This window comes from Pecten maximus, chromosome 17 (genome assembly GCF_902652985.1).
Source record: "Pecten maximus chromosome 17, xPecMax1.1, whole genome shotgun sequence".
NCBI classification, from domain to species: Eukaryota; Metazoa; Mollusca; class Bivalvia; order Pectinida; family Pectinidae; genus Pecten; species Pecten maximus.
This window is the reverse complement of record NC_047031.1, coordinates 23,134,931-23,203,184: the sequence shown is the minus strand read 5'-3', so window position 1 is coordinate 23,203,184 and position 68,254 is coordinate 23,134,931. Positions and strand designations below refer to the sequence as shown.

The 68,254-nt window shown below is 35.5% G+C and overlaps 3 protein-coding genes across 3 annotated transcripts; all 3 read right to left on the bottom strand.

Annotated features, from left to right (window-relative positions):
• Positions 1-8,254: 8,254 nt before the first annotated feature.
• On the bottom strand, positions 8,255-9,963 carry LOC117315231. The gene is made up of 2 exons (XM_033869377.1): positions 9,190-9,963; positions 8,255-8,332 (listed from the first exon to the last, which is right to left on the bottom strand). The coding sequence occupies exons 1-2, from the start codon at positions 9,961-9,963 to the stop codon at positions 8,255-8,257; spliced, it is 852 nt and encodes a 283-aa protein (XP_033725268.1).
• Positions 9,964-15,616: 5,653 nt separating this feature from the next.
• LOC117315230 (multidrug resistance-associated protein 1-like) lies at positions 15,617-42,423 on the bottom strand. Its single transcript, XM_033869376.1, is given in 30 exon segments — positions 15,617-16,366; positions 18,371-18,565; positions 19,170-19,288; positions 19,290-19,337; positions 20,542-20,700; positions 21,188-21,334; positions 22,897-22,998; positions 23,613-23,736; positions 24,212-24,411; positions 24,706-25,016; positions 25,259-25,517; positions 27,298-27,448; positions 28,278-28,377; positions 28,732-28,918; positions 30,523-30,690; positions 30,990-31,166; positions 31,934-32,060; positions 32,534-32,625; positions 32,960-33,022; positions 33,474-33,620; positions 34,259-34,396; positions 35,203-35,523; positions 35,786-35,972; positions 36,439-36,690; positions 37,599-37,739; positions 38,276-38,337; positions 39,173-39,289; positions 41,046-41,180; positions 41,562-41,738; positions 42,349-42,423. Coding segments are annotated over 30 exon segments (4,623 nt in total). The 3' UTR covers positions 15,617-16,224.
• A 5,179-nt stretch (positions 42,424-47,602) lies between these two features.
• LOC117315229 (multidrug resistance-associated protein 1-like) lies at positions 47,603-67,450 on the bottom strand. Its single transcript, XM_033869373.1, has 21 exons — positions 67,139-67,450; positions 66,065-66,202; positions 65,424-65,570; positions 64,073-64,157; positions 63,673-63,742; positions 63,264-63,390; positions 62,725-62,901; positions 61,288-61,455; positions 60,045-60,234; positions 59,672-59,771; positions 57,847-57,982; positions 55,282-55,546; positions 54,512-54,819; positions 53,979-54,178; positions 53,519-53,642; positions 52,495-52,596; positions 51,457-51,603; positions 51,090-51,248; positions 50,308-50,474; positions 49,498-49,692; positions 47,603-48,997 (listed from the first exon to the last, which is right to left on the bottom strand). Exons 1-21 carry the CDS (start codon positions 67,448-67,450, stop codon positions 48,856-48,858), a joined length of 3,459 nt encoding a protein of 1,152 aa, XP_033725264.1. The 3' UTR covers positions 47,603-48,855.
• Between the last annotated feature and the right edge of the window lie 804 nt (positions 67,451-68,254).

Below are 68,254 nucleotides of genomic sequence, written 5' to 3'. Positions count from 1 at the left end.
ACCACCGAGTGCGTTGCCTGAACTGACCTGGCACTGCACGTGCCACAGGTACCTCAAGTACCGCCACCTGGCGGTCAGACTGGCAGAGAAAGTAATTTCCCGCTAATTCCAGTGTCAACCGCGGGAAATATGATATCGCCATTTAAATATACCTGGTAAAGTCAGGATGACAGATATAAGGCAGTCAATTTACACAGGTCTAACACATGTACAGGTGTCCAGTGGCACTGTCCATTACCTGTATAGGGGGATTTGTGGTCACACCTGACTGGATGTAGTGCACTATTAGTTTAAACGTAGTGCACTGCACTAGGAGTGCAATAGGATGTAAAGGTTAGCTTACACTCAACTGTAGCACGCGCTGCCGTCACATCGATTCAACTCGCGATGTCATTTGGTTAAACCTTTTAGATATATTATTTATTTATTTTCACCATCTGTACACCACCTAAGGTGTTTTTTAATTAATTATGATAGGCCCTCGAATTATTTATCGACCGAGGGGGATCGTTTTCACAACATAACGATATCTGTTAGTGTTGGTTATACAATTGTGCCAACTATATTTGTGTAACTGTTCTATGTCTATATGTGATCGTTTGTAAGTTACCTGTGTCTTGATAAAGGGGTAGATTGCCTCGAAAATTCGACAATTTACTTGTCTGTACTGTCGTTATTACTATTTCTAGTAATACGCATCCAACGAACATTTGTTTGTTAGGATCCAGTACCTATATTGGATTATACCGACGTTATTACTTACCAGACCCCAAATATATATATAAGTGTGTAACACCTTTAAGTTATATAGAGATTAATTTATGTAAAACCACTTCATCTATTCTTTGTCCCCATAGGTTTCTTTAATGTACGTTCCATATCCGTGACGGTTTGTGTTTCTCGGGAAGCTGAGAAACGGGCCAAGTCTGCGCTGTCGTGGTTGTGTCATTTTGATAGCGTAGTGTTGTTCAGTGAGGTAGTCACCAACTACTTTAAGACTAGCCAATGACGGGGTGATAAACCAAACAAACAAACAAAAGTATTGTATTTAAGTGGTAGTGAGAGGATATTATTCATGGATGTGTCATTAAATCAACAGGGATGGAAAATATATCAGAAAATTCCTGTAAACTGGAAAAAATGGCAATTACACAAATCAATGAATTGTCTACTCATTACATTCTGACTGTAGTATTAAGATAGATGATGATACATTGCTTTAGAAATGCCGATTAAAGTAGAGCGCTATAATGTCTTTATGATAGTAAATACAAAAGTTGAAATGAAAAAAAAAAAAAAAAAACAACAACAAAAAAACAAAAAAAGAAAGATTTTGTAGTACAAGTGAGTTTAGTAAGTACTTGAGAATATGTTGTGTATGTTAAGAATTTTTTGATGAATTTGAAATCACGCCAATATTGAGAAATGCACAAAACGGTCAATGGCACTGAATCAAACAATCAAGTTGAAACTAATCAATATAACAAAAGCTTCAACACCGTGTTCCAGAATCCGGAATACGTATATAACACTAATTTAAGTTTGGTCAGGAAATACACACAGCTAGATATACATATATTGATTTCATAGATTAATGTCTCGTTGATAGTTTGAATGACTGTTATTCTAAGTTCTTCATATTTGCAGAATACAGCCTGCAATGACACTCAGAGTACCCGGATGTTTGGTTCTTTGTCAATCTCGGGAACACATATTTTTTAGCCTAGACACTTTTCATTCATTAAGTCCGATGTCAGAATCTAAACTGCTGTTAAAAGTGAGTGGTCTGTACTTACATAAGTAAATCATTTCAACCAGATCACTGCTTTAAAATAATGTTGAATAGAAATATTACACAAAAACGGCTGATAGATCTAGGACCTTAATTTGGTTTCCTGCATATTGCCGATATTGCTCATAAACGCTTAACAACGTTTTAAATATACGAATGAGTGAACTTATAGCACCCGAAACCTCTAGACACATTATAAGAGTGAAAATAAAGGAGTATGGTTCATTTAAGTGATGCGCAGGCGCGTGTTAACAACCGGAAATAGTTCGTAGTCCTACATGGTACTACATGTTACACACCGTGATTTTCGTGGGACGGATTCGCTGTCATGCAAATGTTTACATGAAACAGAAAAGAAAATTTTAAATGTAAAGTCTACGTGTGTGGTGTAACTGTGCTGTTAAAGGAAGCTATTAATATGCATGACATATTTCATCTGTCAGAACATCATTTTCTCATTAGTCAACAGATAAGCAGAACAGCGTGGTATTAACAGGGTAGGATTAATGTATCGATATATGCAGTATGTAGGCTGTGTAACACTTTGTCTGACCTTCGACAGTCAGTATGACGCGCGATACGCACGATAGAGTTCACCGACGGGTTACTGTACTGTTTCTCACTCGTGGGGCGTGGCTTCCATATTGATATCGGACAACCCACCATTATGTCTCCCCTCGGAAAAGACATATATTTGCAAGGGGCATTATTTAATCAGTTTTACCATCGATATTGTTGAAAAAGCGATTGAAACTCATATAATGTGCAACATTATGTAGGATTATCTGGGTTGAAGCCCCGAACATCCTTCACATATGTTTTCAATTCTGTCACATATACTTACATCGAAATAAAATTTAATTACTTTTAGTTTAAAGATGAAATCAGTCATATAATGATTAATGTTTTTATTGCTATATGTCAGTAGAATGGTATAGTGTGTTGTTATGTATCAATACTGTGGTATAGTGTGTTGTTATGTGTCGATACTGTGGTATAGTGTGTTGTTATGTGTCTATACTGTGGTATAGTGTGTTGTTATGTGTCGATACTGTGGTATAGTGTGTTGTTATGTGTCTATACTGTGGTATAGTGTGTTGTTATGTGTCGATACTGTGGTATAGTGTGTTGTTATGTATTTATACTGTGGTATAGTGTGTTGTTATGTGTCGATACTGTGGTATAGTGTGTTGTTATGTGTCTATACTGTGGTATAGTGTGTTGTTATGTGTCGATACTGTGGTATAGTGTGTTGTTATGTGTATATACTGTGGTATAGTGCGTTGTTATGTGTCAATACTGTGGTATAGTGTGTTGTTATGTGTATATACTGTGGTATAGTGCGTTGTTATGTGTCAATACTGTGGTATAGTGTGTTGTTATGTGTATATACTGTGGTATAGTGTGTTGTTATGTGTTTATACTGTGGTATAGTGTGTTGTTATGTGTATATACTGTGGTATAGTGTGTTGTTATGTGTCTATACTGTGGTATAATGTGTTACTATGTGTCTATACTGTGGTATAGTGTGTTACTATGTGTCAATACTGTGGTATAGTGTGTTACTATATGTGTCGATACTGTGGTATAGTGTGTTGTTATGTGTCGATACTGTGGTATAGTGTGTTGTTATGTGTCGACACTGTGGTATAGTGTGTTGTTATGTGTCGATACTGTGGTATAGTGTGTTGTTATGTGTCGACACTGTGGTATAGTGTGTTGTTATGTGTCGATACTGTGGTATAGTGTGTTGTTATGTGTCAATACTGTGGTATAGTGTGTTACTATGTGTCAATACTGTGGTATAGTGTGTTGTTATGTGTCAATACTGTGGTATAGTGTGTTACTATGTGTCAATACTGTGGTATAGTGTGTTGTTATGTGTCAATACTGTGGTATAGTGTGTTGTTATGTGTCGATATTGTGGTATAGTGTGTTGTTATGTGTCGACACTGTGGTATAGTGTGTTGTTATGTGTCGATACTGTGGTATAGTGTGTTGTTATGTGTCAATACTGTGGTATAGTGTGTTACTATGTGTCAATACTGTGGTATAGTGTGTTGTTATGTGTCGATACTGTGGTATAGTGTGTTGTTATGTGTCAATACTGTGGTATAGTGTGTTACTGTGTGTCGATACTGTGGTATAGTGTGTTGTTATGTGTCAATACTGTGTTATAGTGTGTTGTTATGTGTCGATACTGTGGTATAGTGTGTTACTATGTGTCGATACTGTGGTATAGTGTGTTGTTATGTGTCAATATTGTGGTATAGTGTGTTACTATGTGTCAATATTGTGGTATAGTGTGTTGTTATGTGTCAATACTGTGGTATAGTGTGTTGTTATGTGTCGATACTGTGGTATAGTGTGTTACTATGTGTCTATACTGTGGTATAGTGTGTTACTATGTGTCAATACTGTGGTATAGTGTGTTACTATGTGTCAATACTGTGGTATAGTGTGTTACTGTGTGTCGATACTGTGGTATATTGTGTTACTATGTGTCGATACTGTGGTATAGTGTGTTGTTATGTGTCAATATTGTGGTATAGTGTGTTACTATGTGTCAATATTGTGGTATAGTGTGTTACTATGTGTCAATACTGTGGTATAGTGTGTTGTTATGTGTCGATACTGTGGTATAGTGTGTTACTATGTGTCGATACTGTGGTATAGTGTGTTACTATGTGTCAATACTGTGGTATAGTGTGTTACTATGTGTCAATACTGTGGTATAGTGTGTTACTGTGTGTAGATACTGTGGTATATTGTGTTACTATGTGTCGATACTGTGGTATAGTGTGTTGTTATGTGTTTATACTGTGGTATAGTGTGTTGTTATGTGTTTATACTGTGGTATAATGTGTTACTATGTGTCAATACTGTGGTATAGTGTGTTGCTATGTGTCAATACTGTGGTATAGTGTGTTACTACGTGTCTATACTGTGGTATAGTGTGTTGTTATGTGTCGATACTGTGGTATAGTGTGTTGTTATGTGTCAATACTGTGGTATAGTGTGTTACTACGTGTCTATACTGTGGTATAGTGTGTTGTTATGTGTCAATACTGTGGTATAGTGTGTTACTATGTGTCAATACTGTGGTATATTGTGTTACTATGTGTCGATACTGTGGTATAGTGTGTTGTTATGTGTCAATATTGTGGTATAGTGTGTTACTACGTGTCTATACTGTGGTATAGTGTGTTACTATGTGTCGACACTGTGGTATAGTGTGTTACTATGTGTCAATACTGTGGTATAGTGTGTTACTATGTGTCGATATTGTGGTATAGTGTGTTACTATGTGTCAATACTGTGGTATAGTGTGTTACTATGTGTCGACACTGTGGTATAGTGTGTTACTATGTGTCGATACTGTGGTATAGTGTGTTGTTATGTGTCAATACTGTGGTATAGTGTGTTACTATGTGTCAATACTGTGGTATAGTGTGTTACTATATGTCAATACTGTGGTATAGTGTGTTACTATATGTCAATACTGTGGTATAGTGTGTTACTATGTGTCGATACTGTGGTATAGTGTGTTGTTATGTGTCGATACTGTGGTATAGTGTGTTTCTATGTGTATATACTGTGGTATAGTGTGTTACTATGTGTCGATACTGTGGTATAGTGTGTTGTTACGTGTCAATACTGTGGTATAGTGTGTTGTTATGTGTCGACACTGTGGTATAGTGTGTTGTTATGTGTCGACACTGTGGTATAGTGTGTTACTATGTGTCGATACTGTGGTATAGTGTGTTACTATGTGTCGACACTGTGGTATAGTGTGTTGTTATGTGTCAATACTGTGGTATAGTGTGTTGTTACGTGTCAATACTGTGGTATAGTGTGTTGTTATGTGTCGACACTGTGGTATAGTGTGTTACTATGTGTCGATACTGTGGTATAGTGTGTTACTATGTGTCGACACTGTGGTATAGTGTGTTGTTATGTGTCAATACTGTGGTATAGTGTGTTGTTATGTGTCAATACTGTGGTATAGTGTGTTGTTATGTGTCGACACTGTGGTATAGTGTGTTGTTATGTGTCGACACTGTGGTATAGTGTGTTACTATGTGTCGATACTGTGGTATAGTGTGTTACTATGTGTCAATACTGTGGTATAGTGTGTTACTATGTGTCGACACTGTGGTATAGTGTGTTGTTATGTGTTAATACTGTGGTATAGTGTGTTGTTATGTGTCGACACTGTGGTATAGTGTGTTGTTATGTGTCGACACTGTGGTATAGTGTGTTACTATGTGTCGATACTGTGGTATAGTGTGTTACTATGTGTCAATACTGTGGTATAGTGTGTTACTATGTGTCGACACTGTGGTATAGTGTGTTGTTATGTGTCAATACTGTGGTATAGTGTGTTGTTATGTGTTAATACTGTGGTATAGTGTGTTGTTACGTGTCGATACTGTGGTATAGTGTGTTGTTATGTGTCGACACTGTGGTATAGTGTGTTACTATGTGTCGACACTGTGGTATAGTGTGTTGTTACGTGTCAATACTGTGGTATAGTGTGTTGTTATGTGTCGACACTGTGGTATAGTGTGTTGTTATGTGTCGACACTGTGGTATAGTGTGTTACTATGTGTAGACACTGCGGTATTATTGATGTGGCACTACTGAATATTGTATAAAATAAATGTCAATCATAAACTGGTTAAACTTTTATTCTCAATTTGAAAACAGCTTGAACTAAATTCATATTTCAAATGTGATGTAGTTTTATACAATACATTTATATACACAGGAAGGCAATGCGTTTCTTCTAGAGAGCGTTATTTATTAACTTGCAGATTGGCAGTTCCCATGACATGGATTTATTTTCTGTTAATTACAAGTGCCTGTATTAAAAAATAGGAATAAATTGAAATATGTATCAACGTTTCTGTTACGTCTCGTCTATTAGTCCTTCTGTATAGCACTGATAATAGTCTCTGCATCAAATAGAGGCGTAGCTTCATTGGTAAACGATATCAGATCAAGAATGTTTCTAAGACAATTTTCCTATCTTCTTGTAATTCCTGCGCACAGAGACACTAAAATCGACTAAATATTTGATACTGATAAAGTGAGGGTATCATTATGATTCTCAAGCAATAATTTGTATACTCTTAATTATGGAAAATGTTTCGTATCTTAAAATGTCCTGTTGCTTCTCTCCCCAAAAAGTCTGGAGGTCAGCATGACAATGTTGGCAAACACACGCTGTCACGTATGCATCCCCGCCAAAGCAGTGATTGGAAAGACAGCAAAGGTATCCCGCCATCCCGCCAACAAATACGATACTGTTTTCATGACGCTCTTAATATAAAAAGTCGCCGTTCGCATTGTCTCTTCTTCCACTATCGTGTTGGCGGTGGCCATTGCGACAATGCTAGTGATATGCAATCAAACAGTCTACTAAACACTAAAAAATAATCAAACCATCTACTTTTTCGGGCTCACCTTTGAACCCTTACACACATACCTTGACAAATCAATTGCAACAATGCTTGCAAATACTGTACACAAAACAACAACACCACAACACCCTATTCCAAGGGCGGATATCCGGTCATCCTGTGCACTTGTCAACTTCCGGATCGCGATTGAAGTATTTTTCTTGTTGATCTTTGTCATGTCCCTCAGCTCCTGGTTGGTCCAGATGCGGTAGGTCCTTGTGAGGTTGTTCAGACAATTACAACAGACTTCAGTATTGTGTGTGATAATGTCATTTAAAGGAAGAGTCGACGTTGTCCCGCTCTCAAAAAGTGTTGTCAGAATATCGGACGCTGTTGTTTCCATGGTTGTTATTTCGGGGGGTTTTGATCCAGAACCTTCAGTGGTCGTCAGGCCTAAACAAACATAATCCAACATTGGCCAAACATCTATGTACTTTTTATCCATGACCTGTATATTGGTCCTAAACAAACATAATCCAACATTGGCCATACATCTATGTACTTTTTGTCCAACAGCATTTAACAAATTTAGCATTATGTCAAACAAATTCATAAATCACTGAAAATGACAGGTGATGTCAGAACTGGGAGCTATCAAGTGCTTTTCGAAATTTATTTAACCTAAACTGACCGTAACATTCACTTCAATCATTTTGATCTTTAAAGTAATTTTAAGAATATTTTTCTTCAAATACTTCTCTATAGAATGCCATAATGTTGTGTTGCAGGAGATTTTAAATCAATTAAGTCCGATAGTACACATTCAAAATTGTCGAAAATTGTAAAGAAAAGCAGTAGAGAAGCATTGCTTTGCATCATACATTACATACGCTCTGGGTTAATTTCGTTGACACAAAAAAGAGTGGCTTCTTTGTCAAAAGAAAATAACGAAGAAGGAAAACTTGGACTGTGATAGAGATATCGACCGCGATTTTTTTCCAAATGCGTTCATTTATACTTTCAAGGTATTTTGATTTTAAAATCAGTTTTGCTGTAGTCAGTAGTCGGCATTTGTCACAGCAACTGTGATAATGGGACAAAGCCCTTGAACCATATCGGGAAGTGGTGATACTGTCTAAAATTAGAAAATAATCAATTGTGAAACTGAGCTTATCACGGATATTATTCCGCTGAGTGAAATACTAATGTTTACAGTCTACAGGAAACCATCTAAAAAGGCAGATATTTAGTAGTTACCATACCGTGAATGTTTGTGATTCTATTCGTAGCACAAAATGACGTCGTTTTGGCATTGTTGACGTCACATCCGGTATGACGTCACATCCTATTTTGAGTATTATAATGCTAGGTGATACCAGGAGTATTTATAGTGAATACAGAATACAGGTATGATTTTATATCTTGATCTGTATTTCTATATACGCGCATAAATCTAATTGACAGTATATGAGGGAACAAAAGCACAAGTATATTATACCATACTTAAAGTGATATATACAACTTGACATTTCATCAAATTATGTTCTTATTCTTTGTCACAATCTACAGTATTCCCTTCAGTAAACAATTCCGTCAATTGGTTCAATACATGTTTCACAGTTTATAACTTTCTAGTAAAAAAACCTTTCTATAAGGCCACGTTTTGCCCTAATAAAATCAGTTCAAAGACTTGAAACTTAAACTTTCAATATTTTTTTTTCGAGAATTAATCAACATTAAGTATAAAATCATTCACAAACAAATAATAAATCTACTTACTTTCTATTTTATATTCTAAATTTTCGCAGCAGATTGGCGCGTTTTCCTGCAAAATAATATATTCAGCATGATTATCAATTAGGTGGTTTTGTATGAACGAGGATTGAAGTACTGAAAACCATAGACACTGATGTTTAATGCAGACGACGGTACATATCTACGGATACTTCACTTTACTTCTATGAAGGTTACGTAAATATTTAAGATACTTACATTGTAAGGTGCTGGTATAAGGTTCATCACCGAGAGTTTAAAGGCATTCACCACAAGTAGATGACCTCCGAATGATTTTTTGAAATTATTGTGGATGTTCAGCAGTCCAGCATCAACAGCAACAGACTTATAACTCCATTCTGAATTCAGTATCGGGCTCCAACCGGAAGTAGACAGGAGAGTTCCGTTGAAGATGATCAAACCGATATCATTTGTTTTAGCGTACAATATTACTGAACTAACATGAGCACCGACATTAGTGTTAGGTACATATACTGTGTAATGACTTGCAAAAATGCTCGTTGGGAAAGGGAAAAACATTCCAGGATTGTCCTTAATTCTGATATGTGCCACTACAATTTTGAAATTCGAATGTATGGCATACCCACCACATGTTAATGGGTCTTCAACGTAATCGAAAGCTTTAGCCAAGTTAAATGTCTTATGTGTACAACTATCGACATCAACAATAGTATTATCCTCTGTGGCGACGATTTTGACAATATCCTGGAAATTTGGTGATTCTGTACCGGCCAGTATGTATTCATATCCCCAAGCCTGAGTTGGGGGTAGAGCACTCACGATATGGTCCTCTTTTCCATCATTTGCTAGCATTGTCTGATTTGCCCCTGCAAAACATGCCACTGTGTTGTTGGATTTAACTACCACAGCTGTAAGATCAGAACTGGACTGAATTTGATAAACTTCATGCGCTTGAAGATCGACAAGAAGATTCCTATCCGGTCCATACGTGTATAAATTCCCATTTTCCATGATTAGGTCAACATTGTATGGAAAGTATATGGCTACAGATGTATTGTTGTCCAGTTGCCACAACAGCTACCTGACATGCCAGGGTTGCATTACAGGATGTCACCACTAGATATTCCGTACTCAACAGATGAGTCGGTCGAACCAAAAATGAATCGGTGGATGATTTTATTATGTTGATCCCTTCCACTGCAATGCTTCCGTTACTTTGTATATAAATGCCTTTGTCTTGAATCCCGTACCCAAGCACGTGGCACAACTCTGCTGGGCAAAAAAGTATGTCGGCTTCACCGGGAAGCAGGATGACGGAGGAGTTGAGCCGGGGTGTAGACACGTGTACGATATCACTGGTAGGATTGATAACAATGATTGAAGTGTCGTCACGGGTAAACGACATGGCATCATTTTCCATAAAGCATAGGACGAAGCTGTAGTCACCATGCAATGGTATTACTGTAAAAGAAAATGCCACAAATATATGTGTTTCTCTTAAAAAGAGTATAGAATATGATAACATTAGATACTTAAGACATATCAGACTTGCTATGGCATATGTCTGTAGAAGACAATGTCATAAATATGTGTGTTTATCTTAAAAAGGGAATATAATTGGCCAATATTAGATACATAAGGAACATCATACTAGCTATGGCATATGCCTGAAAAATACAATGAATCAAGGAAGTGTTTCTCTTGAAAAAGACCATTAAATTGGTCAATATTAGAAACTTAAGGCACATCATAATGGCTAAAGCATAAGACTGTTGAAGCCAATGCCATAAATATGTGTGTTTCTCTTGAAAAAAACAACATAGAATTGGCATATATTATATATTCAATGAATGGCACACTAACTGTGTCATGTAACAAAACATTGAAATTTTTCTTTCTGTAAAACCTTGCCAACACGCAAAATAGAATATGATCTAACCGATGTGTATATTTGGCTGATTTTTAGGTAGAAATGGTACACCATTGCTGCTTCAAATTAAAAAAACAGTATTTGCATAGCACATACATAGTGTTTTCCGTATCAATTAACGTGACCTATTTCTAGCTGTAATAAATTATATTCTTGTAGAGTTCTCTTTTCACTTTCGATTGTAATAAATATCTTCAAGGACCAAATGTAAACAAAAGGAACTCCATACTGCCAACTATTTAACAAGCGATATTACTCATTGAATTAATTAAGTAATCAATGATTACTGGAAAAAAGAGTATTCAAGTAGTGAAAAAACTATAATGAAAGGGAAACTAAGGAAACGTATATGGAATGGAGGCAATGGATGTAATACGTTCAGAAAAAAACAATGCATACTATATTTAAACAGTTCATGTTAGCTCCATAACGCTGAAAACAAACTCCGTTAGTGCAAAACAGGGAGGACGAAATATTTAGAATTGGACATACGTACCGTGAACGACAACACATACGAATTGCAGCCACAAGTTCCAAAATAGGAAGCTGTCGTTAAACAGGGACATGTTGGTACAAACATCAACAAAATAAATGCTTACATTACACCGCAGAATAAATTAATAACTTCACAGTTCAGAAAATAAATCCGGAGCACTCATACACAAATAGTTAAGTGTCTTCTTTATGAGTTGTGCAGGAAATCAAAGGATGCTGACATGTTTTCGACATATTTTCTTAAGTCTTCTTTTCGTTCTCAAGGTGAGTAGGCAGTGCCAATCAAAATCTGCTGCTGCTGCTGCTTAAAGCTACGCCCTGCTGCGTCACGGACGATCTATCAAGATATAGTGTCGGACTGACAGCTGTCTTTGAATGCTGATATGATGTATCACGCTGAAATATAGAGAACGACCTTACCATATAACAGTTTAAGATCCATGAGATTGTGTCTAGCTTTTATTTCCACTATAGATATCAATCAACGGTTCTTTTTAAAGATATAACAGGTAATTGAAATCGATTTCATTTGATGTAAGATTTCACAAGAGATAATTTGCTGACATGAAAGAAAACCCTTGTGGGATTCCAGGAAATGATATTGCGTCCGACACTTACAGACTTGTCGGATATGTGACCTTAACTGACACCTGGTCATCTTTATATTGCCTTCTGATGTGTCATCATCAGCATATTATTAACCCTTAAAATCGTCTTCCCTGTTAATCCTGAATGGGAATATATTGACATCTGCGATTTCTGTTGTCGATCAGAAATAACAAAAACAAAACAATCGATTCAGTTAAAGCACTAGACATTTAGATAGTTACAATTGATATATGGGATTCTTAGGTAAATTTGTACAAAGAAACTATCTAAATAGCTAAATACAACTGCAGAATATTTCGTATTATAAAATATTTTGTGTTCAATGTCTGGAACAAGTATCGCTGAATAATAAACATGCATGTTATTTAATCGTAAATAATCTGCTCATAATAATGATATCATGTTACCAGTATGATAACCGAGATAGTGACAATTGAATGATCGGCTATATCGAATAGTACCGAGCACGACTTGTCTAATACCGAACAAACTAAATAAAATATTTTCAATGAGAGCATGTTTGTGACCATACAACTCGCCTCGCCTAATATACCAGTCGACAAGTGTAAATGAATCGATTTTAAGAGATATAATTTTTATTTTTTATTTTTTTTTTAATTTTTAAATTATATCCTTATACTAATTAAATGATGATTAACCACAATTTTGTATTCCATTTATTGATACTTGAAACAATTTTTCGGTCAATTTCCCTGTAGAATTATTCGTATGTCAAAATACGCTTTCGGTAATGATGGAATTTCATCTAGATGCCATCAGTTCTTGTTAAATCTTACCTGAAATTTGCATGATAATTCATATTGTTTGTTTTTCCAAACTATTCCTGTAATTCTGTGGTGTCTTCTGCGAAAATCCAATATCTAGATATTCATCCTTCATCTTTTCATCATTCCCGCTTCTTAACACTACAAATGATGTAGTGCAGAGAGACGCCTCCTAAATAAGTCTTTCTTCCAAAACGCTAGATCTGGTACTGGATATAATGCACGGGTTTAAGACTTTAACAAGCTTCAGCTACGCGACGTTCCATAAAGAAGTCTATTATAACACGGAATATTCAACTAAGTCTACAGTTCCAGTAGATTTCAAGTTAAGAAATAAACAGCTGCTAGTGCTCACAATAGTATTCCCCATCTTTCATGAAGTCTTCTATACTTGTGTCACTCTCACACTGTATTTAAGATCCTCAAGATTTGTGTGTTCAGATGTTACAAATAATGATACGCGTAAAGAAAGCTAAATACAAACTGATAATTAAACTCCTTTAGACAAGAAACGTACAAAGTTCTTTAGGTGCCCGGACCTTAAGATAAATCTGAAGTAAATGTGGGTGTGTTTTATTATGTTAAAGGTTAGTTCTGATAGCTTTTGAAGTTGTACACTTTAATAAGCTGACCCCTGACCTCTGCATTCATACCTACGCATGCGTGCATCAATGTACATCCGGTGTTCTTGCCCTGATATGAACATCGTCGCCATAGAAACTGTTAACCGCTAAAAAGCAAATATCCGATTTATTCGCTGTAATGATTCCAACTCACGCGTGGCCAGCCTGCTGAATTTCTACTCTAAAGACTGCATATATGAACAGATACATTATACATTCATGTTAACAAGTGTAGTATTGTGTGGTGGGGATTTGAGAGCACGCCCCTCACGCTTTCGTATGTCCGTTATGAGTACAGAAAGGTACAAGTTGTAATAATCGATTTTTTACTAACAAACGCGCAAGTCTGTTTAAATCAATACAGTCCATGTTGAAATGATCTCAAATGTTTTATTTCATGAGATACATACAGTCAAACTTCGATGTTTCGAAGTTCAAGGGACTAACAGAAAAACTTCGAAACAGCGGGACTTCGAATTATTCATGGTTGACAATAGATCGATGTTTTCTTGATAATGACCATATCTGTTAACGTTACATGTCCTCAGTGTCTTCGTGTTGATCGTCGCCTGTCAGGCTCACATCGAAAAGTTTAGTTAATGTATACCTCAAACACAACAAAATAAAAATTCTTTTCATTAATTATACCTAAGCATTTTATTAATTAAACAAAATATGTATTGGTTACAAAACACTTATATCACGTTTAACAGATAAAGCAAAAGAAGTACAATGCACACTTACGTAAGTCGTTAGGCTTTTCTGCTAAAGACACGTGCGTTTACGTTATGTGCATATAAAATACGGAATGCCGATCGGTTGGAGAATGCGTGATTGAATGACAAATAATCGATTTACATGGATATGTATGTATAAGTTTGAAACGTGACACTTTGAATATGAGTGAAGCCATCGCTAACTGTTTGTGTTTAAAATTGGTCCGGTTGTTTTACAGTTCCGTAAAATTTACTCAACGACCGCTGATTTCAATGGCGGCGGAGATTATCAGAGGCGACTACCGAAATGTTTTACCGGAGTGATTAAATGTCATGGCTTCTAAATACACCTTTTATCTGGGGGAGAGGTGTGAAATCTTGCCGCAGGGGTCACGACAAACACCTCTCCAGTGGTCAGTACAGGTGAATTTTTTGTTCTAATCATGAGATGTCAATTACCTATAATATCATAGCTAACGGTCACGAAAAAAGTTCGATACATCGAAAACTTCGATTTCTAAAAATTCGAATCATACATAGTTTCGTTAGTAGTGTTAGATAGTGAGAAAATTCGGAACCAAGCAAAAAGTTCGATACAGCGAGAAATTCGAATCAACGAAGTTCGAATCATCGAGGTTTGACTGTATATATATGTGTCTGATGTGCCTGGTGATGCCTTTGTTATAACTCTGGTCTTCTTTTTGTAAACGTGCCATGTCATTGGTTTGACCTAGTTGTACATGACGGGAGTCGTCGATGAGCAGAAGATGCTTACTCTTACAGAACATCTAGTCTTATTTACGATGCTTGTAATAAACAGTCGCCATGATGAAAATATCTTCATATTTCTTTTATTTTCCCCTTTTTTTTATTATTATTTGAGGTTACAAAAGATGTTTGCATACTGGTCTTTCTATTTTTATTCTATTTTTTTCCAAAAAACTGAAACTGAAACCTAGCTTCTAACTCAAACACATACTTCAGAATATCATGTTTAATAAAAACAGCTTTACCGGTAATGGCCCAAACAGAACAAACGTATCGATTCGCCTGCCTCTTAGTGATTTCTAAGACAAGCATGTCGACAGCCACTGCGAAACAGCACTTACTTTAACTGCTTATCGTTAGATTTCTGTCACCTCGATAAGCATGGACGGACGGGAAATGTCTGCTGATATATTTAATTGCTTAAGCAAGATTCCTTTTTAAATTGGTTTCTCTTGTAACGGATAATACTTCTTTTTAGTAATTCAAGACAATGGAAGTTGTATACACGTTAAAACGTTACCACAAACAAGGGCGATTTGTTGTTTTGTTTTGTTTTTATTCACAATGCTTGTAATAATATCTTTGATTTTAATCAATTGTATCGTCACATATGTCTTGTGAATCGTCATGAATGTTACACACTATGGTACACTGAAATACTCTCGAGAGTAAAAACTGTTTCAAATAAATAGCAATGCATATAATATATTAACAATATTTTTTTATTTATTTCATAACACCTTAATGATGATCATGCAATAACACATGATAACATATGATTCGAAAGCTTGTGAATAGATAGATATGACACTGATTAATACTATTACAATGAAGAAGAACGAACAATTGTCTGAATGCACACAATACACACTTACAGTCTCGACGAGAGTTTGTATGATCTATTAATAACCGATAAAGTAATTCTAAAAGTTAAGTTTTTTATAACAGTACAACATCAAATCTATGGGAAACAACGTGCTGATGATCATAGTTTCATTTCAATGATCATCTGTTTTTATTTATTGATTTTTTTTGTTTTTTTTTTTAATTATGATATTCTATTGCTGTGATCATTCGATCTTTGTGAGTCTCTGTTCGGTGGTGTTAATTCTATTTTAGTGATCCTTTTATCTTTGCGAGTCCTTTTCGGTCGTGGTAAATCTGTAATGACCCGTCCATCACAGCTTGCCTGCGTTCCTTTTGTGGTATTAACCCTTCTATCTTGCTGACTTCGGTTCTAGCCGTGACACTTTGACTTCCAATATCACTGTTCGCTCTATTTTGGTGATCTGTCTATCTCTGCTTTCCTCAGTTTGCTCGTGGTATTTCTATTTTTAGTAACCCATCTATCTTTGCTTGTTTTCCGTATCAAACCAGTCCACTAGATCGGCGTCCTTCGCCATACCGTAGAACACTGTCCCCTTGTCTTCCAATAAGTTCTGGGGACGATCAAACTCCACCACCAGGCCCTTGTCCAGCACCATCACTCTAAGTATATATATGTAATATGATATTATTAAGATTGATAATGGATTGATTAAGACAATTCGAGTTACAGTCATCTACCGGATATTAAATAATATGATAAGAATGACCAAATGATGAATTCTTGTCGCACCTTAATGTACAATTAGATTGGTTATCGGACCTACGTAATTCAAGTTGTCCTTTGTCGTATTGATTTGAATGAATTAGGGAATATCACTAATTCAAGAAGGTGATATTAGTAGCTCGATGAAAGTGAACATACGCCCCAAATAAGATGACTCTATGCCTCATATACTAAGTCCTAGTAAAAAAAGAGATCAGGCACAAACAACATTTTCCTTGATGTAGCTATAGGTTAAATGTCAATATCATGGTAAGATATACCTACTTCGTAGGTGTCACACCACCTAACCTCGATTAACTCATGTCTTCGAAATGAAGTATCGGTAAGTACTCTAATGTATGATATAGCTCTGACAAGCTTTCCTTTAATACAGAAAAAAAGTCGCATTTGACATGGACAAGTTGAGGGGGAAATACCATGGGTACCTCATAATTGTAAGCAATCGAATAGAATGTCGAGATCAGATCCCAATGCGAAATGAGCAGATACAAGTCAGGGGTCAGCAGTAAACTCCCTGCGATCTGGATAATGAACTGAAAAGCTTTGTGCTATCCCTAGGTCAATACTCACAAGCAAACTCGTGTCAATTTGATAACACTTTTAAAGCAGCAATCCATTAGATACAGCCCCGAATTCTTTTCCTGATTTTGGTGAAGTATCGAAATAGAGTTCCGCGGGAATTTGTGTTAGAGCTTGGATAATTGTTCATTGATAAAGGTCAAATTTTAAAACATAGGTGAGAGTGACCCAAATTTTACACATAAAATTTCACTTCACCTCGCTTTATCCCAGTCCCAACCATGGATTTCCAGTGTCAAATAGTGAACTTTCCTTTTATGAAGGTCAAAATGTAGGTCACACCACTCCATAGTAAACCCACGTCCTAAATTTTAGTGTGTAATAATGTAGGATATCGAGCCAAGATATTTTTTTTTATTTCATGTGGGTTTGACACATTGAATTTCGACGGTGAACTTAAGTCCCTAATATGAACTGTCAATGTAAAGAAGAGTGCAGAAGGACGGAAGGACAACGTAACTCCGGGAGGGAAACTATTAAAAGTATTACATAATGATGGAAACCATCATTTTAAAATTATCAATCATAAGTATGATTACGTAAATATCCAATTTGATAAAAACGTGATAAGATTGTTAATATTAGCCAAACAATTATAGACAATGCTACTCATATAGTAACGTTTTGTTTAAATTATCAATTAACATAATCTAATTTTTACAACAAGGATTCTCGTGTATAGATAATCCATCGTCAGTGAGAGAAGATCTTCTTTGTGAACATATATCTAGGTCACTAAGTCATTATACTATTACATTGTATGTCATTGCTCTTTCGCGGGGTCCTGATATGGGATGGATTATAGATTTCTATGTAAAACGACCTACTTATCCTAGAACGGAAAATGATTGAAAATGACAGGCAATCAAACCAGGCACACATAGTATTGGTATAAGACTTTCATGTTAGCAAGACTGTTTGATCTATTCAAATAATCACGAGCAATATACTTTACCTTGGAGATCAAAGAATTTATTCAATTAGACTCACAAGGCTCTTCTAAGCGTAGTATTTAAATGACGGGAACATATTATATGTAACTCAATATGTACATGTAGGTTTAACGGCATGATTCACTTGAATCTGTAAGTTTTGCAGATGCGTATGTTTTAATGATATAAACAAATAATGAAATATATATAGCTGTCATTTTAACAGCAATAATCAGTTAAACAGCAATAATCAGTTAAACACACGGGCTCTGAGCATACGTCGCTTTTAAGATTGGCTAAATACATGTATTTTCTATAAATCGTAGCCCTGTAATAGAAAATAATAAATTAGTTTTTTGGAATGGTTACCTGTCATAGTCCATGATGGTGTTAAGCCTATGGGCGATAGTTAGGACAGTGCAGTCTTCGAATTCCGATTTAATTGTCTGCTGTATCAACTCATCCGTCTCCATGTCAACGGCTGCAGTCGCCTCATCCAGAATCAGGATTTTGTTCTTGTGGAGCAAAGCTCGGCCCAGACAGACTAGTTGTCGCTGTCCAACACTGCGTGATGTAGGAATGTGTATAATGTTTATATTTACATAATCATGTATCATCATTGTGACACAATATAAATACAACAATAAGACAGGAAATGATAGACACGTTAAGCGAATGTTGTGTGTTTCATTTCGTTGAGACATTTCTACGCGGTTGTCATATCCTCTAAATCCACAAAATGTTTAATGATTATAAATCACATTTGTTTGTAGAGCTATTGTTTGCACTCTATGTTAATCTGGATTTTAAGGTATAATTTAAATCACTTGGCATACTTTCGCTACTATGTTGATCTACGTTGTGCCAACGCTTTGTACATCGACTCGGACAACAGGTAGTATAGCTTGACATAAATCATTTTATTGATTATGATTATCAGAAAACTCTACATGTACAGCATGGAAACAAAACAAAATCGTGAAACTTAATTGTTCGGCATAATGTTGCATTAGGAACTAAACTAATATTTGGAAACAAATGAAATTACTTTTGGAGTTTTCGTAAAACCGTCTTAAATATACAAAGTGTAATTGGACGGTAGCCAGATGATCAATATTATCAATATAAATTTTAGATATATACTGATGTAAGCTTTTTATTCACACACCTTAAGTTTAAACCGTCCTCCCCACACTGGTGATAGATTTTGTCTCTCTGTTCAGATATAAACTGTTTGAGATGGGCACTCTCCAACGCTCTCCAAATAGCCTCGTCCGAAAACCGATTAGAAGGGATCCAAATTTGATCTGATGGTGTCGGAAAATATCACGGGATCCTTTAAAACAGAAAATTAGGGGAAATGATATAAAGAAATCGGGAAGTTTGAGTTCAACGTGAACACGTTATGGCAAATGAAATAAATCTTTAAAAAAAAGGAGTTACATGATCACCTGATATATCTACTACTGATATGGGAATGCATTGTGTTTGGCCGTCTGCTGCATAAGATTAATAATCAATAAAATATCGATATTCGAATATTACCACAATATCTTTTCATAATAAAAGTTCAAACACATAAAACGTGTAGCATATCTAAGAAATAACGATTCATTTAAGTTACAAATTAACACACAAGGGTGACAAGTACTCATATATATATGATTATCTATTGCAAGGAATCTGAACCGGTATATATATAATGTACTTACTGTGTTACATACACAGAAGGAAACGTGTGTAATATTACGATATTTCTGTGTTATCATGTACTAATATTTTATCTGTTTGAGGTGAAAGTCAGACGTGTTCTAGCTGTTCTGTTGTCACCAATCGTAATGATAAATTTTGATAATGTACATGCTGATGACGCTCATTCTACCGAAACATCTTGTCCTACCTATTATCTTTGTACTAATACAGGAAACTACATACGAATTTATATTTATTTTTTTTAATTTCGTTATTATATCGGTAATCAATATTATTTTATACACAGATGACCACAATCGTAATGGTTAACTAGTGTGTACTTAGCACTCCTTCGCGGAGATTAACTTGCGCGGAACACTATAACTTCAAATATTTACATTGAAAAGGGGGAAAAACCCCCCCAAAAACACCACCTTACTACACCTTGATTTCCATACATGTAAAATAGTATTCTATATTCAATTTCGAGGCATCTTTCATATAGGAATCATATTCCCTTGGCTGCCTACAGAATATATTTTATATTTGTATCTTGCCATAATATAAAACTAATGTTATCATTCTATGATACTGCAAGTACTTTTACTATATTATATGATTTGATTATTACACGTTACCAATTATTGTAGAATTGTGATTTAACTGTTTTAATATAGATATGTTATATTTTATTTATAATTTTTCTTCCTAGACTAATATCATTATTCTATATAATATTATATTGAAATATCTCTTGTTGTGATATTATAATAATTCCTGCTTTTATATTACCATGTTATTATAATGATACTACCTGTTGTAATAATATGTGATTATGATGATAATACCTGGGGTAATATGGTAATACGAGGCCTAATGTCGTGAAGCCCAAGGTCAGCTATTCTTCTTTGGTCTATGGTGATACTACCGGAGGCTGCTTCAGTTAGACGGAAGAGAGCCAGGACAAGGGAGGACTTTCCGGCTCCTGTTCGTCCTACGATACCAACCTGTAGTTAGACATAAGATATCATCTCCAGAATTAAAAGTGACGTTATTGGTTCGTGGTGGTTTAGTCGTAGTTCGCTCGGTTTCGTGATTTTAAGGCAGCTAGTTTGAGCACCGAAACGGACACTATTGATACGGACACTGTGGACGCGGACCCTGTAGACTCTGGCACTGTGGACACGGACACTGTGTTGTATCATTTACCAAAATCCTTTACTCTAATGTAAGCTATTAGCGCCTATATAGCATCTCCCAAAGGTCAAATGACAACGTATTGTCATTTGTAAATCGTTTTGCTCTGATATAGCGAAAAATACGGACTGCAAATGAGTACATATTTTATAAACAAACTAGGCTAATCTACCTACAAAATTGAGATTTGAATGATATGTGTCACCGTTTTAAATAAGGCTGTATTATTCCCACGGACAGAAATATAACTTTTAAAACAATATATCCCTTTGGTATGATCGTTTCAACTACAACTACCTTCTCGCCGCTGTATATTTCACAGTTAACGCCGTTAAGGACCAATTCCAGGCCGGGGCGGTACCTGGTCGTGTAGTCCTTAAATCGGACTGTACCGTCGTCAGGCCAGGTGTCGTGTGAATGATGATCAGGGTTCTTCCACTCAGCCTGAAAATATAAAAATATAAAATATATCGTGAAAATGGTGGCCTTGGATTTCCCCATTCTAACATTATAACATTATTTCAAGTTATTTCTTTTTTATTCTATAGGTACACAATTTGCATTCACCACGTTCTTTTGATTTGTGTTCTTGTTTATTTTGTTAGGTGAATATAAATGTGCCGTTTCCTACTTAGGGCATACATAACTTTAAGCTGAAAACTTCGTGAGTCTTAATTTAACGATATCATCAGACTCTGCTCCGGAATCAAATCACAATCTAGTAAATTTGTCAGCGATGTCAACGACTCAACCCTCCATGATCATTACGTGACCTATCCAGTTAACAGTTGTATGATATAATGGAGTACCTATGGTGTTTCGTTAGGGCCATTTCCAATATCGGTCCTCGCTCCTTCGACCTAAATGCGAAGGAGCGAAAACACGACGGCGAAGGGGCGATGGAGCGAAGAAGCGAAGGAGCGAAAATACGATGGCGAAGGAGCAAAAACACGATATCGAAGGAGCAATGGAACTTCGCTCCTTCACGCCTTCGCTTCTTCGCTATCGTATTTTCGTTCCTTCGCTATCGTGTTTTTCGTTCCTTCGCTATCGTGTTTTCGCTCCTTCTCCATCGTATTTTCGTTTCTTCGCTATCGTGTTTTCGTTACTTCGCCATCGTGTTTTCGCTCCTTCGCGTTTAGATCGAAGGAGCAAAGGAGCGATATTAGAAATTTGGCCCTAACGGAACATCATAAGCACCAGAGATATACTAAAACGTCCACGTGTGATGTAGATATAGAGATTTTTCAACCCGAGGGATGATACTAGGTTTCTCCGCCATTGAGATGAATTGCCATGTCTGCATCACATCGGAAAAAAATGTCTATCATTCTTATGGTGAAGGACAAAATTAATTTAAGTTGCCTTAAATAAATAGTTTCGTTGTCAAGACCATGATATTTCACCAGACGGCATGTGCAGTGTTGTTTATTAGTCGTTTATTTATAATTTTTCATTCTTCCAGATGTTTATAGGTTTAAACTGATGACGTTATCAAGTTGCGGCGTGGCTACGCTACATCAAATCATGACGTTACGCTATTATGAGTAGTGCCACGGAGCGTGCCAGCTGTTGTTCCCTGCCCTGTGTGATATAGAGCTATCACATCCCTAGCAACCTTGGGTTGACCCTTTTGAAGTATGTAAGAAATGGTAAATGATCGTACAAGTGAGCGATGTAGAAACGGTTATGCCAACTCGAGGGATACTAATTCTTAAGTTAGGCACGATGTCCTCTTGCCATCTAGATGTGCCTATATCACACGTGTATAAGAATTTCTATCGTTCTCCCGTTGACTTATCTAAAAGGGGAGAATCAAAATATAATCACTTATTGATCAACTGCATCTTAGTATTAATATTGAATTTGTGAATTCGTGAATTTGAGGAAATTTGGACCATGCCATAACGACAGTACGGTGTACAACAAACAAAATAAATGAATGGTGAAACCATATATCAGTTCTAATGATACATAATTCATATGATAATATAATTAGCACGTACCTCGGAGTCGAGTTTTGTATACTCTTCCACTCTCTCGGCTGATACGATATTCATCTCCATCTCACTAACACTGTACACACAGACCGCAATACCAACTACAATCTGTGATTAGAAGATAAAAATGTGGTAATAGATTTAAGTAATGTAGCGTGGGACTATTGTGCCTGAAAATACTTTAAGTCTATGTCATTTGAAAAACGCATGCATATACCGATTTACTGTGTCCCTTTTGGTGATGCAATAGGCACAATATTCAAACTGCATATGCATGATGACTTTACAGTTATTACAAATAAATACCAGGATTTCATGACAACAACCATTGTAAGTCAGACTCATTAAAGGCACATGATACAACATCAAATTGAAAAAAAAAAACATTAAAAAAAGAAACAAAAAAAAAACAGGCAGACGTGCGACTTATCAGTTTAACCGAAGCATATCATACCTAAAAAATATTAATAGAACAAAGTTTATGGACGACAGGCGACGCGCTACTACATAAGCTCTCTAGCTCTTTGGACAAAATATGTCACATTTTCATAATTATCAGCGTTAGTACGAGGTAAATATATTACTCTAATTAATATTACTCTACATATATACGAAACGGTTAAAACGTGATACATATTTGTAAAATTACCTTATATGGAAATTGATGTTTTAATTTTCTATATCTTAGTGAGAAACTCAACAAATAAAATATCCTGAAATACCTGTGAAGCATAGGTCAGTGACAGACCTGCATCGCTCCCGGAAACCGTCGGTGATAATACCGTAAATAAGGCCGCAACTAGAGTAAGAAGATTACTGATAGATTCAGAAGATATCCCAATCCATCTGTAACAACAAAACAGAAAATTAACGAATGTATTCCAACTGCTGATTAAACCATTTCGTAGGGTATCGCCCTAAACGTCGCACCCTTGCGGTATGGTTTATAATATTCGCGGGTATTTAATTTTGATATTATTGAACATTGCACAAAAAGACATAACCTGCAAATAAGTGCTAGTACATAATCTGTACCCGGCAGTATTGTGTAAAATCTTGTATCCGCGAATAAGTACCTATTGGAAAACCGCCAAAACACAAAACGCCGAACAAAAGGACACTGGAATTTAACACATGTTTTTGACCCAACTGGACAACTATATTGTGGGCTGACAAAACAAGGGGAATGATTCATTTTGCATAGAAATATCAAGAGCATGTTACAGTGCTAGACATAAAGAATCTTGCGTAAGTGGCGACGTCATTTGTAATTTATTGAACGAGTTAAATCGCCGTCCTATGACAAACGCTTATCCCGTACCTTGAAGCCCCATTGGCAGCGTGGTAGAAGGACAGGTTGGTGTCGACCCGTCTCTCTGATTCCTGTATAAACCTATCGACAGACCCGTACGCCCTAATCACACTGGCTCCCGTGATCGTCTCACCGAAGTGGTTATATACGGGAGATCGTGTTACTGATTCTATCCTCTTCAGTTGCCGTGCAGTCGGTAGGTAAAATTTCTTAAATTAAAGAAACGAATATTTAGGTAAATAATAAAAGCGCACAATTGGTGTTTATAAGCTACCATAATAAGTTCTTGATATTATACAACATTAAATAGCCAGTAAAGAAGCTTTTGCATTTCTGAATTAAACAATAATTTCTAAAATATTCCAAAACTGGTCTGAAAATATTCATAACTCTTCGACACGAAAGAAAAAACTTATTATGTCGCCCGTGTTCATATGTATTAAATGAGCCACACAGTGTCGCTCCTAACAGAAAGCTATCAAAAAGGCAGATATTCGACGTACCAGGAGGACGATGAAGACGACACCGGACGGGAGGATGGCTATCAGGAACTCCGGTGTCTGCATCCCAATGACGATGAAAGTCACGAGTAAGTTACAGGAGAAGTAGAGGAGAAGTCTGAATGTCCGCGGGAGTCGGTCATCAATGACGTCAAGGTCACTTGAGAATCGATTGAGAATTCTACCAGTAGGTGTGGTGTCGTAGAACGACATTGGTGACCGCAGAATGCACTCAAGCATGGAGGAGTGGAATTTTCCACTTGCCCTTACCATTCGGAGTAAATACAGTATAGTGAATAGGAACATGGCAAGCCCTGTGGAAACATGAGATATACATAATGGTATAAACATATACAAGTATAAACTTGTACTTTTCGAAAATGAGATGCTTAATTGAAACTATGGAGAATAAATATCTATAGATTAAATTTGAGTTTTGCCAAACAATTAATTGTCAAGAGTGTGGAATCTTAATAGTATGATTTACTGTTAACTTACATGCCTCTTTGAATTACAATTAAATGTTCATTATTACAGGTAACATAAATTTATTTACCTTGAGAAAGACCAATGATGAAATACGAAGTAAGGTAGTAAACGTTTTTCTCCGTGTAATCAGGATCATTATGCATGTACAATGTTGAGTTTGTTGTGATATTATATCCCTGGTCAACATCAACGTCTGTCGTCCAAAAATCTATCCAGAAATTGAGCAAAGCTCCTAGGGCATGCGATATCGCTAACATCGAGAATGCCAATAACGTGGTGCCTACTCCCATAGCTTTCATATAGGCAAAGTACACTCGCCAGCTCACCTTGTAAGTAGAAAAAGATCAGATACGTAAAGGACTTGCGATTCGATTACTAGTATTTGTGGAAAAAAAGTTTATTTATTGCCGTTTGTTTATTCCGGCTCTTGACCATTTTCCAGAAATCACCTGCTACCGATTCCATTGACAATTGATAGACTCAATAATCATATGATAAAGTTGAGTTTCCCTTATGCAATTTTTATTCGGCTTTCTTTCAAACGGATGTTCTCCTTTATTTATTTCAATGTTTTGTAGTTTTCTGAGATCCTGCACTGTAGTGAAAGTATAACCACTTATACAGTGATGCAAATCTTATTTCAATACAAGAAGGTATATTACAATATATTTACATTCTGTGTTGCATTTGTCTATATGTCGTTAGTAAACCAAATTGTATTCATGAGACTGTATACTACAATTTACAGTGATTCGGTCAGTGTAGGAATACAGCTCCAAGTGTTGTAGGTTAAACAATGGCCGCCGAGAGAGCTTTGGAATGCTAGCATTTATTTACAGAAGCCACAACGAAAAATAAAGCAACATCACAAGTTATGAGAGTATCATTGTATAATAAGAAAAATGTAGTCAACACAAAATTATTATAAGTGCCACTCTTGATCTATACGAAATATGATCAAGTTGTGAATGTCGTCACACTCACAGGGGCTCGTTCCGAATTTTCAGAAATGCAAGATACGACAACAATAAAAGTAATGTATTTATAAAAACTATCTTGTATAAATATCGGGAGTGTCGACATGGTTTCCGGTTGAATATGTGTAGGCCTACTGGATTTTAGTTTTGTGATTATTCACTGGTCAAAGGCCTACCTTACAAAATCGAGCCCCTGTGAAGTTGAAAATCGTCTACTAAGTTAGTTTAGCGACACTGAGTTGACCGGTTAGACTGGACTCTGTTTCGAACGAAATATTCTTGGAATTGTTTCCCCTACTGTCTAGACGACTTTCATTTATAATCTAAACGCTGGTATTCTTGTTAAATTAACGTATATCCAGTCGATAGAAACATAAGTGTTTCCGAGGAATCGAGTCTGTCCTGGGCAATGCCCGTTCGAACGGCATCTATTCTAAATGATAACTTTATATCATAGCGCAGAAAAAACGGTTTCGAATTTGAACAATCAGAAATTATGCAATCGTGAACAATTTTGCGATACCTACAAGCGTATATGAAATAAAAAATAAAGCCAAATTTGTACAAAAACGATCGTATGTGCTTGCTATTAATAACGTTATCAGGGACTATATTATTCCTTCTGGAAATTTTGGCTGTTCCGGTATTTTAACTTGATGACGTCAGTGATAGGGTAAGCGGCAAATTTAAACGCGTCATAACCTACACTAAATAAAAAATCTTTATGAATGTAAATATAAGCATTGAACTGTTACCAAATGGTAGTATGCAGTCGATATGAATACAATTTGGGTGACAGATAAATATTTCATGTCGTCCTAACGGGCGATATTCTATTTATCTGTCACCCAAATTGTATTCATATCGACTGTATACTACCATTTGGTAACAGTTCAATGCTTCAATACATGTAAGTTATTCGACGGGCGTTTATTGTTCCATCTCTTGGTAATCTTTTTTTTTTTTTTTTTTTTCGGAAAATAGGGATGACAAAAAATGTCTTAAGACGCGATTTCATCGTTGCTACTATAAAGTGATGATGTCTTCACCAATAACTGGTAATTAAGGTATAGTCTAAATCATCCTCAAAGATTCAACCGGAGGTCTAGTTTGGAAGAAATGAACATACCACTCCTTCTTTTGTTGTTTCCTCTGTAATGAGACGCCCGGATGTAAATCTTTGTTCGTCGTCACACTTGGGAAACGATTGCGAAAGAGACATGAAAGATTCTACTGTAGCAGCGGACGTGGTACTAATAGTCCGCTTCCTGGAAGATTTCCTAAATAAAACGCCAAGTTTTCAAGATTTAGCTAAGATGTACCTTTAGTGGCACAAATTACGTCAAACGTATATACAGATATTAATTATGAATATTTTACAGGAACAAATATAGCTTCTTGGCAGCGACTTAATGTTGTGATTCCTTCAAGCATTATTTAAATGATCAACGTACGATGATGGCATAAGACATCATTTATAATTAATACATGCATTTATACATTTTTCTACCTTTCTGTTATAATTTCACAAAAATACATATACTTCCTTTGCATAGGCATATCTCGATTCGTTAAACCGAAATAAAAAAGGCATTAACTTTTCACTCTGGGTATGAGTAATGGTATATCGCAATGGAAGATTTACTCGACAATATGGGTACCAATGTTTCGATAGCGATTGTTTTCACTGAACATATTTCATATATTTGAATTAAAACATACAACCTATGATCTCAGGACACAGTCGAAAACAGTTAATGCCTAGTTCTATAGTTGCAATGCTTTGCGAGTACAAAAGGCTTGACTGAATGCGGTAACGAACTAAACGATACCGCAATGAGATAATACGCATGCGACACTACCGGAATCCTATACTCAACAGCATTTTCTTAACTAGTGTGTATACGTCAGGTTGGTGACATAGGCATATTGAAATATCTACACAATATACCTATTTACTTATATCCTAAAATAATAGACATCCTTAATATAGTGTTAGTTGAGTATAAAGGTATGTCGCATTGTAGAATAATACAGACAAACGTAAATTGTTTAAGTATGCAAGTAAATTAAAGCACTTAATAGCCAATTTGAGTAGCATGCACTCACTTGTGACATTTCCGTAACCCGTCTATGTTGTCATCGGACGTGAAACCATCTGATGTTACCTGCTCCATCCGCTCACGGATGTGTTCCTTGATCAACTGCACTGTAATAGAATTATATCTTTATACGTTGTTCGTGTGTAAGTTGGTCTCGGTTTATATATTACATATGATAAAAAAAACTTTCTTAGATCCCTCGTGCATTTCTACCCGTTATTAACATAAGTTAGTATAACTCTTTTCGCAATTGCCCTTAAAAAAACAACAAGACATTTTTTATTTCAGAGATAGTCTGATAGACTTAAACGCCACTGGCTCAAAGGGACATAACTCTTACAGAAATTTATTTAATCTTTTATGATTGCCGATGACATAATTATTAACAAAAACATACATGTAACATTTTAAAACTTGTACGTAATATTGTATCATCCAATCTCGATAATATAAACAAGTACCTTCCTCGTCGGACTCGTCGTCCGAATCTGCTTTAAGTAAGAAGGTTCTTAAAAATTGAGCAAAGGCGCCATTATTTTCAAGCAGTTGTTCGTAACTCCCGACTTCTGAAATCCGACCGTTGTTCATTACAATGATTTTGTCCACCTTTGGTAGCCAGTGAATCCCGTGGGTTACCAGAATCCTTGTCTAAAAAGGAAATCGGATGCAAGGTAATGCTGTAATAATGCTACATGCAAAGTGTATTTGTAGGAAGCTTAACGTAAAAGTATCGTATTTGTCTTTGTATTTAGATTGTCCGCATTAGCCGAAATAATTGTTTTATTATTTTGAGTCTGCGGATAGTAATTAAATGTGTCCACTGGTTATTTGCTAAGAGGAATCATTTCACTTTTGGAAGATAAATTTAATTTCAACATATTTTATTGGGAATCAAATGGATTGAACAACAGGCTAAGCCTATATTAAAGTTCTCTCCATAACATATTATATCTGTTTCAAATAATTAGTATCTGGTTATTCGTCTAGAATGGAAATCGCAGTATATATATTGAAAGAGTAAAGTTCAGAAGATCCCCCCGTTATGTTGTTTTCTCACGGTTTACCTGTATTGTCATGACACGTTACCGATGTTAATAAACTATCTAATTGATATTTAAACGCAAAGGAAAATGAACCATAAATATCTTAGACATAAATAGTATTGCCGGCGCCTGACGCATTCGGGAAAAATAAAAGATAACTTGGATTTGACAAGTATCGTATATCGTATAGCCCGAAGTTTTGATGTTATTAAGAAAACCTTTTTTTCGAAAACCACACACTTCAGATAGACTACAGAAGGCGTTTGAATGTTTTAAATCGTAAAGCAATACACGAGAAATTACTGAAGTATCTTTTTCACAAAAATGACATTTATTCAAATGTCAATTTACATTATATAATCCATGAATTAATTGATTTTTAACCTTTTATTCTTAGAATATTGCTCGTGTTGAACTAAGACATATTTTAATAGGAAAACGGTCATACACAGAAAAGACAAAAAAATGCAAATACCCTAAGATACATCGAACTATCATTTCATATCAATTGACACAATAATCTAATAATTCAATATTACAAAGCGCCATAGCAAGATGCTTGTTAAAGGCTCTATTGGCCCTATAGTTTCGTCAGATTTAACTACACTTTGAAGCAACAATTTGATATCGAATATAATCGTTAGTGCATTGTCTCCCGTTCAGCTAATGTGTTGTTCTATTCTATGTAAGCATTGACCTATTTTCAGGTGAATGCGAGGATCTTAACCTGTAAGAGGATACCTTTTGATGTATATTTATTACACGTCTTCTTCTGATATATTTAATGGGATCTATGATATTTGCGCCGAAAATATATGTCGAATTTTCAGGTTTGCTTTTTAAAAACATTTCCTAGTTTTGTTTTCATTGTCACGGTAGCAATATAGCAAATTATTGACAGTTTTTTCCAATCATTACTGTTTTAACTATACTTATAACCATGATTTTTCACTATTATAAATCGCCTTTCCTTTTGACATTAAAGTTTTTGTTATTATACTAGATATCGGTATATCAATCAAAATAGAGGATGTTGTACATTTTGCTTTTAGGGAAATAATACTGACGTTGTGTGTTTATTTAATTTCAAGTGAATTGGGGCTAAAACGTTCATAGTTTTGTATCGCAAACATTTGTAACAATAGGTATGTTTCTCTAAAAAGTTTATTTTTGGAACATATAACAAAATCATTCTTATTTGCTATTTACCTTTCCTTTCAGCAGCCCGTCGTTACTGACCACCTTGTCAAAAATAGCCTTGCCCACGTGACTGTCGACTGCACTGAGTGGATCGTCAAATAAGTATATATTGGAGTTACTATAAACAGCTCTGGCTAAGCTGACCCTCTGTTTCTGACCACCGCTCAAGTTTATGCCCTATATCAAAATGAAATGTATTACGTTTCCACGTTTATTATCAATCTTAACAATTCACAAATGATGTCTTGTTTGCGTTGTATGACTACCGAAGATACCAAACCTGGTATAGATTCTATATAATTAAGTATTATACAAAGTATACCATATCTAAATAGAGCCATAAAAGAATAATAGTATTGTTAACAATTGGGTGTAATGTACGTATACGTACGTTATATAAACGGCATAAACTGTTAACAAGGATCAACAAAAACACAAAGCAATTTAAGGGGGAAGACTAGACAAACATTCTATACCCTCTGGCCTATTTCCGTCTGGTCCCCGGCCGACAATATTCCCAGGTCGGGTAGTAGCTGACACGCCTTGATGACTTTCCTATATCGCCTGTACCGGTATTGACTTCCATACAGGATGTTGTCCTTTAGAGTCATGTTCTGGATCCAGGCCTCTTGGGGTACGTACGCCGTTGTACCCTGAAATTCATTTATGGATCAGAAGAAAATTCATACGATAGAAACTTTTTTATGACATTAGTTACCTCAATGAATAATTTTTCAAATCATAGCATTGGCCAACATAATATTTATTTCGGAACACCAGTGCTATGTATAACATTTAATGTCGTTTCAAAATATCTCGGAATTAAGAACTCTATGCTCTGACATTAAATATGTTTGGCTTATTTATCGTTTTTAATGCAACATACCCAAGGGACTAATTACAGAATTAAAGCGTAGCAAATACAGCAATTTATTTTTTTAAATCGTAAATACATACAAACAATACTACGAAAACCAAGCATGGTAACATTGTACCACAATAACCACCTAAAACAAATTGTGTAAAACAAAGACTTGTAAGAAGGCAAATTTCAATCAAATGTATAGTAAAGTTCACAGACATTTATATAAAAAGTTCTTACAGCGCAACGTAAAATTTTAAATTTTCGGACATTCATCCCACTATCATTAAAACTGAAGAAGAACATAAATATCATCTTGTAGCTAGAATACAAATTTTCCGCTTAAAAGGAACATCCATGTATACATTTAAAGGGAAGCAAATGTCCAAAGATTGTCGCTTTAGCAAGAAGACAAATGCAAACGCTTTTATAACAAAGATATTTTTAAATATAGAGAAAAATATGTTTGTTGTTTTCTGAAATCTCCACAGTTGTCTCATATAAAACAAATTTATAAATCTCATGTTCTTATTCAATGATGACTATAATTAGTGTTACCTTGAGCTTGACACGACCTTGTATTCTAGACATCTCTCCTAGTAAAGCAGAGAGAAGCGATGATTTGCCAGATCCCACCAGACCCACCACAGCTACCAATTCGCCTTCATTTACCTTCATGTCGATACTGCAAAGAAACCTCTCCAGCGTTATAACATTAATTATGTAAAAAAAAATTCAACTTTAGAAATTGGAATATCTCCCCTCAGTGCACTAAGTGTGTTACGTTGATTCTCTCTTGATTTTTTTCGCTTCTAGCTTTCTATTCATGAAAGCATAACTCCTCAAAAACGTTAACTAAGTCCTACCATTATGGGCGAATGGGTTGCTTACGGTTGACAACGGTCACAACAGTGGATCTGTCATGGATATGTTTTGTCTAATTGTCTGTTCAGGGCAATAAACCGGTATTAACATAATGTGTCGAATCGCCTTCTATTTTGATGAATGATATCATTCCGTGTATGCGGCCATGAACCTTCCCTTCCTTGCTAGAAACGTCTCGCTTATACAATTCACAACATTACGCAGAGTAGATTGGTCTCAATATGCATTTTCTAAGGTTAAATGTGATGTGGGATAGGTAAACAATTTACTTACTTGCGAAGAGTTGATACAGGAGACTCTGGGTCCCATGTAAACGACGCATTATCGACAGAAATAGCATGATCTGTGTTGAAAATAGAGAGGTGCTATTATGCATTACATATAAGTATACTTGTTGTTCTATATTTCGTATAACTGATATGTTTGTTGTTGTTATTCTTTTAAAACATATCTATAACGTTACGTTAAAGTTATAAGGATCGTCTACATATAACACCATGCATTATTTTTGTCACCTCTATGTATAATAATATGATATCGTCTTCAATGTTTCATTGGATTTTTCCCGCTGCTTCCTTCAAATAGTGTAGTTTTCATATTAACATCATATGTCAGATTTCTCCTTTCATGAGCATCTTTCGTCATCATCACCTAGCTTCCGTATAAATTCTACATACCCCCTTCAGTGACACGATGTACATTGTCTGTGTTAAGATCCTCGGCCCATAGAAATTTCTGTATTCTTCCTATAGAAACCCGGCTCTAAAATACAATGATACAATGAACATTAAATGATCATGTTGGACGACATTTGGAATTTTATTTTGAGAATAACTAAGAAAATCAACGACAAGAGAAAATTGTTACGTACGTATATTATAGTATATATTCTACACATAATATCCCCTTTGTAATATATTGTACAATACAAATATTACATGTATGCGTGATCAATAAAATATATAATAGGCGTCAGTACACATGTAGTTCATGAGGAATGCATGTGTATATCATATGTGCACTACATATATCATACATGTGTATCATTGCATGCATATCACTAATGCATATTTTATATATCAACTGTGTAATAAATACAATACATGGGTATACCGTGTTTACTGTACATTATATTGATGACCTCTGTATATAACGTGTGTGTTACATAGGACACCTGTGTTAAACACACATGTATATATCACTTGTTAATTACCTGTATAATAGCCGTTATGACGTATGGTACGAAGGCTATGGTGTACCGTAGGAAGTTGACGACAGATAGCACTTGGAACGCTGTTGCTGCATCTAAATGTATGGACGGTTTGGCAATGACGTAGCTAAGGAAAACCATCAATGACAGCTGTGGAAAGGCAATACAAAATCTGAGACAAGGGAGGATAAACAAATGTCAATGGCATTAGTAATTCAAAACAAATCAAAAGTAGTCCTCGTTCAGGATTTTACATTTTGATTGCCCTATTTTGAGTATTTGGTCGCCTCTTATGATCTGTTAAGGCTTGGTTGTCACTGACGTAACTTCAATGACAAAACAGCTGTGTAGTGCAGTAATTTTGGTTCTGCAGTATCTTACTCTCATTTTTCGTTGACAGTTGCAAATATCTTGTGTGTCTGGATCAATCAAAACAGCGGTTTCTTTTATTTAATATTCTTCAAAAAGATCTCGTTATTTTGATTAAGATCGATATTTTATTTTATTTTGACTCAAAATCTGTATCAATTTACGTCGATACACAATCTACATTTTAGACCAATTCCTCTGAAATGTATATATATCATCTTCGATAATATAACGACTATTTTTATCACCATACTAAATATTACCTATTTTGCAATTGTGTATATATATCGTGTATAAAAACAAGGAAACAAAAGACGTAAGTAAATTGCACCTATAACAGTATATAGCCATATCAAATTGGCAATGCGTCTGTGAATTATGAAATATACTACTCAGTTAATTAACGAATCCATACTCACCAGAAAAGGATTCTGTATTGCGAGAGTCACAGTAAAGGACGTAACGATGGCATACTTCTTAAGAAATCCGATTTCTGTATCTCTTATACTCATCAGCTTATTACCAAATATGGTCTCCCAGGCATACATCTTCAGTACCTGTGTAACGAAGTATTGTCTGTGTGTATAACATCAGTCATCACGGATAACAACGAAACGAAGATGCCAAAGACGAAAAAATAATATACTATAATTAACCATCGAATAATTAAAAAAAACTAATTTCATTCGAAAGTATGAACACTATATTCATATTATTTTAATTACTTTGCATAAATTTTCAATTTCTGTAAATTTCATAATTACAATTACAAAGACTAAAAACACTCCATATATGCAAATTTTCTATTCCACATTTTTGCTTTATCCGAAACAAAATGTAAAAATATTGTCCAAGACGAAAAATCATTACATCATATAAGTACGATAACATATATCGTATAAATAAAAGGCGTACCATAATACTGAAAACGTACGCATTTATATTGATGTTTTATCTTCCCCGTTATATCAATTTACTTAATTATTATTACGATATCTAGAGCTTTTGTAGATTATCTTAAAAGCAAACACTTTAGCTCTGCCAATTTATCGTTGAGCACATTAATTAAAAGATTGTGACGCATTATGAATGGAGAATATTTTCTAACGCACTAGGTTTAGAAAACATCAAACGTTGATCAAGATTTGCTAGCAAGCTTTAATTTTAAAACACCAATATTTTCTTAGATTCTATGATTTAGAAATGCTCACATTTCTCAAGCGCCATAGGGAACGCTATAGTTTGCTTTTACGCTGTAATTTGAAAAAGTCAAAATTTGCTTGCTAGTCTAAATTGTGCAACGCCACAATTCGTATTTCTATAAACACATGTACATTGTATATATACATCAGTTTAATTGTACCTTGATTCCCCCTAGAACTTCGTTAAACAGTTTCATCCTCGCACTTTTGTTTTGAAGTAGTCCAAGTTGGTACCGCTGCTGAAATCTACCGAATGTTATATTCAGTCCTATGAATAGAAATACAATCACTAAACAAAAAGGTAGACTTTCTTCTACGGCGTCCCATATCTCGTACAGACAGACCGCCAGGGATGTGAAGAATGGTATCATATAGTTGAAAAACACAACAGAATCCTGGATTCGCTGACAGTCCACAGACATCAGATTCACAATCTGACCCACGGTGTAGTCCTTTTTTACACTTTGCCCCATTATCAATGCCTGAAATGGAGGTAAACTGGTGATAATAAATTGAAATCAGGACATATTTATGTCTAGGATATAATGCTATATTGTGTACTTTATGTTTTTAACGGCAAAAGTTACATATTGCCTATTTTATATTTTCATTTTATTTATCATTTGTTCTCTTATTCACCATTTTAATTAAGTGTTTTTGTTTTTGTTGTAATTGGTGTTTATACAGAAAAAAACAACAAAAACATAGTGTTCAACCAGGTCTAAGCCGAATTGAATTACTCACCTTCCTGTAAATAATTCCGATCAAAGCGCCTTTAATCCTGAGAGCGAGTGTAAGCACTAGATGTAGGCTAGCGTTATATATAAGAGTGTTACACTGCGATGCAGCGAAGAAAAGAAAGGCCAATAACACACCATTCCATATCGGGAAGCCTGGCTCTCCTTTGTTTCCAACGTAGGTTATAATCTTACTGTAATAAAAAAAAAAGACATATTCGTTCCAATTACTCATCAATACACAATGCAATGTGTGTTCTTTCTTTTAAGGTGGAGGTGTGCTTCTTCCGAAATTAGAAATGTTTGCTTTTGGTGTATTTTTCTATTCATTTTGCTTAAATTCATATTAAAAATTCGGGGAATATAAGGACGTGCTAGGTTTTAGAGATGTTGGCAAGCCGGACTACCCGAGGAAAAACCACCGACCGACGCACAGTACCAGACAATTGCCTTCGAACTTTTTGCAGTGTTTGCAGTCCTTGCAAAACTAGGCTTATATGTGGAAGGGTTTCAGTGAGACACCGAGAGAGGACAAAACAGAGGATTTCATACCAAGAGGAAAGGAAATTGGAAAGTGAGGAACAGAAAATAAGGAAATGAGACCAAAACGAAATCCTCGTTACAAGGTTCCAGTTTTTATGAGATATCAATGCTACTTACTTGAGTAAAATCGGCTGTGAAAGCAGACAGAGATCGGATATACACTTTAGAAAATTACTCTGCAGCCAAAACCATCCGTACGTTTTGAATAAGGTTTTATACAAGGACGGTTTCGGGATATCCTCATGATCGAACCCATGTGGGCCTTTCCCGTCAGATCCGGAGATTAACAAAGGCGTTTCTTCTCCTGTTACGTGACCATTTTGGAAGCCGCTTTTTCGATGAATCTGTCGTTTTGTTTGTTTTTCTTTACTGAAAAACAACACAATAAAACTTGTGTATTCTCTTGTCAAGCAATTCGATAATCAATATTGTTTTAGAAGTAACTGTTGCAATGTGTTGACAGGGATGTCACAACCAAAGAGAACAAAAGGGATTAAACAAGCAAACAAACAAAACAAAAAGGTGGATGGATATAAAATACAAACGGCACATTTAGAAAGGAGGAATGTACATGTACAAATGACTCATGTGGATAGCTGCAATGTACAAACGACACATTGGATAGCAATGATGTAAATACGACAGTTGTGGATAGTAGGGATTTGTACAAACGACACAAGTGGACAGAATGGATGTGCAAACGCCACATGTTGATAGTAGTGTATGTACAAATAACACATGTTGTTAGTAGTGAATGTACAAATGACACATGTTGTTAGTAGTGAATGTACAAATAACACATGTTGTTAGTAGTGTATGTACAAATGACAAATGTTGTTAGTAGTGAATGTACAAATGACACATGTTGTTAGTAGTGAATGTACAAATGACAAATGTTGTTAGTAGTGAATGTACAAACGCCACATGTTGATAGTAGTGAATGTACAAATGACAAATGTTGTTAGTAGTGAATGTACAAATGACACATGTTAATAGCAGGAATATACAAACGAAACGCGCGGATAACAGTCAATGTACAAACGACACAAGACAGATAAACAAAAGTGCTCATAGCACGAATGTACCCACGGGAGTGATAATCCCAAAGAAAATCTCAACTAATGACATTCTTTAGTCTTCACGTTTACACTACTTTTTTCTCCTTCACAACACTCTGACACACACACGTGTCCAGAAGATATACCATGGCTAGATACATGGCACGTATATCCAGACATATATTACGTACCTATATAAGTTCGACATATATAACGTACCTTTGTAAGTCCGCCTTCATCTTCAGCTCCTTGTTCCATGTTAACTGAAGTTCCCTCACTGTGTTGTTGCATTTCAATCGTTCTGTCTGGGTCCAGAGGTCGTACAAAGTCATTTTCTTTTTGTAGGCTTTGATTACGGTTCTGGTAGGTAAATTCATAAATACTGACGGATTACAAAGTGATTTGGGTTTGTGGCTTCCTCTTACGCAGACCATACCCATGTACTGTTTTCGTTGATAATGTATTCCCTGTTTATATTGCATTTATATACACTTCCATGGGTTCTATATAGAACCTCAAAAATATTTTTTCGGGTTTCCTTATCAATCACAAATACAAAAACAATTATTCATTTATATCTGAATTATTACAATTCTTTCCATTTTAAGATATCTTTTATTCATTCCATGTCAACAACACAATGAACTTATAAATACAAGTTAATATAAATCCAACTGTTTGAGTCTTTTTCTCCCATATTCTTGCCTGGTGTTCGGTACAGGAATCCTAACATTGAAATCATGCATAACTTTCTGGCCAATACTGTCAAATATGTGAGAACATCTTACAATGTAGCTTGTTTAAATATTAGAACCTTATTAGTGTTACAGTGGCCTGCAATACAATATATATAAGTCCACAATAATTTTATTTAACGCGGGGAACGTTGTACTTACGGCGTCATCCAGGAATACACTAGATTACCCAATGACGATACGTCAACATCCGGGCAACGTTGCTTAAAATAAAAAAAATTGTTGTTGAATACCAGGTAACAAACGCTCGAGGAGACCTTTTTACATATAATATATGCATATACTTGGATATTCAGTCAAACTATATGAGCTATATCAGTTTTAGGACATTTGACAATATTTTGTTACTTATGATGTAAGTGGAAATAACAAAAGGACAGTACAGATGATACACACTCAACATGATTAACGATTTACAGCGGATGTTTTACCGGATTTCCTCTCGTCTTATTTCACTACAATCCGCATAGCTTTGCTTCAAATTAAATCAACATATCATCGCTATCGATTCTGTTATACATTGGCTAATGTTTATATCTATCAAGGCATATTTAAGCGGGGAAAAATATTATTCTTATCTCTTACAAACTCTGGTCTCTATTATAGCATAAAATGACCAATATTTCAAATTATTACCTCTGTATGAAGGAAACAAGTTTAAATATCGTTGGATATATATATTGAACTATCAATCAAATTTGGTTTGTTTCAAGCACACGCGCAATATTCTAATTACTTTCACCATAACGGCAGCGTCGAAGACAGGGACCTGCTAGTTCGATATGCTTCATGTACATTGAGTAAACTTTGAATTTATATGAAACGGTCTTGAACTATTTCGATACCTGTACGACTGTAAACATTGCCGAAATAAACTAGATAAACACAATCTTAAGATCTGTTGATCGAAATGACCAATCAGAGCTCACTTGGTCGGGATCCTTACCAAGATGGCGGCCCCGTACTCTTTTAGTATTATCGGGCACTGCCGAACGGGAAAAAATGGTACCATGGCAGGTAATCAAATATAGTGTTTACCTCGTTTTCGTACTCCCGTAAGGAACGCTTATCCGCGAAGCTGTGGAGAATTGTCTGGACCAGTAACATGACGAAGTAGAAGATATGGTACACAACGTTACTGTTGGAGCAGTGAAGCTGGCAAAAAACAACAACATATATATATATAAACACACGCATATATAAATGAGTTGACAGGTTTCATCGTCAAAATAAATGTATTCATTTTATCTGCAAGAATTTCGTATGTGTCGTTCAACGGAAAATAGTACAAATTAGATGCATCAATATTTGTACATTCTTTGTCAAATTACAATACGAGGTTATCTTCTGATCTGATGATGGTATATAAATGTAGGACGTATCTGTCTTACTGGCGGTATTTTAAAAATGTAGTGCCTATCTGCCGAACTGACGATGGTGTGAGAATAAAGAACTTATCTGCCGAATTTATCATGCTTAAAGTTATTACTTACGTCGTACGACAATGTGGACTGGAGGGGTATAATATTACACACCAGTAACAACACCCAGTAAGCGTAGATAACTGCCGAACTGATGAATCCCCATCTCCGAACAAGCTGTATTAATATTCCCACAATGACCTGTCAAGAGAAAAAACGTGTTAAGAAACGCATTGAAGCAGTAAAACGTTGATGCCTTTTTGGACAGTCTTTGATTGATAATTTTTTTATGTTCTAGAAAATAAAACAGCCGCAAGATAACGTTTTATTAATTGCTAAACATATATAATCTGCAATAGTCCCTCGCATAAAAGCATGTTTTACTAAAATGCTTATCCAATGCGCAATACAAAAAAAGGATGAAACTTTCATTATTATTATTCATTATTATTATTAAGAATAGTTTTTTATGTTAATACACATGACATCTGGACTCTGATTAAAGCTAACAACTTCTGGTATGTCAGGTAGATTTTGTTTAATAACATTTTTCCAAATCTATTTAAATATTGTCTTGTGTTAAATATAATGGTAACGTCTCTTTTTTAATCTCATTCTGGTTTACGACAAGGGCAAAATATCTTTCCTGTTTTGTTTGCCATTTTTCTGAATGACCTTGAAAAAAATTGAATGCAAAGAATTGTAATGGTATCTCTATTAATAACAGTTTTTGTCAAAATGTCTAAAAGTGGAAGTCCTGTTATATGCAGAAGATAATGAAAATGCATAAGAAATGCAGAGAAGAATATTCAACAATTTCAATCATGTAATTCTAGTATATCTGAGCAATCAGTATTTGCATGTATGGCATAATAATGTTTTCAATTCTGGTTAAAGTGCATGCTATAGAATGTTTAAAAATGATATAAGCTTAGAACCTTATATTTTGATTTGTCCTAACGGTCTAACAAATACCTCCGTACTGTATAAGACATGATAATATGTTTTTAAATGTGAATGAACCGTATTGGTATATATAAGTGTATTCCTACATACACTATTCAGTAACCCAAATACTATAAAACACTCTGAATACTTTTGTACAACTGATGTGACATTATAGAGCAATCTATTTTATTATGCAAGCACACGAATCGCTGCCGTGGGAAACTTAAATCGTTCGGCACAAAACATTTATCACTTATCCTATCCTGTGCTTAAACTTGTTGGCCCGATGACCTACCAACGGAGCTATTGATATCCCTTAAATTCGCTTCTATTTTCTCAGAAAAGTTTATTATTATTATTATTATTATCATTGTCATTTTCTCACATCATTTCAACGTTGCACATGATATATGTGCTCGCTACACGTACGTACCAGGCTGTTCTTGGTATTTGGGACTGTATACATGCACAGCAAATAAAAGTTCAAGGTTGAGGTCAAACGTATTAACGCGAAATCATGAACAATATACATCTATACTTACAAATGAGGCACAAGCTAGACCGTAACCAAGGTAGTATGATGTACTCGTTACGGTTCGTCGGTCACAGCCTGGACCGTTCTGGTTCACTGACAGCGCCTGCGCAATAGTCAGTATCACGAGGACCAGGCATATCACCTGCAAATATGATGATATATACTGTAAGTGTATTTCACGACCACTGTACTAGGGTTTAATAATGTATCTTAATTGGTTTTAACGTTAGTTGACCATGCTATTTTTGTATTCAAAAACAACAGAAGGTGACGGAAAGTGACTTCCGGTGTATATTTCTTCATAATGCTATTTTTATATTTGTGTGATATTATTCTCAAGGGTCATTTGTATTTCAAGGTCTAGACATAATCATTCCTTTTTGCTTTATCAAGGAAAATCCAGAAAAACAAAAATATTGATAAATTATCACGTTACTTCCGTTAAATAACACACTAGTAGTAGTTTTTAACATATCACTATATTTTTCATTTAGATGATCCTTGAGTTATGAATAATACAAACCGATTTTGCAATGCTGAAGGAAGTCAGGGGTAGACGGACTTCCGGTGGACGCCGGAAGATGACGACAACATATATAGGAAATATGAGGCAAAGCCAGATGAAGGGCAGCCATTGTAGGACTGTGGTCTGGAAGCACGCTGTAAACTTGGGTTCGGCGGAGCCTAGGACTTCCGGGGTCTGAAAGTATCAATATGGTCAACACTACATATCAATGATTATATGTTAATAATTCTGTACAAAGTATGACTTCGCCAAACCGAAGAACCAAATAGTTTACTCTTTAAAAGCGACTGAGGTTAACTAGGATTGATAAATGAAACAATACTTACAAGATTCTTATATTATAGCATATTGCATTGGATGAAGCAAGAGCAAGAATCAAGAGACCTAAACTCAAACGAAACGGGAGCGTTTGTAAGATTTAATTTATTTTGGGAATATCCTATAACTAATCACATGTCCGCCATATTTAAAACCGGTTCGGTTCTGCTTATACAGCGTGGTTCATTACGGGTTCAACAGATTTATGCCGATAAAGTTGTATGAACCCGATAAAGGAACACACGGTAAAATGTCGGTATCGCAACTCTCTGTTGTTCATACGTTAAGAAGCCGATGACGTCAGGTTTTGACGTCACAATGTACATTTAGAGAATCTAAGGCGAATTACCGTTCCGCTCAGTGTTCTTAAAACGTCCATTTAGTGCGCAGTGTCTATAATTGTGTGGTAACACTCAAATCAGGTTAAATATGTGATAAATTCTTTTCTCCGAAAAAATCTATTTACCCAGAATGGTGAGTCTCCGCAGATGTCTGTAAACAGATAAGTAACTCCACCGTCGACATCTTTCTCACTCGTCATACTTTCTTGATGACTTTTATAATTGACCAGAAAGTCATACACTTTTTACAACGAATCATCAACTTTACGTCAAACTGACACATCCAGGTGAAATCCCTGATTCGATTTGTATGATACTGATAATTCTCTCTCTTCAGTGATCTCCTAAAAGGTGTGAAACATAGGTAGTAACATGTAGATGTGGGAGATAGATATTCACAAGTACTCTTCAGATGTATGATCTGTCCCTACAAATCAAGACTTGGAATAAATATATCATGTATGTATGCATGTATTGCGTCAGAATATGAAATTACACTGTTAAATTGATCTGACGTGTTATATGTCCACACCCAGTTCTCATACCTATCAAAATAATGGCCTTACTGGTGACCCATGTGATTTTGTTTTATGCACACTCATGCTATATTTTGACTTCTGTGGTAGGCTCCAAATGGGATACAACAACTAGGGGGTATGTCTACCAATATATTCATTGTCATACATTCGTTTGTTTCTTATTCAGGATATGATAACGGTAGAGCTAGTGTACATATGGAAAAATCCACAGGATTTGATGTAAAGATAATGATTTTTGTGGAATCAATATTCAGCAAATGACTAAATTATTTTGTGGAATCACTATTTGTCGGAATCACAAGATAACTTTGTCGAAATTAGGACATAAAAAATGTTTACTTTGTGTGGCACTAACCGGCTTTCATACGACAGAGATCAGTATACCAATGCTTAGGGTTCGATTCCGAGCGGAGGCATTATAACCGCTGTAGCATACAGTGGTACGCTGTATACTTAATCATGTGTTTTTATGTAGAGATCTTTGCTAATATATTCTTAATCATGTACACTATATTCAAGAATCTGTCATGCCGGTTCGATGAGAAAATTCGTCATTAGTAATAAAGTAAAAGTAGAAATTTGTCATGCCATTGATTCCTGTTCAACAAACATTATGCATGTTTTGTCATTTTTGTACATTCTGCATAATTATATTGGCTTTCCAGACGTTCAAATGCCTGTAAGGCTATACTCAGTTAAACTACTCTTACCAATTTTATTTGCCAGTTTGTGTGACCACGTCGAATTGATAATAGATTCAATCTATAAATGCATCAGACTTTTTTTCAGCATTTCGAATATTACATGTGCATTAAGTTATGTGTCGTCGAAAAAGACAACTTTTCATGAAACGAAAGTTTAAAATATGGGTGGATCACAAATTTGATGACGTGTCCACAGCAGCACAGTATACGTGTCTAACAACAAGGACAAAGGAAAATTTTCCGCATCCGCTCCTACGATGGCCTTACATTTTGCCTGAACTGAGTAAGGTAAGTTATGACCAATTTGTCTATGGCGTGAGCGGTTGAATGACAAATGATTACGATGACTGTTAAAAGGACATATTAAATTATTCACCACATGAAACAAAAGTAAGACCCAATCCTTTATGCATCAGCAGATCTGGAAATATACACAAAAAATATCACAGGTTTCGCAACATAGCAAAAGGTTGCAAAATGGATCACAGAAATGGCAATTTCATCATTTTGGGTGTGCACTAGCTGTGGTTTTTTTAATGTGTGATCCGATAGTTGTGATGAGTATATCATACAGTAATATAATGATATTATGTAACGGTTTGGAAAGTATAATATTTAAAACATTTTCAAATAATATCGCTAATAGCTATCATAGTAACATATGAATACAATAGCTCCGAAATTTGATAGAGGCTATGAGTATTCTGTGAAAGGGGTAAGGCTTAGATCCCTAGCTTGCTAGCCGGGCACTGAAAACGATGGAGAAGCCATTCTATCTGACCAGGATGGGCGTTTGTCTTCCGTGGTCCCTACCAGGACGTTCATGAATCAGAATAATATCATACAAATATGGCATATAAGGCGGCAGAAATAGACCAAACGCTGAGTTTGCAGTAAAATATGCAGATTTCTATAAACAAAACAAAAAAAAACAAAAAAACAAAAAACAAAAAAAACCAAACAAGCTCGACAGCTTAACAACATTGTATAAACTTTGAGGAAACATTCCTCTTATTGTGTTCAGTTATCTTTAGAGTCAAATCCAGTCAAAAGAATGTCCTTACTGCGTGATATAGGTACATGTTAACATAATGCCATGATTATTGTGGGAAATATCGATGACCAAGATGAGTTAATAGATGCATTTTTCGTATGTTTTGCCGAAATTTACAAACAGCTTAAAAAAATGACGTTAACAACAAAAGTCCTATGTATAGCAATGAATAATTGATCAATTTTGTTAAATTGCGTCGAGCTTTAATTTATGGATTTGTGATAATATCACTCTATTCGCTATTTAAATGACCCGTAGTCATTGAATTAGAGTTTGGTATTAATGCTGAGATTGTTGGTATCGATTTTTACGAATTTCGTAGTCGATAAGAAACTAAGAACATCCATGGGACGAATTAAGTAAAGATATTAGACAACTGTATTTAATTCGACATTTAACTAAGAGTATACCATTGAAACTTTGAGGAATGTGTGAAACCATGAAATAAAACATTGAAAAATTAGTTTCTGGAATTGGTTTAATTTTAAATGATATGTGTAATTTAGTCTTAGATAATATAGGCCGCCTCCGCCTTCGTAATATAACACTTAAAACCACACCTATCTGCGGGATATCTGCTGAAGCGAACTATCTGGCAATATGTCTTCCAATTAACAACACTATTGGTTATACGATATTTGACAAATCCCAGTTAACTTATTGTAATGTTATTGTTATTGTTATTGTAATGCTGTGGTGTACTATTAGGCGTCGACATTGCAATTCTAAGTCCGATACATGGATGCTATATCAACTTGTGATTGCCAAGGCAACAGTAGGGAATTCCCCTGATAGTACAAACACTGTACTTCATTACTTAGCAGATAACCGGTGGGCAATGTACCTGTTAAAAACCCGTTAGTTGTGCTTGTGCGGACAATCTAACGGAGCGGGCAATATACACACAATTCAGGTAAGTTGGGAAGCATCTTCCCCCAATTTTTTTTGTTTTTTTGTTTTTTTGTTGTTTAACGTCCTTTTAACAGCAAGGGTAATTTAAGGACGTGCCAGGTTTTGGAGGTGGAGGAAAGCCGGAGTACCCGGAGAAAAACTACCGGCCTACGGTCAGTACCTGGCAGCTGACCCACGTAGGTTTCGAACTCGCAACCCAGTGGTGGAGGGCTAGTGTCAAAGTGTCGGTACACCTTAACCACTCGGCCACCGCGACCCCTTCTTCCTTCAAGTATCTTTATATATTTAGATATTATAAATATTAAGATAGTCCACTTTCATCATTTCAGCCACTAACACAACGAATTATGCAGTGTATAGTTTACTCTTCAATTCTGTGTTGTTGAAAAAAACGCCTTCTCCGTCATTGGCAGAGAAAACATAATATTCGAATGAAATCATTCTACATATACGACGAGAAGCTACTGCTGTTATAAAGTTTTAGCTCTTAAAATGTACTCAGATGGGTCTCCATCTGAGAACATTTTAAGAGCTAAAACTTTATATTCACATTTACACTGCAGCCCCCACTATGTAACATTACCAAGCTCACTTGAAGGTTACGAGTCCATAATTTCCAAACCTTTATTATGACGTCATTACTATAGTGACGTCATAATTGCTACGTCGGTGATAACGAAAGATGGCTGTTGAAAAGGCTGTTCCGTCTTTTACGATAATAATTTGTTCATTCATCGAAGGAGCAAAATTCCCGGATATAGTCTTTAAAAATCATTGTCAAATGTAAATATAAATATTGAACTGCTTTCATTTGGAAGTTATGGGCTGATGAATGCCAACTGGACAGAGGCGAATTCAACATGAAGCCCTAGCGCGCTTCATAAGATTTGCCTTTGTCCAGTTGGCATTTATCACCCCATAATTTCCAAATAAAAGCAGTTCAATGCTTAAATAAAAGCAGTAGCTTCTCGTCATATATGTAGAATAATTTCATTCCAATATTTAAAGAGACGACAAAAACAGGAACATGATATACGTCTATTAACTAGAGGAGAAAGAGATGGCAATGAAATGTAAGTAAATATAATATGTTTATGAACTAGACAACAAAGAAATTACAATGATATGTAAGTAAAACTGGACGACATGCTCATGTAAGTAATGTCTATAAACTATCATCAAAAGTGCGTCTTTATAACTGTACATCATTAGTTAAATGATGTAGTATTAATTAAAATTATCATATTAATATGCAAATTATATATTTAGCGATTTGCTATATGTGAACAGATCAGCAATTGACATTTCGTTAAAGATATTTTTGTAGATATACATACTTTACAAACATTACAAAGTTGTATTTAATAGATCAGAAAGTAATTTCAAAGACTGTGTCATCACGTTATATGCCAAATAGTTAGTGAGGAAGCTGTGTGTAACTATCTGCATACGCAAAGCTGGCGACTTCTGGTCGACTCTGCACTACACGCAGGTATTGCCAAACTACATACTTATGATTAATTGTATCTAAAATCAAAATATGTAAGTGTTGATCAAAGCTATTTATGGTTATTTGCATAGTAGCTGTATAAGTCATGGAGTTTAAACGGAACAATGATAACATATGTATTGTATGAGTTATTTTCCTTGAATGTACGTGTTACAGATTTTTGTTCACATCTTGTCCAGTCGACAAAAATCCTGAATATGAACTCATCGTGCGGTATCATATATTAACACTGAAACACTCTGTTTACAGATACATTCGTGTTTATAAGTGTAGTATTGTGGTGTGGGGATTTCAGTGTACGCCTCTCCATCAGTTCTTATGTCCATTATCGGTACAAAAGGATACATAATGTAATAATTGATGTTTTTGTTCCCCAAAACTACCGACTTTTTACGTTTTCGGTGTTTTACTATAGGCTCATTACATTATGCCACGTGCAACTCAAATTAAATATATCGCCACAATTGTTTGGTAAATCTCAGCTCAATGGTAAGAGCTACGGGACATTCTGATAATGTCGGGTAAACACTATCTAAGTTGATAACAAAGTACATAAAACATTTTGATTTTTTTTTAAATTTTATTTAATTACGATAATAATGATGTTATCATCAAATAAAAAAAGATTAAAAAAACAAATAAATTTTGTATAAATAACCATGTCATTAGCATATCTATTGGCATATCTCCAATGGGACCAACCAATAGAAGGTTGGACTGAATGCTAAAACCGCGCACTAAAAGTTGAAACCATTAAACATTAATGAGAGAAACTCTAAATATAAGAAAAAATAATACCTTTCAACGTTAATAATAGAACATATAATTAGTAACTCCCCCTTTTTCAAGTCATCATGCTTGCTTTCACTGAAAGGTCTTTAATTGTATCCTCTATTCTCTGTTATATAGTACAGATATTGAAACGGAATATTTAAATGAGATGGGATTGACCAATGGGTCGTACGCGCGACATCACTTAACTAATCGATAAAATCTGAAAACAAGATAACCAGTATCTATATCTTACCAGGATGAATTGAAAAGGGAAACAAGGAATTTGATTTCTAAGATGAAGGCACGTTTTACTCAAAACAAATTCAAAGATATTTTCAAGCAAGTATCGATAAATGATATTGCCTAGTTGACAATGTAGTGATGTAATCACAAGGGAATGTTTTAACCATGCTAATTTATACATCTTTGGCATATGTTGCATTTCAAAAGAGATGTTTGTCAAGAAAACATTAAATGCTAATAAGATTTTTTTATTAACATTATTATATCTATAACAAAATTGTACATGTTATGATACAAACTCAGACGCTCTACAATCCAAGTATATAGTATCGAAGGAGTCCAGTTAAGACAAAGAGCACACAACATGAGGCTTTGATAATCATAGTATGCCCTATCTAAAGGTCCAACTAGTTTGTCTGATTTTCTGTTCGGACGTGTTTGTTTTTTTTTTGTTTTTTTTCTTTTTTCTTTTAGTGTTCCGTCTGGCTTGACTTCGTTTGGTCGTGGTAATTCTATTCTTAGTGACCCGCCTATCTCGGTTTTCCTCAATTTGGTCGTGGTATTTTAATGTTTAGTAACCAATATATCTTTGCTTGACTCCGATTGGTCGTGGTATTTCTATTTTTAGTAAACCGTCCATCTTCCTAGACTCGTTCGGTGATGGCGTTTCTATTTCAGTGACCCGTCTATCTTTGCTTGACTTCGTTTGGTCACGGTAATTGTATTTTTAGTAACCCGTCTATCTTTGCTGGACTCCGATCGGTCGTGGTATTTCTATTTTTAGTAAACCATCAGTCTTCCTAGACTTGTTCGGTGATGGTGTTTCTATTTTTAGTAACCCGTCAATCTTTGCTTGACTCCGATCGGTTGTTGCAATTCTATTTTTAGTAACCCGTCTATTTTTGCTTGTTTTCCGTATCAAACCAGTCGACTAGATCGGCATCCTTCGCCATACCGTAGAACACTGTCCCCTTGTCCGCCAACAAGTTCTCGGGACGATCAAACTCCACTACCAGGCCCTTGTCCAGCACCATCACTCTACATATAGATTATATAAACGATATAAGTATATCTAGTAAAAATAGCAGTAATCGAAATATCTAGCATGATTATAACGTGATAATTTGTGAATATAAAAAGATGCACACGGTCGGGCAGTTATTGACGTTTTACACACGAATATTATAAATACAAGTTGAGTAATAGTTTCTCATTATTAGTAAGAGAAAGTAGAATATATACTGTGATGTACCTCAAGAGCTATATCATATATTATTACATTCATTCCCATTGTTCTTTCGCGGAGATCTAGATATAGGATGGATACTATTTCCCGTGTATAATTATTCAGTTCAGCTAATTAGCCATGCATGGGTCAGTTTAGGAAATGAGGAAACACATGCTATACATTCTTTAATTGTGTAAAATCATTATAAATCCATTCTTTTCAACCTGACGAAAATGTTTTAAAAATAATATATAGATCGTACCTGTATTATTTTTCAAAATATTTGGTATTTAGTTTTAAGCATGGTTACCTGTCATAATCCATGATGGTGTTAAGCCTATGGGCGATAGTTAGGACAGTACAGTCTTCGAACTCCGACTTAATTGTCTGCTGTATCAACTCATCCGTCTCCATGTCAACGGCAGCAGTCGCCTCATCCAGAATCAGGATTTTGTTCTTGTGAAGCAAAGCTCGGCCCAGACAAACTAATTGTCGCTGCCCAACACTGAGTGATGTAGGAACGTTTAAAAGTTCAAATTTAAGTATCTTTAATCATTGTGACACAATTTAAATACAGAATGTAGGTAAGCTATAAAATTAGTTATGTGTGTGAATGTGGTTTAATGTAGCGCGTTGACACTTTAATATGCCACTGTTATATGTTCTGAATATTGAAAATGTATAATGATCGCATTTTTGAGTAGAGCTACTGAATCAATTTTTTTAAGTCTAGATTATATTAACAGGAAATCAGAAACATTGTACATCACAAGACAAGACAATGCCAGCCATTTGCTTCAAGATTGATCTACGTTACACCAACGCTTGGCACCCCGACTCGGACAACAAGTTGTATAGTGTTATTAAACATTTTGATGATTATGATTTTAAGGAAGCTCTAACAGTAAATAAAAGAACATAAACAAATTAAAACAAAAATGCATTATATATGCAGCTTTATGATGAAGGAATTCATTATTCCGCAATTAAGAACAAAGGGGTGATTTTACCATTTTGTAGCTTTTGAAATCATCTTAAATATAACGACATCACTACTGATGGTTATAACTCTATCACAAACCATTAGATATATACTGATGTAAGCTTTTTAATAACTAACCTTAGGTTTAAACCGTCCTCCCCACACTGGTGATAGATTGTATCTCTCTGTTCAGATATGAATTGTTTGAGATGGGCACTCTCCAACGCTCTCCAAATAGCCTCGTCCGAAAACCGATTAGAGGGATCCAAATTTGATCTGATGGTGTCGGAAAATATCACAGGATCCTTAAGATAATAAAAGAAAATGATCAATTAGATAAAATGGAAGACCTGAAATCAACATGTACAGGTATAAAGGCATGGTAAATGAAAGAAATCCCAAACAAACATAATAGACGGAGTTGCAATAAATCGCCATGGCGAAATTTATTAGTGAGCCTATTGATCACCTCATATCGATTCCAGATATACGGATATAAAAGAATGAACAAATCACATTATCATTAAGGAAGATCAATGTTTCATTAAACATAAAAAAATTAAACATTTTTCAAATGAAATTCTCATTAAAAAAATCCTCATCACATGCATTCATCTTATTACCTTTTGCATCATCAATATACTTTATTTGTTGTAATACAATGATACAAGATTGTTAAGAATAATCATGAAACTCCTTGTAATATTATATAACATGTTGATATATTATGATACGATCACAGAAAATATATTTCATACAATATCTTGTTATATATTATAAACGATTTTTTTCATGCCATTATACTTTTATAATATTTTGATACTATGTCATGTAATATTGAAATGTATCTTGTAATATTATAAAGGTATTAAGATTAAAGTATCTAGGGTGATATTATCATGTTATTATTATAATACTACCTGGGGTAATATTGTAATACGAGGCCTAAGGTCGTGAAGCCCCAGATCTGCAATTCTCCTTTGATCTATGGTGATACTTCCGGAGGCAGCTTCTGTAAGACGGAAGAGAGCCAGGACGAGGGAGGACTTTCCGGCCCCTGTTCGTCCTACGATACCAACCTGTAGTTAAACACAAATATCAAACCTAGCATAACCACTTCATCACGACTCAGTTGTGAAAGTTTAAGCAATTGGGCAAGTGATAACGTGAGTAATCGTTTGAGCCGAAATGGCGGCTCGGGCGCTGCTGTGTAATTCACAGTTAAATGATTTTGGACGACTTAATTTAAGAATTGTATTTTTGGTAACATTTAAATATATAGCCCACCTTCTCGCCGCTGTATATTTCACAGTTAACACCGTTGAGAACCAGCTCCAGGCCAGGGCGGTACCTGGTCTTGTAGTCCTCAAATCGGACTTTACCGTCTTCAGGCCAGCTGTCGTATGGATGATGGTCAGGGTCCTTCCACTCCGCCTGAACATTCAAAATTATACATTTATAAGGTGCGGATGGTGGTTTGGATTTCCAACTTTAACAACAGTACATTATATCATTATTTCAAAAGGTACGGATTTCTTTTGCATCTAAAAATTGCATCCCTGTTTGGGATAGGGGAATGTAAATATGTATTTCACCACGTAGAAAGCATTTTCAAAACAGCCAGTCTTTGTTTAATTGTCATGCCATAATGTTTCGAGATCATTATTACAAGCAACTCAAACTCTTGGGCAGAACAAAAGATGTACGGGATGTAGTATAATCACATGTCTGTTTTGTGGACAGGGACACTTCAATTGAAGTGTTGGGGTTGGGATGGCTACCAGGAGGCTTGGCAGACCAAAGATTATTTTACTCACGTGCTTAAAATTATGAATTGTAATATGTTCTGAGACTTTTTCATTGCTACACACATTGAGGACATCACGCTGTTATGAGATGTCATTTCCAACCCCGTGTGAAATCGATTATTTTTATCATTAGTGACCAAGAATCACCCTGTGGATAATTCGGAAATGGTAAATCATTCTTCGGGTTGTAGAAGGGGATACGTCAACCTTAGGGATAAAATATTTTAGGTTTGGTATGAGTTTTTTTCTTGCCATCTAGATTTGACTTCACATGGATGAAAGACATTCTATCAATATACTATTGACTAACTTTACATAATTGAATTTCGAGTTCAATTTTGATTAAAAAAACATAACATTCCACGAAGCAGCACATTATTTTATTTATTTATTCATAGAATGTATTTACGTATGTCGTGGTCAGAAAATCTTCGATATTGTGTACATCAAACAAAATAAACAAATCATACAATCACATCCCGCGTTAACTGGCACGGTATATGTAAGTAATACCTACCTCGGCCACGAGTTTTGTGTACTCTTCCACTCTCTCGGCAGATATGATATTCATCTCCATGTCACTAATACTATACACACAGGCGTTAATGGAAAATACTATCTGTAAGTGAATATATGGTAACATATATATGTTAGATACTGTGGAACTCTTCTATTCGGGAGGCACTGAAGTTTATGTCAACTTTCAAAAACTCAAAATGCTGAAGGAGTGATTTTTTTTGGTGGAATTTGTGCCGTGTATAAGAATGAATAAGACGTCATCAATGCAGTCTTTCTTGAACAATTCAAATACCGGAGTTACTTACATCAATCATAGACATAAAATGTTAGTAAGACACATGAAGACACGTGAGGATAACGTTGGTGTAATATACAGGCGCCTGCTCCAGTTAAGAATTGTAAGAGAGAAAATAATATCCGCTAACTCTATTTTTTCTTCTATACATATACTGACCGAAAGCAGACACCTGTGCCTATAAAATCAATTGGAGTATATGTGAGGATATAAGGGTGCAATACCTTACCAGTTTAAATGGAAAGCATATGTTATATAGCGATTTAATATACAAAAATGCAGAAATTAGAATTTTGAAAAATATATAGCATGATGTCAAAATACGTTGTCGCTCGGTTGTTGTAAGTCATATCGTTCTAAGCATAGGTATTAAGATATTACCTCATAGCTCATAACAGACCTAGTTTAATATAATATATGACACATTTGAAAAGGTCATTCAGGCCTTAATGCAAGTTTATATATTCCGCATAACACAATTTGCATAGTTATTGCTCTTGGTTCATGTTTAGTATATTACTAATTGATAGCAGTTGTCACCCTTAGTGCATGTGTAGAAAGCGTCATCAAATTGGAAGACAAAATTAAATATACATCCATCTTCACGAAATTCATTTTCCGAATACAAGATTGAAATATATTTGCAAGTTGTCCTAGACTAATTTCATATTGTTTCCCTAAACGTAAGCGAGAAATTAAATTCAGCAAACAAAGTTGTTGCAAATACCTGTGATGCGTAGGTCAGTGAGAGACCAGCTTCGCTCCCCGAAACTGTCGTTGATAACACCGCAAACAATCCCGCAACGAGTGTCAGGAGATTACCGATGGATTCAGAAGAAACTCCAATCCATCTACAATTTGATTGAAATAAATAAATAATCACTTAAACTCCTGCATCAACATTTTTTTTCCTCAGATGTCATCTCGAATGTTACATATTGCATATAATAGTATATTGGACTAATGCTTACGATGACGCATGCAGTTCGCAAATATCATGTAGCATGTATGATAGTGGCTATGTCGAGTTAAACAACCTCCATGCGACATGCGACATATTTAAAAACCTTGATCAAACAATACCACTTCAACGTTTTTCATTTCAATAAAAAAAACCTTTTTATTTTTAATTTGCATTTGCAATTAACCGTTTCGAATTCAATCACCTCTATATGCTTGTCCCGTACCTTGAAGCTCCGTTGGCCGCGTGAAGAAAAGCTAGGTTGGTGTCGATCCGTCGCTCTGATTCCAGTATAAACCTATCGACAGACCCGTACGCCCTGATCACACTGGCTCCCGTGATCGTCTCACTAAAGTGGTTATATACGGGAGATCGAGTTACTGATTCTATCCTCTTCAGCTGCCGTGCGGTCGGTATGTAAAATTTCTTTAAAGAATGATTCGACTATTTAGTGAACGAAATTGACCAAATAAGACTTATGCACAAGTACTCGTTTTTCTTTTTTAGTAAAATTCTCATCGCAAAACATGCATCTAAATTCAGTTTTTCTATTACTACATACTACATACTATTTTTCCTTTTCCATACGAATACAAATGTTCGAATAATATAAGATAAACAATATATAATCATATTCACATAGTTTCAATATCTTAGTTTTAAGACGATCAAAACATTGCAGCCCATAGTGCTCAAAATTTCTTCGTATCTATCAAAAGAACAAGAGACAGAAAACTGTCGTTAGCATATCTAACTTACAAGAAGGACACTGAAGATGATAATGGACGGGATTGTGGCTATGATGAACTCTGGTGTCTGTATTCCAATAACGATGAAACTAACGAGCAAGCTATAGGAATAATAGAGAAGCCTGTATGTCGTCGGAAGTCGATCATCAATAGTGTCAAGGTCACTGCAGAAGCGGTTTAGTATTCTACCAAGTGGTGTGGTGTCAAAGAACGACATTGGTGACCGCAGAATGCATTGGAGCATTGAGGAATGAAAGACCTTACTTGCCCTCACCATTCCAAATAGGAATAGAATCATGAACAGGAACATGGTTAGTACTGTGAAAAAAAAATATAGATAATAATATAAACCATAATATAATTAATAATATAAACAATATTAAAATAACGATATATGATAATGGTATAAATAATAATAAAAAACAATAGTAAAAAAATAACAACACCATGATAATATAAACATTTTAAAATAATAATGTAAACAATAATATAAAAAATAATATACATGTTATAAATAATATGATTAATAATACAAACTATAACATAAGCAATGATATAAATAATAATTCTAATAATAAAATAAACAATAATATGAATGGGTAAACAAGTATATTTTAGATAAATAACGCACTGAAGTACACTCGTACATTTATTTCAACTACATGTATAAATGAAATGTAATTAATGGAACTGCTCTCTCTCTCTCTCTCTCTTTGCACATTGTTTTCGGAACGGGCGAGTTATACCAGTTCGCGTAAACCTCCAGATCGTTTTATTTACCTTGACAAAGACCGATGATAAAATATGTGGTAAGGTAGTAAACATTTCTGTCCGTGTAATCAGGATCATTATTTATGAATGGAGTCAAGTTTGTATGATTAGTCACATTTAATCCCTGGTCAACTTCAACGTCTTTTGTCCAGAAAGTTATCCAGAAATTAAGTAAAGCTCCTAGAGCATGTGATATCGCTAACATCGAGAATGCCATGGAGGTAACGCCTACTCCCATAGCCTTCATAAAGGCAAAGTACACTCTCCAGCTCACCTAGAATGTAGAGGAAAATCATATTTACTGAAAATAAAATAAAAATAAATCAGACATACAAAAAGAACTTGTCAGATTTACGGGAAATAGAAAGATGATGTAGAATGTAATCATTATGTATTTAAGAGCTATAAAGGGAGACAATCAGTTGTCCGTGAACATTTTAACCATGTACTTTATGTACATTCGTTAAAATTGAGGTTGATCTGACATTACATCGAGAGAACATTCATGTGAGTAGCTGATAAAACGGACAGGATGTAGCCAAAACCCTCCAATGGACATGTACTTTTTGCGAGAGAATTAACAGTAGTTTAAAAACATTTTAAAACTGACTTGTGCGTAGCGCCTAACAATTTCAATTTCACACCTCACCTTTCGATCCCGCCTGTTTGTTCGTCCGGCGATCTGTTACATGCGTTTTTGATATCTTGAAGCTTGGAATGCATTCTTATCATTATATGATATATCCATGAGGAGAAATGTGATTGGATTATCTTTTATAATAGTATTGCGTTTTTTGTTGTTGTTTTTTTTTTTTTGCGGTATTCGACATTTAAGCATTGAACTGTTACCAAATGGTAGTATACAGTCGATATGAATACAATTTGGGTGACAGATAAATATAATGTTCAATGCTTATATTTACCTTCATAATTTTATTTTATTTACTGTAGCTTAAGACGCTTTTAAATTTGCCGCTTCTCCTATCACTGACGTCATCAAGTTTAAATACCGGAACAGCCGTACATTCCAGAGGGAATAATATAGTCCCTCATGTCGTTATCAATAGCAATCACATGAAATGTTTTTTGCACAATTTGGCTTTATATTATATTTTATAAACGTTTGTAGATATCTTCAAATTGTTCACAATTGCATAATTTCTGATTGTTTGAAAATAAAGCCGTTTTCGGCGCATGATATACGGTTAACTTTTAGAAGTGATGCGGCGTTGAATGGGTACTGCACATGACTCGATTCCTCGGAAACACTTTACAACACATGTTTCTATCGACTGTATTTACGTTACTTTCAGAGGAATATCATCTCTTAAATTCTAAATGAACGTCGTCTTGACAGTAGGTGAAAACGATTCCAAGGATATTTCATTAGAAACAGAATCCAGTCTAACCGGTCACATCAGTGTCGCTAACTTAGCAGACGATGTTCAAATTCACAGGGGCTCGATTTTGGAGTAAGGTAGGCCTTTGACATCAGTGAATAACCACATAACTATAATTCAGTATGCATACACAACCAGAAACCATGTCGATAATGCCGATTTTTCGCAAGATTTAAAAAAAAAATGCTGGACTTTAAATGTTGTCGTCTCTACCATTTCTGACAATTCGACAACGAGCCCCTGTGTGACGACAGTGACAATTTGATAACTTCCTAAAGATTAGGAATAGAGCTTATAATAATTTTGTGTCGAGTCGGTCGACTGCATTTTTACTATTATTAAATTTTACTCTCATAACTTGCGTTGCTTTTTTTTTTTGTGGTGGTTTATGTAGATAAATGCTAGCATTCGAAATATCTCCTGGTCGAATGTAACTGGGGACCATTGTTTTGACCAGCAACACCTGGGGCTGTATCCCTACTCTGACCGAATCACTGTAAATTGTAGTATACAGTCTCATGAATACAATTTGGTTTACTAACGACATATAGGCAAATGCAACACAGAATGTAAATATTTGTCCATAATTTGTTAACATATTTCTTTGAAACACTTGGTACATTTTGTAATAATGATGTACATGTATTTGTTAATTTCTCTAAGATGCCTTTTGATTTGAATAATTTTACTGGGGTTATTGCCCTTTGTTTATTTCAGTCTTTGATTCTTCCACTGAGATTATACATTGTTCGATTGGTTTTCTTTGAAATCTGGTAGGTTATTTTAATGATAATGCGCGGCAAATTTAATTTGAATGCAAGATAAGAAATTACAATAGTTGTCATTCGTCAGGAGTGCGATATTTTCTTGTTTGGTGTACTTAGACGGCATTTCATTGATGCTACTATGACGTCATAAAGAGGTTCTGATCGGAAGTTTGGTTTGGTGTTACGCTAGGTCATGTTAAAGCAAGAAGGTAATATGGGTACGGTATCCACTAGAGATAGTGAAACAGTGTCGTTTTTATAATGTAATCAAACAGATAGTTAAGTGAATATAATTAATACCACATTATGTTGTTTGGTTTTGGTTTATTTAATTAACGTCCTATTAACAACCAGGGTCATTTAAGGACTTTGTTTACTTATAAATAGTTTGAAATAAATAAACATACCATCCCATCCTTTGTTGTTTCTTCTGTAATGAGACGCCTGGATGTAAGTCGTTGTTCCTCGTCACATCGGAATGATTGCGAAAGAGACATAAGAGACTCTGCAGAAGCCGAGGACGAGGCACTAATAGTCCGCTTTCTGAGAGAGTAAAAAAGAGACATGGTCATGTTTGTTTTTGTTTTGTTTTGTCTTTTCATTGTGTACTAACTATCATGCATGTGCGATATGACGTTTTGTAGCACAAATCACATAGAACTTGAAGTTATATATGAATTCATAAAGATTATTAACTGCGACGTGATGTTACTATTCCTAAAAAATAACCATCTTAAATGATAGCCTAAACCGTGTATACGTACCATATAATAAGACCCAATGTCATTCATTGTCAAACTGTTTAAATATTCTATAGTTTTTATAAAAATGTTTCTTTTTAAAACGAGACATGAGGTGCCGACATTGTAGCGATCGGTCAATATGATTAGTTCGCTGAGAATGCCTACTAGCAGGAATTGTAATGTACAATGTTCAAAAAGTGGCATTGCTGAAAGAGTTTGTCGGGGTATTGGATAACGGACCATTGGACATGGTTTGGTTTGTTTTTGTTTAAAGTCCTATTAACAGCCAGGGTCATTTAAGGACGTGCCAGATTTTGTAGGTGGAGGAAAGCCGGAGTACCCGGAGAAAGCCACCGGCCTACGGTCAGTACCTGGCAACTGCCCCACGTAAGTTTCGAACTCGCAACCCAGAGGTGGAGGGCTAGTGATAAAGTGTCGGGACACCTTAACCACTCGGCCACCGCGGCCCCCCATTGGACATGAAGCAAAACAAAACAACAGTTCTGAGAATGTGCTCACTGTAGCGGCCGGAACATTAATTGATGACCTTTGCGTTATCCACCACAATGTCATGTCAAACCTTAGCACTGCTTGAACAAAAAGTAATACTTTATTTGAGGTAGCAACCGGCCTATCGTTCATCACGTTTTCGCCCATCGTGATGTCGAACAACGCTTCACAATTTTGCTTCCTTCATGAAAAGTGTTTTGGAACACTCACCGATAGTCAGTCGATTGGTTTCCTAGGTATTTTGATTCATAAGAGCCTATTCGGAAGGGTGAAAGAGAAATGGACAATTGTGTAAACTCGTGAACGAAGGCAGAGGGCGAAAATGGCTGTCTTGTCTTGTGGTTGTCTAAAACTCGTTTCAACTCGTAAGTATCAAACTGCGTTTGCCATGCGTCTTTGTGTTAGTTCCCACAGTGCCGTCTTTATCAATGAATGTTTAATGTTGTAAGATACTTTGCGAAGGCGTCGACGTGTGAACGAAAACATTATCGGGAAAATGAATGACATAACATGGACAAAAACCAGCAAGTTATACTTGGATGCACTCGATTTAACTAGCGGGTACGTCAGATGGGTGACTTGGGCATATGGACAAATCTGCACAAATCACCTGTACAGTATTTGAAAAGGGACACATTTCGTTTTTGTTGAGCAAGAGTAATTACACTGTAAGGGTATGACACATTGCAGAATAATGATTGATATTTCAATATTAAACAGCATGACTCACCCTTAGTGTATAATAATGTTTACATGAAAATAGACGAAGGCACTACATAATCAATAAGAACAGCATTTACTCACTTGTGGCTTTTCGTTAATCTAAAAGTAACTGACATCTTTCTTTTTCTTCATGAGTATAGTGTTAGTGGAATATAAGGGTAAATCGCATTGCAGAATAATACAGACAAATGTTAATTGTTTTAGTATTCAAATAGGTAAAGGCACTGACTAACCAATTAGAATAATATAAACTCACTTGTGACTTTTCCGTAACCCGTCTATGTTGTCATCTGACATGGCCCCATCTGATGTTGAAGTATCTATCCGCTCACGGATATGTTCTTTGAGCAGCCGAACTACAGTAAAATGAGATATGTATCCGTTGTTTCGTGTTACAGTTTCGCTCGGTTAATACATAAATATACATTAATTATACAGTGGTAAAAAAATTTTTATTTTTTTTTTTTATTTTAGAGATAATCCTTGCCGAGATCAACGTACACTCGCTGAAGGGAGATAAATTTAGCAGATATCGTATCGATCCTTGATATGGGGTGGGGGCAGCATTTGTATATAATGGTATATCTACCGTTATAAAGTGGGTTTTCCTTTAAATTATCTGTGTGTACCTTCTTCGTCAGACTCGACGTCGTCTGAATCTCCTTTTAGTAAGAAGGTATTCAAAAACAGAGCAAAGGCGCCATTGTTCCCCAGCAGTTGTTCGTAACTCCCGACTTCTGAAATCCGACCGTTGTCCATTACAATGATTTTGTCCACCTTTGGTAGCCAGTGAATCCCGTGCGTTACCAGAATCCTTGTCTAAACAGGAAATCGGGTGTAAGGTAATAATGTAAACTGTAATCGTAAGACTGTTTTGTTTGTTTTTGTTTAACGTCACATTAACAAACAGGGTCATTTAAGGACGTGCCAGGTTTTGGAGGTGGAGGAAAGCCGGTGTACCCGGAGAAAAACCACCGGCCTACGGTCAGTACCTTGCAACTGCCCCACGTAGGTTTCGAACTCGCAACCCAAAGGTTGAGGGCTAGTGATAAAGTGTCGGGACACCTTAACCACTCGGCCACCGCGGCCCCTCGTAAGACTGTACATGAAGGAATAGACTAATATTATATGATGCATATATTCATCGATCCCACAGATTTCATCTGAAAAATGTTTCGTCAATGCTTTATTCACATTTTAACAGGAAATCGTATACTAGTTTATAATCAAGATTTATTGAAAGAGCTTTTTATATCAAATAACAACAGGATACGTCTAATAATTCAATATTACACCATAATATGCGGTAACATAAATGATTCATTACGCCTAGAGCTTGGTTCGATACATGGAGAAAATTCGATATTGAATAGAACGAATCTAATTACAATTACTGACCTGTTTCTAGGTGAATGCGAGTATTTATAAACCCATGAAGGGAATATTTTTCAATATATATCAAGTATACGTCATCGTTTAGCATATCTAAATTCAAAATATCTCCGATATTCACGTCAAAATTGTTTGCCCAGATAAAGACTCTTGACAGTCTTGCATTGAATTATCACCTTACGTTGTTTTGTTTTCACTGTCATAATTGAGTGCTTTCAAGGAAAGCGAAATTTGTATACATTATTTTTATTAAACATTTCAATGGTTTATCAATGAAAATTTGAATATGGGAAAATATCGTAGATACGATGCGTTTGATAATTTAAACACGATATGAAGGGTTAAACTTACCGACAGGTATATAATATTTTTCGATAGTTAATATTTTCGTGGTTTTATCAAAATTTTGAAGCAATGGGTATTTTTCCCTGAATATTTTTCCTTTGGAAACCTATAACAAAATGATTGTCTGCTACTTACCTTTCCTTTCAGCAGCCCGTCGTTACTGACCACCTTGTCAAAAATAGCCTTGCCCACGTGACTGTCGACTGCGCTGAGTGGATCGTCAAGTAAATAAATATCGGAGTTACTATAAACAGCTCTGGCTAAACTGACCCTCTGCTTCTGACCACCGCTCAAGTTTATGCCCTATATCAAAATGAAATGTATTACGTTTCCACGTTTATTATCAGTCTTAAAAAATCAGAGAAATGAAATATACGATTTACGATTCAATGTCTTTCATTTAGAATAACTGTCTTTATTGTCCACAGCTATTGTGTAAGGATAAAAAAATATGGACATTTGTATATATACATGTAGCTATCGAATATCTTCAAGCCACATCCTCTATATAATTAAGAATTAAACAAAGCATTCTTAAAAATAAATTGATAAAGGAATCAATTATTGTCTGTAATCATATTTAATATTTTTTAATTATTGAGGCTATCGTTTATGTATTTTATAAAATTTCATATCGCTGTGTACACAAAAGGTAATGAAGTTTGAAATTTGAACCAAGGCGATAGACTTTCTACATGTAGGTATTTTGGATAAATAATAAAATATTGATTCCACTAGATAAAGTACCCATGAGTAATTAATGAAATAAATTGATTTTTCATTTCCATCTCCATCGGAATATCAGCTACATAAATACATAGTTCATATAGTACGAAAAACATACACAAGTATATAACTTAATGTAAACTAAATAGCAATAAACATTTGGTTTGGTTTAGTTTGATTTGTTGAACGTCCTATAAATAGCTAAGGTCATTTAAGGACGGCCTCCCGTGCGTGCGATATGCATGCGTGTGGTGAGTGGGTATGTGTGTTTTGGGAGGCTGCGGCATGTTCGTGTTAAGTCTCCTTGTGATAGGCCCGAACTTTTACCGATTATAATGCTACCTCTCTGAAGCATACTGTCGAAGACACCCAAAGCACACCCCACCCGGTCACATTATACTGACAACGGGCGAACCAGTCGTCTCACTCCTAATATGCTGAGTGCTAAGCTTGAGTAGCAACTACCATTTTTAAAGACTCTGGTATGCCTCGGCCAGGGGTCAGAACCCAAAGCCTTCCTTACAGGGGCGAACGTTCAACTAAAGGCCAAAAGTGAGGTATTGTCAAGGGAGACATTAGATAGAAGAAAGTTAGTAAGAAAGAAGAGAAAAGATAAGATCCTAAACTTAGTCGCCTCTTACGATCATGCATTGGGGGCAGCAAGTGCAATTCTTACGCCCTACCTGAAATAAACATACCCTTACAAAATCAGACCATCTACAGCAAATAAATGATAAATGTACAAATCAAACAAATTTCAATTCAAACTCGAAAGAATGGTATGCACGGAGAAAGAAGTATCAGGTAATTGGACTAGGTGTGCAAAAAGGATAAGCTCAAACTTACCCTCTGGCCTATTTCCGTCTGGTCCCCGGCCGACAGTATTGCCAGGTCGGGTAGTAGCTGACACGCCTTGATGACTTTCCTATAGCGCCTATTCTGGTATTGACTACCATACAGGATATTGTCCTTCAGAGTCATGTTCTGAATCCAGGCCTCTTGGGGTACGTACGCCGTAGTACCCTGAAATTCACTTATAGATCAGAAGCAAGTTCATCAACTAGGATTAACATTTAGGATTTCTGATATTTCATAAATATTCTTACGTCATAGCATTTGCAAAGATTATATGCGGACGGTTATCCAGGGAACACCATTGTCACATATAACACATGGTGTCGTATTTTATCTGTCAGTAACATTTATAACGCAATATTTCAATCTTCAACTATTTGAATGAGTGACATTATGGTCATTCTGTTTTCTTTGCAGATAAGGTAAATAGTATCATGGATTAAATTGGCAAGGGAGTGATTTTGATAATATAAAATCGAATCACAAAAGGTGTCTAGTTCTTTCCAATTGATTATAGATATTACTGTTACCTTTAGTGATACATCACCTTGTGTTCTAGACATCTCGCCTAGTAGAGCAGAGAGGAGCGATGATTTGCCAGATCCTACCAGACCCACCACAGCTACCAATTCCCCTTCATTCCCCTTCATGTCGATACTGCAAAACACCACAGCATCGTCACAACAGTGTATCTATCCTGGATGTTGTTTGTCTAATTGTCTGTTCAGGGGAATAACCGGTAGTGACACAATGTGTCGAATTGCCTTCTACTATGATGAATGATATCATTCCGTACATGCGGCCATGAACTTTCACTTTCTTGATAGAAACGTCTCGCTCATACAATTCACAACATTACGCATGACAGAATGCTTTCTCAATATGCATTTTCAAAGGCTAAATGTGATGTTGGATAGGCTAAAAGTTTAGTTTACTCACTTGCGAAGCGTTGACATAGGGGACTCGGGGTCCCATGTGAAGGATGCATTATTGACAGAAATGACATGATCTATGATGAAAAGGTAGAGATTGCATTAGTCATTATCTGTATAGTAGCTCATTGTGAAATTTTGCGTGCAATAAAACAATTTATTTTTGTTGTGTTTTTGTTGTTGTTTTTTGTTTTTTTGGGTTTTTGGGTTTTTTTTGTGTGTGTCTGTTTTGCTCTTCATCAAATCATACAAATATATTTAGTAAAAGCGATGACAAAATATAACATTGTCTATCTTATTCAATATTTTACCGAAACTCTCAAGCAATGAGTTAAAACAATTCAGTATTGATGCTATCTTTATTATTTTTACAGCTAATGTTTTCTATATTATCTATTTCTAACTACCTGCTTCAATAACATGATGAACATGGTCTGTGTTGATATCCTCGGTCCACAAAAATCTCTGTATTCTTCTTACAGAAACTCGACTCTTTAAAACAAGAAATATTGAAAAATAATTTTTGAGACAGTAGAAATTAGAAATTGGGAGTTTGTGACTAACGTTTCAACGATAACCCAATGTCATGATTTGTCAGTAATGAACAATTCCAACCAAAGGATTGTATGCTAGTGTACCACACGGTTCTGTTCCTCTTCATTTATATATTGTGTAATCCCTGGCACCGCGTCTATAACATATGTGTGTTTGATATGTCCACAATGTAATTAATACCCAATGTGAGTTAGTAATAGTATTAAGATACTAACTCTATAATTAAGTTTTAAACTATTTGCTTTGGAACAGTTTGTCTTTTAATTATCCTGGGATGCAGACAAAATAAATAAGACGCGTAAGTGCAGCATTATCTATATGTCAATTTGCATAACGCGCGTTAGAAGATAGATTAATATATTAATTTGTATTTTGATGTACATGTATTTAAGTTTCTCTGATATTCTACCTGTCAAAGTGTTAATGGTACAACTAACGTTTGATTGATTTATTGACATATCAATTTAAGAATCAAACTGATTTCTCAAAGACAGTGCGAACAAAAATTGTCTGCAAAATTCGGACCTTGACTGCGGAACCAGTGTTTGAGTGCTAAGAGATCCGGCCGCGGATCAACTGGATAATCTGGACAATACACTAAGTCCGCTTGATGAATACAGTCTCATACATAACTTTTATAATTAAAAATGTCGTTATTAAGGATATAGTTTATCTTAGGAAATTGAAGGCATGCACAGTGTTCGAACGAAAAGGTGGTCCGATGGCCCGAGGCTATAGAAAACCTGGTCGGTCTATACATAGAAAACCTGGTCGGTATATACATAGAAAACCTGGTCGGTCTATACATAGAAAACCTGGTCGGTCTATACAAAATGTCTAAGTATTATGCTATGACAACTTTGAGGCCTGACAAACAACAATTCGTGCAAACAACATTCCAATATTTTCTGACAAACGCTCATAATGAAATTATAGCTAACAATTTAGGTATTTTTACCAAGATCATTGAGTTATTTGCTTCAAACATTTGAGTGAGTATGAACTGGATGATGCAAGTTATGCTACTTTCAATAATATGTGTTTACAAAATGGGTATATGGAAAAATGACTTGAGTTATAGGATTTAAATTTTCTGTAAACAAATTGTCTAAGGAATTTTAATATATACTTTCATACACTGCATGCATCACATGTGAAAAACTTACATCAACTTGTGATATATCTATATAACCTGTTAATTACCTGTATAATTGCCGTTATGACGGTAGGTACGAAGGCCATATTATTCCGTAGGAAGTTCAACACAGATATCACTTGAAATGCCGTCGCCGCGTCTAAATACATGGACGGTTTGGCAATAACGTAACTGAGGAACACAACTGAGGACAGCTGTAGAAAGACAATACAGAAACTGTGACATTTCATGAAAACAGAAATTCAGACTCAAACCAAATTTAACCGACTATATAGAGGATTAGTTGGGAGGTGTGTGTGGAGGGGGGGGGGGGGGGGGGGGGGGGGGGGGGGGGAGGTCAAACAGCACAACGTTTATAGGACCACTGGCCCCGAAGGCTGAAAATGTATGCCTTCAATCCATCACGTAAAAGATGACGTCGCTGTTGTTTTTATCGTCGGTTGTGATTGGCTGATACACCCACGTGATAATTTCTGGGACAAATAAGGAGTTCATCAATAAAGGCAGAATTCATCATGGCTTACTTTGCTAGATTAAATTATAATGACTGACTTTAATAAATCGAAATGGCTAATGATGTTATTATACTCCAGACTTCCGTTTTATGTTTCCATAATATAAAAGTATATTCAAGCTAATCCTGAAATAGTAGAGGAGGGTCCTCAACTCCAAAATTAAATATACTCACCAGAAAAGGATTCTGCATGGAGAGAGTCACCGAAAAGGATGTAATTAAGGCATTCTTCTTAAGGAATCCGATTTCTGTATCTCTGATGTCCATCAGCTTATTACCAAATATGGTCTCCCAGGCATACATCTTCAGTACCTGTGTTATAAAGCATCACAGTTCTCATGAATTACGTCAGTGATTCTCGGAAATAACAGAAAGGTAATGAAACAGTTCTTTTTAACAGTCCTATAAAGAAATGTTTATGATGACATCAATCTTTTCAGGTACAATACATATAGCAATAATAAGATAAACCATTCATATAGCGCACTATCTAGTTTGTAAAATTACTCTAATGCGCTTCACATTACATGATATAATATTACATTCCATTTCAAGTGTTACACAATGTATACATATTATCTATACAGTGGAACTTCGTTAACTCGAACTCGGAAAACTCGAATATCCCGTTTAACTCGAAGTACTTCGTCAGTAACGGCCAACTGAAATATTTACCAAACTTTGCACCAAAAATGACAACTCGCTTAATTCGAACACTCGGATTACTCGAAGTTTTCTCGAGGTCCCGTCGAGTTCGACTTAACGAAGTTTCACTGTATATAATTGTCATGCATATGTAATTTCTGTGCATTTCAATATTATAAAAATAATCTGATATTGCTTGTAACAAGCATATTTACTGGCGTACAAATATATATTAACAGAAAAAAATGTGAAAAATGCGTTGTCGTTTATAGCGTCATTTTTATTTGGCTGCTAGAGCTGGGTGATAATTTCTCAATAAAAACAGTTCATCAGTTTAAGTGGATTCTTACAGGAAGTGAACACAGCAGATCAAATCAAAGAATCAACCCGATGTTTCTGTTCGGAGAAATTTTAATTTTCGCCCTAAAAGCGTAGATTGCTATACCTTCAGCTTGCTTATCTAATTTCAATAGTATTTTTGTCTGGTATGCCAATTTATCGCGGGATTTACCAGTTAAATGATAACGTTCTATAGTTTACTAGCGACAAAGTAGATATAGTAAAAATTATCTAAATCGTATGTAAAGATCATATACGACCTACCTTTATTCCTCCTAAAACTTCGTTAAACAGTTTCATCCTTGAGCTTTTGTTTTGCAGCAGTCCAAATAGGTACCCTTGTTGAAATCGACCAAATGCTATACTCAATCCTATGAATAAAGCTAAAATCACTAAACATGGCAGAAGACTTTCTTCTACGGCGTCCCATATCTGGTACAGACAGACAACCAGGGACGTGAACAATGGTATGATGAAGTGAAAGACTCCAACAGAATCCTGGATTCTCTGACAATCCACAGACATCAAATTCACAATCTGACCTACGGTGTAGTCCTTTTTCACACTATTTCCCATTATTAATGCCTGAAATAAAATGAAAGATAAAAACATATTAACTAATGTTTATTTGTAATGTATGTGTGTATCAAGGAAAGTCTGGTTTTGTATTTTTGTAACGTCCTATCAACAGCTAGGGTCATTTAAGGACGTGGCCTCCATCGTAGTGTGTATCATTCGGTTTTGTATTGTTTAACGTCCTATCAACAACTATGGTCATTAAGGACGGTCTCTCTCCCCTGTTTACGATATGCTTGTGTGTAGTGTATGTGTGTTTTGGGAAGTTTGATTTTGTATTGTTTAACGCCCTGTCAACAACTATAGTCATAAAATGGCATCCTCAATTTTGTGCAAGATTTATGCGTATAGGTTTGGTTTAGTTTATTTTGTTTAACGTCCTATTAACAGCCAAGGTCATTTAAGGACGGTCTCCCGTGCGTGCGACATAAATGCGTGTGGTGAGTGCGTATGTGTGTTTTGGGAGGCTGCGGTATGTTCGTGTTAAGTCTCCTTGTGAAAGACCGGAACTTTTGCCGATTTATAGTGCTACCTCACTGAAGCATACTGCCGAAGACACCTAGGAGGACACCCCACCCGGTCACATTAAACTGACAACGGGCAAACCAGTCGTCCCACTTCTAATATGCTGAGCGCTAAGCAGAAGTAGCAACTACCATTTTTAAAGAGTTTGGTATGACTTGGCCAGGAGACAGAACCCAAAGTCTTCCTCACAGGGGCGAACGCTCAACTAAAGGCCAAAAGTGAGGCATTGTCAAGGAAGACATTGGGAAGACGAAAGCTGTTAGGGAAAGAAGAGAAAAT

What these genes read in the sequence shown, in the direction of transcription:
- LOC117315231 (XM_033869377.1), bottom strand. Translation starts at nt 9,963, where the DNA reads ATGGAAAATGGGAATTTATACACGTATGGACCGGATAGGAATCTTCTT. An exon ending in TTATACCAGCACCTTACAAT is followed by an intron (nt 8,333 to 9,189) that starts GTAAGTATCTTA and finishes TTCTAATTTTAG; the next exon opens with ACAGTATCACCACTTCCCGA.
- LOC117315229 (XM_033869373.1), bottom strand. Translation starts at nt 67,450, where the DNA reads ATGGGAAATAGTGTGAAAAAGGACTACACCGTAGGTCAGATTGTGAAT. An exon ending in AAGTTTTAGGAGGAATAAAG is followed by an intron (nt 66,203 to 67,138) that starts GTAGGTCGTATA and finishes TTTATAACACAG; the next exon opens with GTACTGAAGATGTATGCCTG. An exon ending in GCGGCCAACGGAGCTTCAAG is followed by an intron (nt 53,643 to 53,978) that starts GTACGGGACAAG and finishes ATCAAATTGTAG; the next exon opens with ATGGATTGGAGTTTCTTCTG.